Below are 72,089 nucleotides of genomic sequence, written 5' to 3' on the forward strand. Positions count from 1 at the left end.
AATAATTCTGTGCAAAGTTTGTAGCATCTTTGTTTGGATCATGATTAAGATGCAGTGCTGCCTCCAAATTCAAATGCTTACTGTTTGTTTAATACCAGTTTGATTGTTATTTAAAGCAAATAGCCAATAAATACATTTGCTTAAAATACATCTGCAACCAGTATCAGAATCAACCAAATTATATATATATATATATATATATATATATATATATGTGTGTGTGTGTGTGTGTGTGTGTGTGATTCTAAATCAGCCATTGTCTGTGCATCATATAATACTCTTTTTTTAAAGGCCTCTTTTCCTATTGATCTCGTCTTTCATAAAGGCCAGGTTCAGGGATCTTTGAGCTCATAAGGTTGGTGAGCACTACACTAGATCACACAAGTGCCTACTGTATACAAACGCTACAAAATCCACACGCACAACAGTCTAGATGATTCAGTCTTTTCCATGTCGCCTGGGTCTCCATTAGCACATTCACAGGCATGCAGGGAAGCATTAAAAAAGCCTCTCTTATACATATGATGGAAAAATTGTATCATCTTTAACTCAGCTATAACACTTATGGTTCATGGTTTGAGACACACACACACACACACACACACACACACACACTCATGCCTGTTGTGGGCATTTATTATACAGTATATAATTTCCAGTTCACTGATATTTATGATCTCTTTCTTAGCCCAGATAATTCCAGTTTGATCAGCTACGCTGAGACCACCAGCGACATCTTCAAAGGCTGAAACTCATCTGACTAGATGTCGCTGATTTCGACAGCCATGACACATTTGTTTCATAGGCAAATTAAGAACGTGTTCTCGAGCTAATTATGAATGCTTAACACAAATCTCAACTAATTAAACTAATCCCCCATTAGTCAAATGATGAAGAGAGGGAGGATGTGATGACTATATGAAAGTCTCGCTAAAAGTATTTAGAGACACATACACCCTCTTTTTTCTATTTTCTTTTTGCTGTGGTTTGGTTTGGACTTACTATTAAGCTCTAGTCTAAAGTACACATCGGAAATCAGTTTTAAAAGCACTTCACTGTTTTTGCTTTCTTGTCAATCACATAGCTAAATGCTTGGCCTACAATTATTTATATGATCATAGCAATGATAGTTGTGTCTAAATAATTACTGAAGTATATCCACATCATTGTGGACAAGAAATTCAAGCAGTACTGACACACTAATGTTTCAAAATCTGGAAGTGTTCAGATACCATTTGCATGTAAGCATTATCAGGCCAAATTACAATCTTAAAATCCATTATTACTTCTTCGGCACATTTAGTCTCACACAAAGCTAACCGAAATAAGAACATTCACCTTTTCATCCCATAAATGTATATGACTGTATGTCTATTCCCTTAGAACTCAATATATAAAATATGTTCAGTAGAGAGAGAAAAAAATAATTAAACCTTTTATGAAAATAGAGACAACATCTTGTAACAATTAATAATTATATAAATGAAACTTATGACTGAAAATCGGTTGAAAAATTGACTAGTGGAACAAAACACTTATCCTCCAGTCATCAACTATCTTCAATTCCAGATCGCACTACTTCCTATTCAAATGGCTATGGAAATATGCCAAACAATTGTAAATGTGACCACACATGAAGGCAATGCTGTAGGTGTTGTAGCTGGTTGCCAAGGCTGTAGATACAAATTTAACCTGATTCAGATAAACTTCTCAAAAACTGATTTAAGTGATTTAAATTTATTCACTCGCTGAATGCAAAATGCCTCATTTAGCCAATAAATTCAGACTTCAGCACTTGACACACAAACATCAAGTAAGGTGAGACAATCAGCAAATGTAGAAAGATGAGCGTTTAACATCACAACACAAATAACCATCAAATGACAAAGTTAGCAAAAAGCAACAAAATATTCCTGTAACAATAACCACACAATTCATAAGGCCGCCCATAGTCCAATATAATGTTTGAATGCCCTTGACCCCAAAAATATTTCCTAATTTTTGGCACATATTATAAATTGTTTGTTTTCATTTTTCACTTGCTGTGCAGTGGGCACCTTGGAAATGGGCTTTTGTCCTGATTGAGAACCACTGTTCCAGGATGTCCTGGGTGTTATGAACTACAATAATAGTTATACGTGCCTTAGCAAACACCAAAACTTGTTGAATCTTTATTTATTAAACGATTACTTAAAACAACATGTCCCACTCTTCTTGAGACACATCAGCGTGCCCTGAGCTCTCAGATCTGTTACACACCAGATGAGCACAACACGTGTGTGTCTGAACATTCATCTGTGTTTAACTCAGCACATACGCTTGAGCAGCCAAAGTTAAGTGAAGAACGCCATCAGGTGGATCAACACTGAACAGCCTAAACCACTCTGACAATTCTGTGGTTTCGACATTGTGCCTTTGTCTTCATGACAGTTAAAGATATCACACAAACTATTTTTTTCATAATGTAAGAGAAAAAAACCTTAGGAATTACACCTAGTACATTACTTTTTTTTTTTTTTCTTTACAGTAGACTACTACGGCAATATGTGGATAATGTGCTCGTTGTCTTGAACATAATGCCCTTTGCCCTTTGCCCACACTGATGACAGTTCAGGGGTCTGGATCTGACTCCAGAGTGAGGACACAGATGTGTTTTCAGACCCACTGTCTGTGTGAAACTCCTGGCACACTCATGGCATGTGAAGGGCTTTTTTCCCGTGTGTATCCGTGTCTCTTAAGGCTTCCCGTCTCTGAGAAACTCTTTCCACACTGAAGGCAGGTGAAGGGCTTCTCTCCGCTGTGGATTCTCAGGTGTCTCTTAAGGCTTCTTTTCTGCGTGAAACCTTTTCCACACTGGAAACACGAGAAAGGACTCTCTCCATTGTGAATTCTGATGTGAATCAACAGGTTTCCTTTACGTGTGAAGGTCTTTACACAGCGAGGGCAGGCGAAGGTCCTCGGAGTCTGTTTGCGTGACTTTTTCTTTTTGGTCTTTGAGTCACAGTCTCTTTCTGCAGTTATTAAATCTACCTCCACTTCAGTCAGCTCTTCACTTTCTTGTTTCACTTCTATCAGGTCTAAAATCAAAAAAGCAAAATTATTTTCAAGATAGGCTTTTACATTTAATCATTTAGAAGATGTGTTTATCCAAATGAGTGATCAAACTAGTTTCTAGAAATAATAAATCAAAATAATTAAAAAAGAAGATAGAAAAGAAACAGAATAGACTGAGCTAGTGTTAGAGGAACAGGTTATTATTATTCTTTATAACAATATAATAAAAAATAAAACAAGTAGATAGCATAGGCAGCGCTGGTGCATCTTGTTTTTTAATAAATAAAAAGGAAAACGTAGGTAGAATAGAAACAGAATAGAGAGTTCTAGATCTAGAAAGACAATAATGAAATGAAAAACAAACAAAAAAACATGTTGGCTTAATGGCAGAAAGCTGCAGGGGTCGAGTATATCTACTGCCACCTGATCTTTCATGTGGTAAAGTCTGATAAGAATTTGTCTTGCTTATATTATTTACACCAAATCTGGTAAATGTTTAAGGTTAGTTCAAAGTTTTTAAATATTTAGCATATGTAAATATAAGCCTTGAGGCCCCATGAAAGTTTGCTGAGGTCCTCTGGTTAAGAACCACAGGTTTAACCTCAGGTTGCTGCATGAAGACTGCTCCAACAGGTTTAATGTAGGCTCAGTGACATACGGCATATGAATATGAATGGTATTTCCCATATAATCACATAACAGATGGAAAACAAACCAGCACAGTATCGGTTTACATGCGCTGCATGATGACCACTACTGTACGTATTTACCATGTGGGTCATTCCTGGTATGCGGCAACATTTTGGCTTCATAAGTTTTGGAAAAATAATTGCATGATTTTTGTGTTTTTTTGCATTGATTCTACCAACATTGTGACATGTTTAACTATTAGGAATAGATATTGGTCAAGCTCAGGGACTCAAAAAGTAATAATTATGGACAGATTGTTCAGACATTGGCCATGAAAATATTCCACCCTGTTAGGGACATATAGATAGTTATCACAACATGTTAATAATTTAAATGTTGAACAATAATGAGCTTTTCTTGGATAGTATGTGTCCCTCATGCCATCTTAATATTTTTTATATAAAAAAAAAAAAAATAACAAAACAATTACTGATGAATAAAATATGTCTTAATTGTTAAGAACATATACTTTTGTGCCAATGTTTGCCAATAGGTTTCTAAATAATAATAAATAAATAAAAATGCTCAAAAACATATATATGCTGTTAGTGCTCTGTAACTCACAAAATAAGACAAAAGTATGCAAAACATTTAACGTTGCTGTGAAATTATTATTTAAAATGACTTGTCTAACAGCGTGGAAAGGAGCATAATAGGGTGGAACACCAGTATTAACAGCTTCTAACGGTGAACAAGCTTTACATCATTGTCCTGCATGGTTTCCAACGCTATCTCACGACCAATTCGTACGTATTTTACGAGGTGGCTTATTCGTACGAAATTGGTACGACCTCACTCGTATGATTTTATATGATTTGTCTAAACCCCAGTGACCAATTCATACGAATTGTTCAACTCGTAAAATACGTACGATTTGGTGTGTGTGTGGAGTGTGGTCGTACGAATTCGTATGAATAAGCCACCTCGTGAAAAATGTACGAATTGCCATGAGATTGGGTTGTGGTTTCCCATCTGTAATGTGCGGAACTGCACATATATAATATTAAATAAAATTAAATAAATAAATAATCCAGAATTCCTTTGACAACAAAATAGCTACGTGGTTCCTTATCACAATCAATCATTGTGACAAAACCATTATCTGTTTAGATGGCTGAAGAAATATTTACAATTTTTTTTTTTTTTTTACCTCCAAGATCGAGTTCTGTACCAGTGACCTGGGAGCTTAAGGGGTTCTTGCTATATATATATATATATATATATATATATATAAATAAATGTATTTGCTATATACACTAAATAATATATAATCTATTAGAATTTCAACCAATTTAACAGGGTGGAAAATCTTGAGCTAAGTTAGCCATAGCTCATTGAGTAATCAACATTTAGCTAGCTAACCTTCTACAGATTAACAGAACTTTTATAACTATGTCAAATTTGTTTTTATATATTTTTTGATAAGAGTAATATTCTCCACAATAAAGCCTAACAGGGTTAAACTTTAAGGGTGGGACAAGCAGTATAACATTTCAAAAATTAAAATAAAAGTTAGGAGTGAGAGTTGAAGCTTACCTCAGTTTGAACAGATGAATTTCAGTGGGAAAAATACATTATGTCACTAACAGGGTGGAAAATGACTTCAGGGACACGGTAATTAAAGAAAACTGTAAAAAAAAACAACAACAACTATTTCACATGATTTATATGTATGATTAAACGCAGTTTAGCCGAGTCTATAACACAATTAAAACACATTTTGAGTTTTTAATTTTTCAATTGTATGGTTTATTTCTTGTGGAAGTTGATTACTTTGCACTGAGGAAATAATAAAACTGAATACATTTATCAATGAAAAGGTCTATGTTTAAGCGATAAAGAAGACCTATACACAATTTAAGCCATATCTTATAAATATGTGACTCATTTTAGAGAAAACATGATTAAATAAATCATTGGGACATAAAAGTCTCTGTATAACAGGAATGCATGAAACAAAAAAAAATAAAAAATATCCACCTAATTATTAAAACAGTCACATGTTTAAATATAAGTGAGGAATTCCTGTAATGTCAGATGACAAAACACATCATGTAAAAACCTGAGCCTGAACATTATATAATGGCCAGATCATTAGATATATTCAGGTTAACATGGCTCCGAGCAGCCAAAAATCAAGTGGACACAAACCTCTTTGTTCATCAGTATCTTCAGACTCTTCTTTAATAAACATCTTGTCACACAGATGTCAGTGGTCTTCAGCTGGAGTTGCTCGGTCACCTTTACTGGGGTGAATGTCAGCTCGCGCCATTTACAGCACGCGCACTGCTGAAGTCCACTGTCGGAGGAGGAAGAATGTGACAAGCTCGTTTGATCGATGTCGTGCAAGACTCTTCTTTTTCCTCTGGTGCTGTTTTTTGGCTGTTGGAAAAGCAATGTAGGCTATGGTAATTTTCCGCCATCTACTGGCTGAAATGTGCATCGACAAGATTGTTCAGATAAAAATAATAAATAAAATAAAAAATCAAGTATAAATACCAAATCCAAAATCCTGTTGCTTTCACATAATTTAACAGCTCATAATTTACATTGCAGGAATCCCTCACTTATATCTGATCATGGGACTGTTTTAATAATGCTATATAATATGTTAGATATGTTTTATTTCTTTTGTCATAGCAACACGAATAGTCTTAATTAATCTTAGCTAATGCATGAAACTTAGAAGCTGCATCAGGGGCACGACTAGACTGAGCCCATGATCTATTTTACAGGCCTGTGATCTGTGTTATCTATCCATGCTGGAAGAGAGGAAATAGATGAATGAAGTTGTTATTTTGGTTTTCTTTGCACACAAAAAGTATTCTTGTAGCTTCATAAAATTATGGCTGAACACTGATATCACATGGACTATTTTAGCGATGTCCTTACTACGTTTCTGGGCCTTGACCGTGCTAGTGCTGTTGCTGTCTATGCATTGTAAGAAAACTCTCAGATTAAATCAAAAATATCTTAATTTGTGTTCTGAAGATGAACTAAGTAAGGTCTTACAGGATTGGAATGACACGAGGGTGAGAAATTAATGAAAGCATCTTAATTATTGGTGAACTAGTTCCTTTAAGGCTTCTCACTTTCATTTTTCACTCGAATCAGAGGTCACTCCATCACAAGGATTTGCTTCACCTAAAATGAAAACAACAACAATACAATGCAATACATTTTATTAAAGGTTTTAAATTTCCCTCAGTTTTAACAAATAAAAAGAAACAAGATGAACAGACCTACAGTATTACCCAAACACACATCCTGTGAGTGACAGCATCATTATGTGTTGAGGAGGAGGAGGAGGCCTGTCGGTCTGAGGCTGAGACGCAGAAGAGATGCGGCAGGAGAGAGAGAGAGAGAGAGAGAGAGAGAGAGAGAGAGAGAGAGAGAGAGAGTCTGGGGCTCTTCCGTCGTTCACACACTGCATGGGTTGGGCAGAAGAGAGCAGCCGCTCTGAGACACACCTTCCTTCAGCTGTTCCTGCGTCAGTGTCAGCTCGCTGGAGATGGATGAGGAGAGCCACGGTAGGACGCAGTCTCTGCTTCATGTGTACAGTGCTAACGATGGCATTGCGCGTGCAAGGCATGGAGGAAACACTGTACATGCGAGTGTTTCTGGAACCGGTCGGCAGTGGCGCGATGTCGATTACACATGCATTGTTTGTATGGGAAACACGTTTGATATCTCTGAGGATTCGGATGTGTTAAGTTTTTGGCATGCCTCAGACAGGTCCTTTAGGCTTACCGCGGATTCTGAACTATTGAAGAGCTACAAGCTTTAAGTTAGAAATTTAAACATAGCAGATGTATGTTAAGGGCAGGGTCGAGCTAGCTTTATACTTTATACTAATTGATATTTGCTATTTAAATATGTGTAATGTGTTTAAGTAGGCTATATTTTAGGCTTTTTTTCTTACACATTTATATAGGGTTTCAAGTTAATATTCTACATTTAAAATATATTAACTTTAAAATGTAATATCAAATCACACTCTGTAGTTAAAATTATAAACAGGTACTTTACATGTGCTTTAGTATGTTAGTCAACACATCAAAAGTGTAGACCTACTTTAAATTACAACAAAAGATGATTCAAACATAATAATTTAAAGTATGCTTTAAAGTAAAGCTTTTAATTCGACATTATTATAATTTAATTTTGTGTGTAAAGAAACAGTCATGACAGTGTGTTCTCTTAAGTGAAGTGTGCACTTACTGTAAGTTGCTTTTTATTTCAGTAATATTATCTGTATTCAAAGTTATTTTAAAAAAAATGAGAAAATAAAGGGAAATACTTTTAAGATTTTATTGTGCACTAAATCCTTATATCCCACTTGTAAAAGAGTAAACAGTGTACAAAGCTTACAGCAACTTTGTTGAGGAAAACATGATCATCATACAATTTACTTGGAGTTCTGTAACTCCTGAATAAAAATAAATAAATTATAAAATAAATGCAATTCAATGATAAAGATATTAAACCCCTTTGTGTAATTGTGGAATGTTCTGATCATGATAAAACTGACCAGTTACAAAATGCTCTGCTTCAGGATAGTGTGTGCTGTTTTTATGATGTTCATTGCAATGGAAAGACTCTTCTCAATTATTCATTGTTCAGTTTGCTGAGAGCAGAATGCATCCCAAAATAGAAAAGATGGTGAGTGTTACAGGATGCAATTTGTTGCAGCCTCTTCAAAGAAATTGCATGGTTAATTGCAGTTAGTTTGATGGATAGTTCACTGGGAAATTTAGCTAGTATGATAAAACTACAGCAAACTCCATGCTGAAGGAGACTATTAAGCAAAATCCAAGCAGTCATCAACCGAGAGCGTTGTCTATTTGTAACAGGGTGAACGAGACATGAAGCTTGCGAATCCATTTGCAAAGCTTTATTTGAAGACATGGTCAGAAACAGGCAGGGTTGAACACCAGCAAACAGACAAGGCACAGGCAAGACACAAGAGTAATCTGTTTAACAGGCATGGGTCGATCGATGGAGGACATAATCCAAAGGGTTTGATAAGAGCAATAGTCCAGGAAAGGTGCATAAATATTCCAAAGAGAAGACGGAGCAGAAGAAGCCAGACAGAAGACCATCATGGTGGGACAGAAGACCACTGCAGGGACTGGAACCTACAGTAGGAAACACTGAGACACACGACACAGACAGAGCAGGAGCTGTTATGGCCCCAAGCGCCAAGGCAGTGTACACAAAATGTTCATCAATACTTTCCCTGATGACAGCTGAATGGCCAGACAGTTCATAAGCAGGCTCATTGACAGAAACTGGAGAGGCAGACAGTTCGAAATTGGGTGTGTTAACTGAAACTGGACTGGCAGACATATCAGTGACTGAAACTGCACAGACAGATAGTTCAATCAGACATATTATCTGAAATTAGTGGACAGACAGATAATTCACAGACGGGCTCCCTAGCTGTGACAGGACAGAAGAGTTCAGAAATGGCCTTCTCGGCCGGTTCAGAGCAGGACAAAAGTTCATAGGGTGGTGTCCGTAGCCATGACAGGACAGGCAGAGATTTCACAGACGGCCTCCGTGGCCCGAACAGAACAGGACGAGAGTTTATAAGTGGATACCACTGACTCCTCTGGAGGCTCTACAGCTGTACCATCAGGAAAGACTGATATACCGGAGGGGTGACCTTGATAATCTGGGTGTAACAGACAGGATGTGACGTGACTCTGGACAAACAGCTGATATGTGCCCCTGGACCACAAAACCAGTCTTAAGACGCTGGGGTATATTTTAAGAAATAGCCAAAAAAAACCTTGTATGGGTCAAATTTATCTATTTTTCTTTTATGCCAAAAATCGACCTCTGGTGTCAAATGGATGGAAGTACATGGACAGGATTTGTGACACTATTAATATAAAGTTTTGTCCACTACCTTCGGTAGTATCATCTTTTTGTATGACCTGAGTTTTGAAATTGAGGCATTTTGTGACCTTACAAAAGTTAATAGTGTGTCATTTCATAAACACTCAGAACATCAAACCTGTTGTGAACAACACAACTATAGGCCTGTTTGTTGAGATGAATTAGTTTGAGGTTACCGGTGGAAATTGAGTAAAAGTCTGATGCAAACTGTTGAGGAATAGATGATTACATCATCATAGCACGTCACTGACCCAGTGTGTTTTGTCTCATCGGGTGTCACTTTGCAGAACTGTTTGCTCTCTTCTGTATGTATGTGTGAGGTCAGTGTTGTAGCTCAATACTAGATCTCCAATCATCTCTCAGTGTTGACACTGACTGTGCATCAGCTCTTCTCTTGAATGCACAAGAAACTCAGCCTGCTGAAAGATGTTTGAGCTTCAGATCCAGTTCTGATATGTAACATCTAAAGCAGCATGAGTTAGAGTTTATGAGATGTTTTTGTCCATTTCTGAACTGCTGTGGGCTGAAAGTGTGAAGCTCTGGCCGCCCAAGAGCTCTCTTCATCCCACACAAACAGCACCCTCGTTCAACACACCCGTATAAACTCACAAACACCTGCGGGAAGACTCCATGCCACATTTATCAGCATGCATGTATAGTTTCATCCTGTCAGACACTTCAGATGCTTACAATACCATCTGAAACATACATTTCCATAACAAATGAACACGCAACTTCATGTTGCTCTAAATCAGTATTCTGCGTCTACACATTGATGATTTTGAACTTACATCAGATGAGATCAGACATTAAACACCCTGCAGGCCAGAAATACATTCTCTGTTGAAAAAAAATTAAAATTAAAATTAAAAAAGCATATGCTGGTTAGGAATGTTTTGGAACATGGCAGCTGGTTTAAGCTGGTTCTGAGCTTTATTACCAGCACATGAACCAAAACACCTAACCAAAACATACCTTACTGCTTATTTCTGAAAACTTAAAGTATGATTTGATTGCAGTGAGTTTGTGTGCAGTTTGAGCTGTTCTCTCTCTGTGTTGTCAGGAAGACAGGAGGCTGCGTAGGAGGTGCTTTAGCACTGCATAGCACAGTTCTTCCTTTGGAGAGAAAGACTCTGCTAACTGCTATTTTTCCTTCCAGTTTTCAGAATGCTGTTGAAACGCCCATACAGCTCCTGAATTTGATGCTAAATAATTTAAATCAATTTAATGAAACAGTAAACTGAGACTTCTATAAGTATTGTTATTATTTCATTTTTCAGTATGAATAACTCATAAGCATTATATAATATAACGTATTGTCTATTTCCAGCACCATTAGATTATAATATCAAGTGCATAAATAAAATGTGAGATAGAAGACTGTAAAAATCATTGAAGGGCCCCCGTAAATGCCACCCAAACACTGTTAGGATGACAAAGGAGGAAGATGACATACTAGATTTTGAAGGCATATTCATTTTCTAAATTTTTTTTGATCCCCCAAAAATTTCATAAGCACATTTAACAGTATTTTTCTCTATTTTTTTATTTTACAATCAACATATATTTTGGCACCAGAGAAAAAATCTAATCTAAAAATAAATAATTTGACTAATTTTCCTTACAGCCCTGGCGTCTTAGCTCAGCTCATGAAAAGGGTTTTATATATCATCTACAGAGTTGGGCATTGGGTTTGCACTAAAATAAAATTTAAATAAGAGGTCTTTAGTCCTGCTCCTGAGACCCACTGTCCTGCAAAGTTTAGTTCTGACCTGCTCTAACAATTTGCCTGCCGTTTTTCTAGTGATCTTAAGCACCTTCAGGTCTCCAAGAGCCTGGTGGAAGACCCCTGATTAGAATAAGAAGTTACTAAAATCAAATTTCTGTTATATCAGTATTGCATCCCTAAGAAAAGACTTCAACATCACAATGTTTTAAAGAAAAATCATTCCCTAACAAGTTAATGACTCTCAGCGGTAGTTTTGACATTTAACCTGGTGGCCTTTGAGGGGCGACATTGTAGCATAATTTAAGTCCCCTGTGTTGCATTTCATCAGCACTTTCAGAACACCGAAAGGAAGGGGGGAACATGGGATAGGAAATATACATGCAGTTTAGAGGTATTCAGAGTTCTGCAATCTTTAACGCTATTCATATTCAATATTATATTGCATAAAATATTCTAATCCAAAAAGTAGGGTGTCTTGTGTGATGGGTGAAAGTGACAAAATAGCCTGCATTGTACTGTATGTCACTAAAACACAAGGAAAAACAGCTAAATACCACAGTCTTGGTGACAAGTAAATATATCAGTATTAAAAATGAGTGGCAGAATTTCAAGGGAAACTTGTTTGACCTCTAAAGAGCTTCTTCATACTGTCAGAGGTGACGTTTCTGAGTGTTATTTTGCTTGATGTTTCCTCACAGCAGCAGAATAAATGGCAGATCATAGGGAAGTGAACAGTCAAATGTGAGGAGAGATGCTGAGTTGACAGAAAGGGCTCTGCTGTCCTGTGGCATGTTTGTTGTGCAGCTGCAGCATTTTTATTCCTTTACTTTGCAGCTCATGCATGAGACGTTTGTCCCTTGGCATTTCTCTCATGCACTCTGAACTCGTGATTTTCTATGTATCGTTGACTGTGACTGACAAAAAGACAGTTTGCATGCTGAAAGGTAATGGTTGAGGTATAATGCATAAATATGTGACCAGTGAGGGGATTCACCACTAATAATGGCACAGTTGGTCATTTAAGCGATTGACGTTAAAAGACAACACTTGTTTCTTTCCTTACATAGTTGCATTTCAGTGCGTTTATATGCATTGCTTTGAGAAATAAAGGGGGGACAAATGTTCAAAAACTGTTTCTGTGTGTGTTTCTCAAAGAGTCTGATTATAAATAATAGATAAAACAACAAACCAGCAGCTTACTGCTTACCACCCAGTTACCACGGTATTCCTGCCACATGTTGCCAAGCAACAGCATCGTTGATAGTATTCAGAGGTTTAACAAGGATTAAAGTTGAGAGAATGTATTTGGAGGAGTGACCTTTATTTATACAGCGCTTTTAACAACACAGATTGTATCAACGCAACTTCACATTATTAAATAGGAAAATAGTGTCAATAATGCAAAATGAGAATAATACAACACTCAGTTTTCAGTTAAAGGTAGTTCATCATTGAATTCAGTGATGTCATCTCTGTTCAGTTTAAATAGTGTCTGTGCATTTATTTGCAATCAAGTCAACGATATCGCTGTAGATGAAGTGACCCCAACTAAGCAAGCCAGAGGCAACAGCGGCAAGGAACTGAAACTCCATCGGTGACAGAATGGAGAAAAAAACCTTGGGAGAAACCAGGCTCAGTTGGGGGGCCAGTTCTCCTCTGACCAGACGAAACCAGTAGTTCAATTCCAGGCTGCAGCAAAGTCAGATTGTGCAGAAGAATCATCTGTTTCCTGTGGTCTTGTCCTGGTGGAACACTATAGCTATAGGTATAGGTATTACCTGCTAAACCTGTTGTTGTATATATATATATATATATATATATATATATATATATATATATATATATATATATATATATATATATATATATATATATATATATATATATATATATATATATTGGAGGCAGCTGTGGCCTAATGGTTAGAGATAAGGATGTCCTGAACCCCTGCCCCTTTGAGGTCTAAACGCTTAAGTGCCCTTGCGGTCTGGTCTGCCCTCGGTCTGCGATTTCTTCCGAGGGAAGGGGTGTGCAATATGAATATTTTTGATCTTGAACGATAAAATGTCTCCAGAATCTGCTTTTGAAGAAATATTGTTGTATCCATGGAATGGATATACTGCGACAGCCGAGATATCCAGTATCATAAACATACACTGTAGTTATTTATGTCTATTTCCAGTACCACTGCTCCCACACAGAGTACGCAGTAGGGCACCAACTCCCAGTGGGCACCATTCCAGTTGATCTTTAGTTTTATATGTATAATAATATATATGTACATAAATAAACATGTAAATATCATTATAAAAAAATGCGTTTTCACGGTGAAGCACACGTGAAGTGACGTGCCATTCCCTCAGTTGCGGCCGGGGTCACTCTCACCTTATGTTTGAGGTTTTCAGTTGACTGCGAGGTCATAACTGATGGACAATTTTGATTTTGATTTTGATAACATTAAGTTAATAATGTGTTTTAATGTATAATAATATCACCGCCACATCTCCCTTAATATTCTAGAGTTTCAATGTTCCGTTTAATTCATTTAATTCAAATATCCACTTTATCTTTCATTTTTGGCCATAGAAATATATTTTTGCAATAGAAATACTAGCCTCTATAATTTCTTCAACAAAAAACATGTGGACATCACAACCCTTACAAAAACGTATCTTTGTTTTTATTATTTTTATTGTAATTTCTGAATGCTTGAGACTTTAAAATTAAGCAGACAACTGTATTTGTAAAATCATAGCCATAGGTGACTGTCTAGGTACAATTGTAATTTGTAAATAATAACTGTTTTATTTTTACATATCCATTCAATTTTCTGTGTGCTACTGCTAAATACTATTGTACCTGTAAAACACTGTTTATTTTTATTTATGTATTATGTGTATTTGTAATGTGTGTCTTTGTTCTTTTTTATTTTATTTATTATAACAAAGACAGAATAATTACAAAGATTTTTATATTTTAGGTGGCTAATTGAGCAAAGAGCTTCCATTTATTTTATTATTATTCGTAGTATTAAGCAATCAGCAAATAGCCAAATCTGCAGCATTGGTATCAGAAGTGAAAAAGTGGTATCAGGACATCCCTAGTTAGAGACTTGGACTTGTAACCAGAAGGTAGCAGGTTCGAATCTTGGTGCTCTTCCAACCCATGGCTGAAGTGCCCTTGAGCAAGCCACTGAACCCCGAGTTGCTCCCCGGCTGCCCACTGCTCTGGGTGTGTGTTCATGGTGTGTTCACTTCTCACTGCTGTGTGTGTGCACTTGGATGGGATAAATTCAGAGCACCGATTCCAAGTACGGGTTACCATACTTAACAAATGGATGGAGGAAAATGTTATAAAGAGCATGTGAGAGCTAGGCGAATTGTTAATTTTGTTGTGATAGTATTTCCTTTCAGCAGAGTTAAAAGGTTTGTCCTCCTCCTCTGACGACTTTGCCACATTCTTCATTAATACAATTACAAACCTCAGTGCACAATTTGCCACACCACAATCTGACAAACACATTTTACCAGCAAACATAAACTCTAAGACAGAAGTCTCTAAACTCATCCTTTCCAATCATCCTACTACTTGTCCACTTGATGCTATTCCATCTTAACTCCTTAAAGTAATTTCTCCTGCAATTGTACCCGCACTCACTCACATCATTAACACATACTTTCACACTGGTGTTTTTCCCTCAACATTTAAACAGGCTCACATAAGCCCAATACTTAAGAAACCCACTCTTAACTCAACTCTTTTAGAAAACTACAGACTTGTTTCCCTTCTACCTTTCATTGCAAAAACACTTGAACGAATTGTGTTCAAACATGTCTCTGCCTTTCTCTCAAAGAACAACCTCCTGGACAGCAACCAATCTGGCTTCAGAAGTGGACATTCGACCGAGACTGCATTTTTCTCAGTTGTTGGAAAATGGCATCTCAGGAACCGCATGCCAGTAGTTTGAGTTTTACCTCTCAGATAGGTCCTTCAAGGTATCTTGGAGAGGTGAGGTGTCCAAGTCACTACAGGGGTGCCTCAAGGCTCAGTTCTTGGACAACTTCTCTTCTCTGTCTACATTCGGGGGAGCACAACCGTGACTGGATGAGGGTGGAGGCCCAGAATCGTTTCCCATCCACCATCACCTCTGCTTCGGAGGCTGCATGTACCTGCGTGCACGGAGACACTCGCCATGTAATGGCCCGTGAAATGGTAATCTCGTCCCCCCAAGGCACCTGGCAGGTGGAGGTAGGCCTGGTGAAGGACCTGCCGGTGGCCGTACTGCTCGGGAGGGATTGGGCCGGCTTTGACAAGCTGCTCACCGCCTCTACTCAGCCTGCCAGCCCAAAGGGGAACCGTTGAAGGCCGAGGCGGCCGATTGGACCCCGCCGCCGGCCGCCCTGTTCGTCTCCGACAGTGGGAGAGAAGGTGAGTCCCCCTCCCAAACCGCTAATCTGTTCTATGATGTGTTCCAACAGGCCGCTGGAGGGGGCTCTTTCGCCAAGGAACAGCGGGAGGACAACCGACTCAAGCACTGTTGGACTCAGGTGCGAGTCGTTGACAGGAAGGACATCCTCCCACGGCCCAACCCTCTCCCACATTTTGTTGTCGAGAACGGCCTGTTGTACTGTGTCGCCCAGCGGAGGGGGGAGGAAAATAAGTTGTTGGTGGTACCCCAGTCCAAGACCGAAACCGTCCTGGAACTGGCCCATTCCCATAATATTAGCAGGTCACGTCTGGGCAGCCAATACCACCCAATGCATCCGCGACCACCTCCACTGGCCGGGCCTGGAGGCCGAAGTGAAGGGCTTCTGCCAAGCCTGCCTGACCTGTCAGGCAACGTCACCTCGGACGTTCATCCCGCTCATCCCGATGCCTATCATCGAGGTGATCTTCAAGCGGATTGGAATGGACATAGTGGGGCCGTTGCCAAAGTCTGTCTGCGGACATGAGCACATCCTGGTGATCGTCGATTACGCCACCCGCTACCCAGAAGCAGTCCCCCTGCGGAAGGCCACGGCGAAGTCCATCGCCCAGGAGCTGTTTCTGCTGGCCAGCCGAGTCGGCCTCCCCACCGAGATCCTGACTGACCAAGGAACTCCGTTCATGTCCCGGCTGATGGCAGATCTCTGCAGGCTGCTGCGGGTGAAACAGTTGAGGACCACGGTCTATCATTATCAGAAGTTATCAGAAGTGGGGCTTATAAAGTTTGTAATAGCATTTGATGGTACCATGAGTTATTTTTTTTATTGCACTGTACTACCATCTGTGTAATTTATAAAATGCATTTTTTATGCACAGTACAATCAGATGACTGACTTTTAAACCGAGTGCGTTTTCTTTAAAGATAACATGCTTGTACTAATAGAGGAGTGTTTATTTGCAAAGGCAAGGACTGGGATGGCTGGAGCTTGAGCTCTTTGAAGCTCCTGCCTCTTCCCTGGAGCACCAGCTCATTTGCATTTAAAGGGGAACACACGGAAATGATACGTTTTGGCTCATACTCTAAAAGTGGCAATTTTAATAAACTATATAAAAAATATCTGTAAAGTATTTTGAATTAAAACTTCACATACACACTCTAGGGACATCAGAGACTTATTTTACATTTGTGAAAAGGGGTGTGTGGCATGGTACAGTGGTGTTAATCCTTTTTGTGTTGCTTTGTGTTTGTTTGTGCAGACTTCAGAGCGTGAGTGTGTGACTGAAAGAGGCAGATTAGGAAAGCAGAGAAGCGGAGCGAGACATTACTAGCAGTGAGAGGGGAAGAGAATTACATTGCAGTTTTTACGGCAAGTTCTGAAAGAGGAAACAAACGCAAATTGCATTGTGAAGTACTGAACGTGTCACAGAGAAGTTGAGAATATCAAGCAAGGCATCAACGCACACATAAACATGACGACGTAAAGAGGAAGAGGACCGTGGATATCATTCAGAGTCAATGCTGTGACATACTGAGACGTGACAGGCAAGCTGGTTTGGGTGTGTGTACTGTAGATTGACCCACACACTGAAATTGGGGAAGGTGAAAAAACGGCAAACACAGAGCAGAAAAACATTCAATCTGAGGACATGGGGAGTGTTAGTGAATTGTGTGTGTCCAGTTTTCAAGTTTTATTATGTCCAACGTTACCAAAGAGTATTTCAGGTAAGAGCTGTCTAATCTTTTATAGCATTGTATTCATAACCAGTATGTTCTCTATTGATTCTCTGGTTAACAGAACCATTGTTATCATAATTACTGCTGCTCAGCATTGTGTTGTTACTTTAAGCAACCAGACTTAAATTGTTTTGACTGGCAGATCAACAAAATCCCACTGACTTGCTCTAAAGGAAGTACATGAGACATGAAACACAATATCATACAGAATTAGAGTTGGCCTATTTTTACCTGAGCCAATAAGTAGCATTTTCAAAGCATGTTTTGCATGCTCAATCTCCACTGTACTAGTTTATATCACTTTGGTACAAGGTACAAGTGTGCAGTACAGCATTATTGTATGCATTAGAATCAACATGTTAAAACGCAAATGGAAGGACTTAAAAAGAGGGAGTATTATTTCTGCCTAATGAACCTGTATGGTCACCTTAAAGGATTTTTAGTCTCACAGGCACCAGCTAAGAGCAGTGATCATTTAATGCCATTAAGAGCTATAGGCAGGTGTAATCCCTCAGACCCAATAGTCAAGAGAGTTTATGAGCATCTTCACCAAACCTTTCAAGATCACACAAACTAAGTGTAGGTGTAGGTCTTATTACTTGGTGTCCTTGATCTCTGTCTTACAATTTTACAGGAATAGTTCACCCAAAATCAGTACATTATTCAAAATGTCATGAATCTAGGTCTTGAGGGGTCTAGTCTGGGTCTTTTATTGGTCTAGGTCTTGACTAAGAGATGGTCCTGACCAATACCAATGCTAATACCGGCCAACAAGATAAACTCATGACAGGCTAAAAAAACTGAAAACCAATGCTTTATTCTCCTGCAGAAGCCACAAGTCAGTGTGATTGTTTAAAACTGCCATTGCCAGTTCAATTCATACTGTACGTGGCCTTGATTTTGGGATAATTTTCCCCATTGCTTTACTATGTTGGGCATTTCAGAAAAGAATAATAATAATAGCAAGATTTAAGCCAAACCAACAAGCTCCAAGATGAATCGCAGCATTACAAATTTGAAAGTGTATGATGATGACGAGGATTCAAGTGTGTACTTATGAAGGCTGAACTACACAATACACATATAATGATGCAAACAAATCAGACTGTATTTTTGTGTCTCCCTAATGTATTTGCTTCTCAGCAAATACCAATACTGGCTCTTCTGCTTTTATGTTAACTGATATTGTTAGCCTTGCAGTTCCCTTTTCTATGTCTCGAATTAGTGGAGGTGGAACTCACTTCAGGATTGTGGGTTCTGTTGTAGTACCGCACCAGGAATGTGGCAATTAATTACAGAAGGACTCACAGTGGTAAAGAAAACAGCATTCTTCAAAAGGTGCACATTTGTTGCATGCGATAGGTATGACATTGCTCTATGAGTCACTTTCAGTTAGCATGTTGACTAGGCTGCCACACTGAGGAAGTGAAGGGAGGATTTAGTAACTATGTCGAGTCAGCAGAAAGACCGTGTCCGGGCAGAGGGTGGTTATAAGACAGGAATTTCTGAGCTTGAATACTCTGGTTTGTATATTGAGTTGGCGTGATGCAAATGTACAGAGCACCACTGGGGATTTGTTCCTGTTGTGTTGGGAAATGGAGCTTTGCTCAGAAATGTCGTCATCTGGTGGTGTTCCAGTTCATGTGAGTTCATGCTCCTAAACGGTGTGATTCCATCAGCTTCACCACGCTCCAACTTTAACAAAAGATGGTGGTGAATTTGAACTAAAGTGCGAGCGCTGTCAGAGAGTCTTGCATGACTCATCTAATGGCTGGATCACAATTCCATAGGCTTAGTCATAACTACATTGTCAATGTAAATGTATAAAATAAAGTGCAGTAAATGCTGACAATTAACCAGTCAGTCTCATCCAGTCAGTCTTCCCCCAAAGCATGATAACCTCCAGCTAATTGGCACAGTGAGTCACAGTATGACTTTGTTATGAATTCTAATGACAATGTTGTTTTAATTGTCTTCTGATAATCCTGAGATCGATATCATTCCAGTGAAATCCCTGTGTATTTCAGTTCAGAGCAGGTGCTTTGAAATTATAGCTGCTGTGCTGTGCACTGTGTGACATGGAAATTGTTCCCTACGTTTGTTTTTTGGTTGGAGACAGCTGGAGGCGGCTTTAAATGCTGGGAACAGATCGAGACAAGGGCTTATTACTCATGACTGCTGGAAAAACACAGTGGGTAGTGGAAGAGGTGGACATTCTTGATTTAAGACACAGAATGCAAAACTTATTGTGTTTGTCTTAGCTGCTTAAGATGTTGTAACACTGTGCTGTAGGGTAACCCACTGTACTAGGGTTGAGGTTCACCAGTTAACATGAGAGTTTGAGTCTGTTGTGGGGAGAGAGTAAATGTGTGTTACACATTTTGTCAAATCTGATAAATATACATAGGCCTATACCTTGTGAAAAAAGGTGCATTTAGTGTACTTTTAAAAAGGGTACATGTTATGGAAATATTAAGTGCAAACTAAATGTAATGTTTTAAATATTGCTTGTTATTTAATGATGTATTCTAGTTTAAACTTATATTAAATGCAATATTAATATATATATATTTAATGAGTGTTTTTTACCCACTTAAGTTATATTTAAGTACAATATTATATGTACTGTAATTTCATCATTATTTTTATTATGTTTGAAACATGCTTCTGAATGTACTGACAAGCATTTTTTGGTAAACTAAAACAGTATTATGTCATTCCTATCTATTGTATTTAAATATGTCTGTAATCACACATACTGTAAGAATGAAGTTGCAATTTAGTACATTTAAAATATGTTAACTTTAAATGTAATATCAAATGACATGCTACTGTTAGAATTGTAATCAAGTACTTTACATGTGCCTTAGTAAATGAGTCAACACATCTAATCTTATTACAGACATGACAAAATAATATTAAAATGGTGATTTAAAAATTTATTTTTAAAGTAAAACTTTAGTTTGCTTAAGTGTATTTAGTTCTTCTTCTTCCAATCTTGAGTCTATGGCAGTTCATAGAATCACTTGCAGAAAAGTAATGAAATTTGGCAAACAAATATAGGATAGTCTCAACATTAACCATAGCAGATTTGGAGTCTCTCAACTCAAACTCTCTAGCGCCACCAACAGCTCAAATTTGAACTCATGTTTATGTGAATATCTTTTGAAACTAAAATTCAGAAGCAATTTTTTTTTTTCTTTGATACTTTGGCTCACGTTGAGTCAAATGCACATCAAAATTTAAATGTTGAGTCAGATTTGTTTGTTATATATAATAATAATTATTGTTATTATTGTTTTTTCGACCTCTTCCTTGATATTGTCTGATTTTCACCAAAATTGGCTCAGATCATCTTCAGATCATGCTGGCCAAAAGTTATTAAGAGCTTTTTCATAAACCCTCCTCTTCTTGAATAACACACAAACCAATTTAATTAAGAGCGTCTATCTATCATCTCGCTCTATCTCTGCAATGCTGTCAAGTAGTCTGACCAACCTTGAACATTTCATCATAAGATTCACCTGAGGCTACATGCAGTGTTTTGGCACAGTGTCATCTACTGATCAGGAGATATGAAAAACGTCTCTGTTTTGATTGATTTAGCCTATTTTAATGAAACATGTCTTGTCAGATTCCTTGGATCATCCTGAGAACATTGAAACCAACTACAACATATTAGATCGAACTTGCAGTCCGCCATTTTGAATTTATTTGAAAAGATACTTTTTCAACCTCCTCCTATAACGTTGGTCTGATTTCCCCCAGCACAAAGTTAGCTTTTTAATAGAACAAACTGTTCTCAAATAATGCATCAATGAAATTGTTGGCATGATGTCAAGCTGGTTGGATATAGTCACCAAACTTCTTATGTGTCGTCATTGTCACCTCACAACCCCTCATGCAACAATTTGTATTTTATAATATCTTTCCTATATTTTCCTAATGACAATTTTATGATTTGTGTACTACAAACACTTTTGTTTCCTTTTTCTTTTTTATCACAGAATAAGGGATAAAGTATTTTTTAAATATATTTTCTAAACTGTAATAAATGCTATGTCCATTGGCACTGCATTATTCAGATACTTTATTTATTACCTGGAAATGACTTGCAAAAACTCATAAACCATATATTATCACAATCTTGCATGTAGTGACATCACAAGAGAAAAGTGAAGCCAAACTTTTCAATCACCCCCTCTTGTGATTGGTTCTGCAGGAGTTTGGGGCGGGACTTTGATACCGAAGCTCCACCTCATGATCACTACTGCTCAGACTCAGGCTCCAAATGAATCACTAATGCACAGACTGCACATTCAGTACAGTTTAGCTCAACTCATTTTCACAAGTGTATGATAAATAGGCACTTTTCTAGTAATTTGTTAAAGTCTTGAGCCTGGTCCCTTTAGAGTGCAGTGATAAACGGTGCTTGAAAATCTGCCATGTTGGCCGTCTGCCTCGCTGAACACCTTTGGGATGAACTGGAACAGTGAGCCAGGTCCCATCATCATCTGTTAACTTCAGAGCCTGACCTCTTGAGTCTTGATGAACATTTAATTTCAAAGTATGAGGGGGGAAAACAGTGCTCCTGCCCCTGCATCTATCCCAAAGACCAACAGTTAAAAACAGAATCCAACCTGGTCTCATCAGGACAGAAATGCGGGAAACTCTTTTGACAGCACACATGTAATATGTGAGTGGGGATCTATGATCTAAAGTGGGACATTGTGGCTCCCCGCTGTGAGGCCCACTACTTTAATCTCTCCAGCAAGGTCAGAAACTGAGAGGAACCCGCTGGACAGCCAAATCCAGGACTTAGTGGATTACTGAGGCTCTTATGGCCACGCAATAACCTTCATTCCAATTGATTTCCTATCAGCGTCGGACATGAGTTATGAAATTTACTGTATACTAATGAAATACGGCGTAAAAATATATTATTTGATACATGTTGTCCTTGAATTAGTCTTTTCCTTAAGTCTGCTTAACATAATTTAATTACAAATGCACAATCTAAAATGAGCAACAAAGCAAATGAGCAAAACAGTTGTAACAAGCAGGAGATTTTTCTATTATTATGCCAATGGCTTTTTTATTGTTATTTTTCTGTGACTACTTCTAGTGATTTGGGAAGTTTGACAGCCGCCATGTGCTTTGGTGAACTGCTATTGTGTTTAGAAGCCAGTAGAGAGGAAAAAATCTCTATTAGTGTTTCTTGGAAAGTGACAGCATATGTGTTTGAACAAACAATCAGCCAATGACTCGCAGTACCTGTGTTTGAGTCTCTGTTTCTGTAGTTTCATGGCAAGCTCCTCCTGAAAGCCTCTCTCTCTATGTGCTGTGCTGTAAGTTCCCAGTCAGAGCCAACAGAGGTCACTCGATGCATTTCTCTTCAAGCTGATTTTGGCCTGTGATCATGGAGCCTTTGCAAACTTTAATGTCAAGTACGATTTACTAAAGTGCTGGTCCTTGTCAACATGAAATCAGAATCTACACTATCTACTTTCTTAACACGTTCCTGGTTTTATTGATTCATCAGTGCTTTCTATTCATATAATATTTAATAAAACGTTTGTATTTGCACTTGAAAACCAATGGAAATGATGTACCTGTTGGGCTTTCTGACAGTTTTCATCCTCTCCATTCCAGTCACCTGGCTTCACTGTGGCATGTTTGATAAGGATTTTTAAAATCATTACTGACCAGTCTTGTCTTAAGTACTTACATTTCTGACAAGCTTTTGCTCTTTTCAAGTGTACTGTAAGTCTATGCACAATCTTTTTAAATTCAATTTTACAAAACAAAATCAAATTCTTATCATTGCCTGTTTATGTTTTCTAATGGGTGTCTGTTGCGCTGGCACATGCAGTAGATGCAGGTTTCGATATGTAAAAAAAAAAAAACAGCATGAGCTGGTTATGAGCTAATCCTAAGAAACTAGCTGCCAACTAAGGACTAGCTTAAACTTCAAAACATACCTAATCAGCATATTTTTTTTCAAGCGGGATAGCTGGTCCTCGTTCCCACAGCCACATTCCACTATTCCCGACACTGCCTTGAGAAACAATACAAGGAAAAACAACATTCCACAAATGCCGCTATGATAACAAGCCAACAATCACATTTACAAAGCCATCTGAGAGCATGGATCTGGTCGAGATTTCAGAACACGCAGACCTGGTTTGTGTAGCATTTGCACGAACCTTTAACCTAAGAACGGACTTGACTCATAACATCCTACACGGCTTGAATGATCATATGGCTTGTTGAGGAGAGGTGTGCAATACTTTGCTGAGAATGAAGATGAACGATAAAACGAGTCAAGACACATCACAGACTTTGAAGGGGGAACCTAACTCGATTTCCATTTTGTTCCGAAAATGTGGAATTTTCCAAAGCTATCTCAAGACCAATTTGTATGTATTTTACAAGGTGGCTAATCCGTATGAATTCGTACTGCACTCATACGATTCTGTATGATTTGTCTAGACCCCAGTGATGCGTAGATTTAGGGGTGGGGTTAGGTGTAGGTCATTCGTACAAATTCATACGAATTGTGCAACTCTTAAAATACATAAGATTTAGCACAAATTAGCCACCTCTTAAATATGTAGCAATTGCCGTGAGATCAGGCTGAATTTTACACAGAGGCCGGTATTTACAGCACATGCATTTTACACAATAGCAGTGTGCACGGAAACCTTAGCAACAAATCCTACGTCAATTTGACTTTACATAATATTTACATAAACATCAGATTTCCAGCCCACACATGCAGACATCTGATTTCCATGTTGAATGGACTGCATAGTTCTGTATTGCATATTAGTTTAAAAATGCACTTTTTGTAAAACTGACCTGGCATCTAAAAACAAGGACGTCTTGTCTCTGTGTAGTAGACGCACTCAGAAGGCGTTCTTCATATGCAGCACTGTTAGACTGGGACACAGCCGTGATATTTGTTAACACAGACTTTAAATGATTTTATTTTAATAATCTTAAATTGACTAACATCTTGAAGCACATGTAAAGCACTTGAATATTATTGAACTACAGTATGATATTTTATATTACATTTAAATGTAATACATTTAAAATTTACTAAATAGCAACTTCATTTAAAATGTGGAACTACAAATATATTTCTTTACATTAAACACAAGTTTCAATAGAAATGACATTTAAAGCATATTTGAGTTTACCGTGAATGCCTGTCGGTAGATTTACAGTAACAGTAGCATTTTTTTTTTCAATGACATTAGTCCTGCCTAAGTTGGTTAAAATAAAATTCAGATAATGAATTTCATATAAATGTAAACTATCCTACATTTTCATGTAATTTGCACTTGAGTAGGCCGAATGTCTTTAATAGTATAGCCTATTATTTCCATAATAAGTACTCGTGCTAAAGTGAGTACTCACTAAAACAGAGGCTTTTCCTCTTCCTTTTTTTCTTTTTTTTTCTCAGTTTCTGTTCCAGAAAGCACTTCAGCTAAAGCGCTCCTCTCCGTCATTATTACGTCTTTATTTATTGTGCAACACAATACTTATCTCAACGTGCATGAGTGTCTGCCTACGAATGCTTTTGATTTTATCTCAAATAGGTAGCCTTGGCAACAAGCTTATTTAGCACACTAATGTATGCACTCATCACAATGGCTAGAACTATATTACAATAAACAAGAAAAAACAAATCACATGTTTCAAATTATAGGTTATATAATATGTGGCAACCCATGCTTAAACAAATAACACAACAGGTGTAGTGTGTCCTCCACAACATCGTTAAGTGTTTTACAACCGTTTTCACTATCTTCCAGTTTAGTAGTGCACACTCTTCTTTTATTAGCATGATGAATCAAATTCATATGAACTTCACTGAATTTAGCTTAGAAATGTGAAACTGTTACGCTACATACATGTACGACAATAAAACACATACAAAAAGGGATCATTCTGCCCAATGTACCCTTGTACACTTAATTGTTTTAATAGCTGATCATGTGGTGTCTGTCTGACATTGCTCTCGGCTCAGGGCCACACACACACACACACACACGTTCAGGGCTGTTCTCTGTCTGAGTTCGTCATTCAGTCTCCCTCCCACACACACACACACCCACACACACACACCCAAACACACACACACACACACACTTACAGCCAGCACAGGGTGTGGATGGAGAAACTTTATACTGTGGCTCTGTCTCAAACCCTAGTAAGCTCCCTACCTAGACAGCTCCCAGTCTGAACATGCCAAGTCCCCTCAAAGTATTTTTTGTGCTTAATGAAGAAAATGTTTTGTCACAATCAGGCGTGAGTTTAATTTAGTCTGCCATGAAGAGTTTATGAGAAATCATATGCTAGCCATGTACACTCATATACGGTACACACTACACAACTGGGAGTGAATCTCCTAAATTACAGAATACAGGAGATACTCCAGAAATGTGCTGTTTGACATTTTACAGCGACTGGTTTCTGTAAATAATGAATAAAAAAGGTGGATTAACATTCAGCAGTTGTTAATAAACCAACAGAGCATTGTTTTGTTTATGTTCTGTAGACTGATGATTTTAATAAGCCATATGACAGACAGTTTTAGTACAAATTAAAACATTATCAGCCATTTACAGAGATTAAACTCATCAGCTGCATTTGAAATAGCCTGACATAAGGAATAGCTATGAGGTGGTTTTGTGATTTTATCTCTGCTTTCTTTGGCTTTGTCACAGGCTCATGCACGAGGAAAGGTGGCTAATCTGTATGTGTGAGTGAGTGAGAGAGAGAGAGAGAGAGAGAGAGAGAGAGAGAGAGAGAGAGAGAGAGTGAGAGAGAGAGAGAGAGAGAGAGAGAGAGAGAGAGAGAGAGAGAGAGAGAGAGAGAGAGAGAGAGAGTGAGACACGGCCCGTGTCGGAAGCGGTTGAGTCGCTCGGGATTGGCCGGTTACGGTTAAAGACACTCCCCGTTCACGGGCGAACACTCTTGCTCAACCGCAATCCTTCCGGTCTCCACTGTTATGTAAAATACCCGATTCTGTTCTCGAAAGTTGACGTTGTAGTTGACTTGTAGTTGTAAACCGAGATATTTTGAGCTTCGTTGAGCTTTGGTTTGTTTACGGTATCACGGGACTAAAGGGCGCGCGATGGTGCTGAAATCAGAAGACGGTGTCGGTGAGTGACGATCGATCGGCAGCTGTTACTCTTGCCAAACTTACTCTTCAAAATGAAATGTGCTTTGAATGTTCTGCGTTTATCAATGTCGAGTGCGAGTTTTGAGATACGTTCAAATCAGTTGACACGTGATTCACTATATACAGCACTTTGACTCTTTAGAAGTTGGTGTTAATGTGTGTTATTTTTTTAAGTAAATGTTTTTATTTTAATTTAGTTGGAAACAAAAAAAGCTTTAAATAAATAAATAAATAAATACAAATAAATATTATAGTCTCGTCTCACGGTTCTCATGCGTCACGTTCTGACAAAGTTTGACAACATGGCAAACACACTGAACTTTAGTTAACATGCTTATAATTAAACACCAAAAATGTTTTGTTTTTGTTTTTTTGAGGGTAGTAAAATATTTATTTATGTATGTAAGTATATATTTTTTTTAATGCAGAATGAGTTTCTGTTGACAACTAGTCCTTTATGTGACCTGTCAATCATATTTACTTCATTGAGTATGTAGTTATGTTATGAATTATTCATTGTGAATGAAAAGGCCTCACTGGTTTTGATGAGGATGAATGTGTTTTATTGTTCCATGATCCTCTTGTTTAAAAATATGTGCAAATGCCTGGGTTGAAATGCTTTCTGTAACCTTTGCTAGAAATTCCTGATGAGTTTGTTTGTGTATCTGAACTAGTCCGGACTCTTCTGCCTTACCTGAACGCTCAGCTGTAATGTTTAATTCGTCTGTCTTCCTAGTGAGACTTGAGCAGGCAGCAACTTGTCCAGACTCAGTCTTCTGCATACCACTGAACACATGAACTGAGTTCTGATGTCTCCTCATGTTCAGCAGTGTATTGTGTGTTTGTAACACTTGTGTGATGGTGAGGAATGTGGCTCAGCTGTCTGGGGTCAGCGAGGGGGTTGGGAGGTTTTCTAGGAGAAAGCTGATATCTCAGTCTCACATAGCCAGGCTTTTGACTATCGAGTATCGATGTATTATGGCCAATAACTATCCACAGAGGTAGAAACCATATCTCCAACAGAATACATTTGGCCCCTGCACAAAGCACAACATACAGCTCTGTTCAAGCGGTTCTTGTAGGGATGCATCGAATATTCGGCAATTATTCGTCCAAAAATACCAAAAAACTCTCTTTCGGTGTTCGGCGGAATAAGTGGAAAGTCCGAATAATACGTACTGAACAATGACTAAAGCGATCAAATAGAGGCACACACTAATGCAGCAAACCTGTTAGCAAAAACTCGTGGTGTGCAAAAATTGACTTTGGTGTGCATATAATAAGCAGTTTTCATATGCATATAATACAGAATCTGTTAATGTGCATATGGTATGCAGGTTTCGAGTACACATGATACGCATCTACCCCACAACCCTAAACCTACCCTTCATGTAGCATAAACATAAACACGCCAAAGTCTATTTTTGGGTATAAATACCACAAGTTGTAATTTTAATTTGGCGTACTATTTATATGCACTGTCATGAGATGAATTTTTAAAGGCACGTGACAATGTGATACATGCGACAAACAGACTTCCCTAATTCGTAATGAGAATCATGTATAAATCTGCATGCTGTTGTCAACAAAAAGAAGCACTGATATATTTCTGCGGGTTTCTGCCAAGATAAAAGCAGAGAAAAAGCAACAACTCCATCAACATTCATTCAAGTTTACTGTAGTTCTGTAAAATAAAATAAAAGACAATAGTAACATCTATATATTGATGGTGATATATTGATAGTGTTAATACATTGATTATAACACTCACACAGTGTTCAAGCTGGGATCTGTAATCTATTCTAATGTTTTAAAAGCACTCTTCTGCTCTGCAATGCTGTCTTTATGTGTACAGTAAAAATACTTGCCTGACTCAGGTCTCAAAAATGGACAAAAATATTATTTTACTTATTATACATTTTAAGTTTTTTTGTTGGTATAATGTAAAACGAAAATGTTCAGTGTTAAGTAAAAATTATTAAACTGTTGTTTTGTAATTTATTTTTTTTATTTGAAAATCAGGACAAAATGGTAAAAAGCCAATTTTGGGGAATTTAATTAATGCAATGGTGGAAAAAAAAAGGCAAAATAGGCCTACAAGGGAGAAAATGTTAACAGCCATGTTCGGTTTTTGGCCCAGTGTTTAATTTTGTTCAATTTTGGCCAAGAATTTTCATTTGGGTGCATCCCTAGTTTACTTTTACATTGTTTACTTGCTACAAAGTGTCTCACATTTCAAAGATTTCAACAGAATTGAGCCTTCAAAACTATATCAAATCCATATAAGTTTGTAAACTTGTAAACATGGAAGTTTTCAGTTTTTAAAGCTTCCATAAAATGACCTTTGATCCCAAAGCACATGGGGTAATTACTAATATATCATTGCAAGAAATGATTACTGTTATATAATTATAATTACTGCTAAATGAATAAATATATATGTAACTAAACTTCATGTCACTCACTGTATCTACTTTCCAAATTAACAAATGTACATGAAATATTGATTGGTGATGATAAATCATGATTGATTGATCCTATAATATTGTATATCCAGATTTATATATCAGATTCCAAGAGTGAATACCATATTTCTGTTAATTTTTATACTTGTAATTACATATTGCTACTTGGCTGAATGTTGAAAATGAGTCTGGTTAGTGCTCTTTCACATAGTAAGGGTGTGTGCTGTCTAAACCGCCACTTGAGAAAGAGACTTGACAGGAAATGACACCTTAAACTGAAGCCTTCATCTCGCTGCCCTTTAAAGCTTGGTGCATGAGATCATGGGAAAGTGCAGATTAATATTATTAGCATTCGGCTTCAGTTAGTTGAGCTGCAGTGTAAAATGCAAACATAATGTTTTTTTCCTCGTCTCTGCTCAGTTTCCTGTGTGTGCACTGTTGATCATCTATGTGACCGCTGTGGTCACGTGACTTCCTTCCCATGTGGGATGTTGACTGTGTGTCTGTGTTGTCACCATCAATATATAGATGTTTTTATTGGCACATTTAAGCTATGGACAGTAATTGTGATGCTGCTGACTATCACAGGAAGTCATTTCAACCGTTCATCATATATATACATATACACACACTCACCTAAAGGATTATTAGGAACACCATACTAAAACTGTGTTTGACCCCCTTTCGCCTTCAGAACTGCCTTAATTCTACGTGGCATTGATTCAACAAGGTGCTGAAAGCATTCTTTAGAGATGTTGGCCCATATTGATGGATAGCATCTTGCAGTTGATGGAGATTCGTGGGATGCACATCCAGGGCACGAAGCTCCCGTTCCACCACATCCCAAAGATGCTCTATCGGGTTGAGATCATTTTAGTACAGTGAACTCATTGTCATGTTCAAGAAACCAGTCTGAAATGATTCGAGCTTTGTGACATGGTGCGTTATCATCAGAGGATGGGTACATGGTGGTCATAAAGGGATGGCCATGGTCAGAAACAATGCTCAGGTAGGCCGTATCAGCACCTCCAGAAAAACGTGATTATGCGATCGCTTGATTTAATGCATAATCAGCCAAAGGCTGCATATTTATGTGGGGTCGCATTTTTTCAAATACGCCGCTCTTTTGCCGCATAAATTGCCGATTTCAGAAAGCAAAATATGCGGGGAGAGCATTATTTCATAATCCCTGTATTTTCGTTGCAAAAAACTCACATATATATTAGCAGAAAGTTGAAAAATGTTGCGTTTACTTCACACAAGTAAAGCACCAGTTTCCCCCCTATTGCCTTGGGAACCTTATGAAGTGACGTAATTACGTGACGTGAACATCATCTGCAAACCCCTGCAAAACTTGAAGCGCGCAAATCATTCTTATTTGCCAACAAAAATAAGCGCAAAAGAACGCGCGAAGCAGTTTCACGATTTGTTACATGAGTGGAGCCAAATTATATTGCGAGAACTTGCGAAAACTGCGGTTTGATGAAATAGAGAAAAAAAGGTGATTCCCCCAACACCCCCTTCTCACTAGGCTACTAACACTGTTGTAGTTTCATTCAGAAGTTGATGCAACTTTACAGTTGTAAGATTGCACTTTTTTGTTACAGAACAGTACCAAAAACGTACAGTTGTAATTATATTAGTAGTATGTAAATAATTTACGTTGCAGTGAGAGATTGCAACTTAAATATTCTGTGATTTAGTATGCTTGCTTATCATAGGAAGTAATAAGAAATTACTCTTTACATTTAAGGTAGTAGCCTAGTGAGAAAAAGGTGTTGGGGGAATCACCTTTTTTCTCTTTTTCATCAAACCGCAGTTTTTGCAAGTTTACGCAATTTCATCGTATAAAACTGCAAAAATATCCCGCATATTCCATCGCATTTTTTAAGAAAATGTGCCGCAAAATCAAGGATTTTTTTCCGCAACAATCACAAAAAAAAATCCGTGTTTTTCTGGAGGGACTGTAATATACAAATAAAACAATCAGTGCTTTAATTTTAAGGTGAGCTAGGTGTTTTTAGTGTTCAAGAAATGGAATGACTTCAGATAAAAATAAAACACTATGTAGCTACCCTTGACTGTATGAATTATAGATGGATTCTTATTAAAGCAGCTGTATTAAAGTTCTTCAGTCAAGAGCAGTGAGGGGTTTTTCTCTTTGTGTTTTGTTGATTTTTTTAACATTAAAGGAATAACCTAGTTCATCTACTCACTCTCAAGTTGTTTTAAACCTGAATGAGTTTCTTTCTTCTGTTGAACATAAAAGTCATTTTGAAGGATGTGGGTAACCAAATAGTTGCTGGTCACCAGTGACTTTCATTGTATTTTTTTCCGGTTATCAAAGTCATTGGGGATTACCCACATTCTTCAAATTATCTTCTTTTGTTTTTTTATATATAAAAGTTTGCCATTGTCTGTGATTATAATGCATGTAATAGGAATTTTAAACTTCCAGATTGTGTTTTTTGTTAAAAGGCATTTGTTTGGGTACATAAACCGATTTGGTATTCTGTCAGACAATGGTTTAACTGTTTTGTTCAGTAGGGCAGGTGCTCATTACCAGTTTAACTGGTACGCACAAAAGCCAGACCTGAATCGCACTGGTTCACTTTGGCCTGAATGTTTGTTCTGCTTTTCTCCACGCAGTGAAAGTTGTTGTGTACCAGGAAGCCACTGCAATCTCACAGCATTGATATTCTGTTTGACATACTTTTCATTTATGGGTGAACTATCCCTTTAAATGTAAATGAAAAAGGTTTGTCACTATTGGTAACTTGGTTAGTGAGAATGGCTGTGTCATGCACGGTCTATATTCATCTATATGTGGTGATTGCTCATGAGATTTCTCCTGTATGCTTTCGTTTGTTCTCATGAAGGGCAGGATGTTTACTCTGCAGAGCTTCAGGATGTTTGCTCAGCACAGCGGCCCGTCTGCTCTGGGTTCCTCCTCACAGATCCACCGGTGCCTCATGATTGTTTAACTAGGCCAATGATTAAAATAAATCAGTCTGCATTCCTCATACAGAGCTCCAAACTGCCTGTTGTTATTGTTCATGTTATTTTTGGCTAATGCCTGCTGCATTGATTTCCTGGCTTTCACTCGCGCTTGTGAATCGTGTTGTATTGAAGGAGTGTGTCTGACACAGAAACATGTCATCTCTTTAGAGTTCTGCCCTCCTCTGATTTAAGACCATCACCGATGCTGGCGGATTCCAGGAAAACGCATTTAAAAAATGATCTCAGGCTGCCATGAGCTGTCATGATGATCTTACTGTTATTACAGGATTAGTTCTCTTCTAGAATACAAATTTCCTGATAATTTACTCACGCCCTTGTCATCCAAGATGTTCATGACTTTCTTTCTTCAGTCGCAAAGAAATGAAGGTTTTTCAGGAGCTTCTTGAGCTTCAAAGGGTTTAAAACGATTCCAGCCGTGGAATAAGGTTATTATCTAGTGAAACCATTGGTCATTTTCTTATTATAAAAATATCTTATAAATATTTTGATACTTTTCAACCACAAATGCTCATCTTACACTTGTTCAACTTTACCTGTTTAGGACGTAGTTAGAAGCACCGACCTAGTGTTTATAAAGTGATTGGGCAAAGAAAGTTAAATTCCAATAAAATAAAATTATATATATATATATTATTGTATATTTTTTTGATGAAGTTGGAGGAGAAAATGAGAGGTTTTTTTGCCGTATACCCTACATTTCTGAACCTGGAGTACACAGATGAAGAGATAACCATGTGTGTTCTTTCCAACGGGATTATGTAATGCGGGAATTTGCAGACGTGCATCGCAAAGCTAGTGCAAGATATGCATTTTTATGATTAAAAGTATAGAAATAAGACCCTTATTCCTCGGCTGGGATCACTTGGAGCTCTTTTAATTAAATATTAATTAAATTAATGTTTTATGCCTTTATCTGATAACTAGAAAAAATTTTAATACACAAGCCAGAATTTCTGACAAAAAAAAAAAAAAAATCCATAAGGCTATTGTAAATATCTTTGTTTTTATGCATTCATATGATTATACATAAATAAAACCGAAGGTGAGGATAAAAAAAAAAAAAAAAAGTTCATAGGGCCCTAAACATGTAGGCTAATTTGGGAATTTTTGTTAAACTTTTAATAAATTGATTTTAAATGGGACAAGTTTCATGATTTTAATTAATTAGACATGCTTTATGGTTAATAAAAGTTTAACCATTGAAAAGGAATCCAGAAAAAGTACATTTTTATAAAGTACATTTTTTTTTTACTGATTTCATGGGGCCATATAACCTTATTGTGCACAACTAATAAGAGAAAAGCTAATGGAAAATGACCAGTTATTTTTTATTTGCAAAAACTTTAGATTTACCAGTATTTTACTGTAAAAGTATTGTTCCATTAAGATCTGTTATAGTTTTTCACAGTGTAGAGTAAGGGAGCTTACCTTTACCTGTTTGAGCTACACCAACATTACATGTATGCTACAAATAGGCTGTGTGTGAGTGCAGTAGTGATGTGAATGTGACTCATTGGCCTGAGACTGATGACATTTCCTCCACTGTTTGCCATAGTCATATTAACACAAGTACCACACACCAAGATAATGTGTCTCTAAGTTAATGCGGCTTTGCAAAATATTAGAGTATTCAAGGGACTTTAATAGCTCCTTTTGGCTGATACTAATATAACTTGAGCCAAGTAATGGGATCCCTGCTGTGGACAGTGATCTAACAAAATTGGGTGAACAAATTAGGATTAAGTAAGAGCGGAGAATGACCGCTAGATGGGGCTTCCTTGTTTGTGAAGGCATGATGTCTGAGGGAGGAGGCAGGAGAGAGAGACAGACAGAGTGTGGGATGGAGAGGACCGGCTCCACTTCAGCAGTATGTGAAACGTGTCTTCCTGTTCCTCGGTTTGATGTTGCCCATGTCTGTCTCTGCCATACTGAACACTCAGCTGCCACTTCTTACACGGATATGAAGTCTGGTTTGAAGTGATCTGTAGTTTGGCTGCTATTTTGGAAAATGAAGAAGAAGAGAGAGTTTTGATGAGTGAACAGAAGTGGATGGATATCAGAAAAACTGATTGATTTCACGAAACATCGCAGATTCAGGTTAGTTGGCTTTAAAGCTTTAAGTGGATAGGTTTTTGGATGTCTGATGCTTCAAGTATGACATTGAAAGTGTCTGTAAAATGTACTGTCTTACATATTGAGCATTTTGATTGCATGCAGAAGGATCATTTGTGGACTCATTAGTTTCTGTTGGGCATTTAACTTGTTCTTGTTCAGATGAAGAATGTAAGGATGGAAAATAGGAGCCTAGGATGATATACTATGATATACTGTTACATTTGATTCCAGGCTTTATGAGAACATTTATTATTGCAGGTGAGTTTTTCAAGTAACTTCTGAAACAACCTCAGTTGTTACCAAAATCGGGCAGAAAAGCCCTATGAAGTAAGGCATTGTCTCTAATCCAGAGGATAGTTGTACTAATGGCTTTACAGAGTTCAGTGATCGATGATCTGCCCACTGCTTCTGTGTTCTTCTGCCAAGCAGTCCCACACGGCACTTGGAAATGCTGGACTCTGTATTTTTCAGTCCAGTGGCTTGAACAATGACCCTATACATGCATTGATTGTGTTTTTCAGTACTTCAGTCTCTTAGGATCACCCTGCCAGAGATCAGGAATGTGTCAGTACCTTTGCCAGTGCCATGTTTCACAGTTTGGACTCAATCGTACAATTTTAAATGTACCTAGATTGGGAAGAAGTTCTTATGCAGACAAACCTAATAAACCATATTTGCAATTAAACATACAGAAACAGAGATGTTTCTTTGGCTGATGAACAGGTTTTGTAAGTAAATATTTCCAGGCTGGCAGGACAACGGCCTCTTAACAGAGACTCAGAAAATCTGGCAGATAGAGGTTCTACTCACCTTCATCGATTCATATAGCGCTTTATACAATACAGATTGTTTCAAAGCAGCTTTACAGTGTTAAACCTGAAAAACATGTGCTGATATTGCAAGAAGACAATAGAAAACAGTCAGTTTATCAGTTAAAGTCAGTTCATTGTTGATTCAGTGGTGTCATCATTCAGATCAATTCGGTTCTCTTCCAATAGTGTCTGTGCAGTCAAGACAACAATGTTGCCAGAAATTAAGCATCCCCAACTTAGCAAGCCAAAGGTGACAGTGGCAAGGAACCAACTCCATTGGTGACAAAACAAAAAACGTGGGAGAAACCAGGCTCAGTCGAGGGGCCAGTTCTCCTCTGGCCAGATGAAACCAGTATGGTGTGGTTTTATTCCAGGATTCAGTGCACATCAGATTGACTCATCTGGTTCTCAATGACTTGAGCCAATGTCCAACAGGGTCTTCACAGGGGATCTGTCTCTGGGGCTCATCTAGTTGTCCTGGTCTCCGCTGATATTCAAGGCTGTAGAGGTCATCTCTAGGTGCTGATCCACCATCTGAACTGGATACGTACTGCAGTGACCATCTGATCTGGATGCGGAAGATCTTCTAATGAAGACACTATGCAGGGAATCAGCTGTATTTGAGAGATAAGATTGTTTAGAGAGAAAAAAGTAATGATGGATGAATACAGAGACTATGCAAAGGTCTGTTTAACAACAGTGTAGCAAGTTGAGGTGTGGTGGTGAAGGTTGAGCACTGGTAGAGTTCTGGTCTCCACAAGGAGTGAGCAATGAGCCAACACTTCAGTATTCCACTTAAGGCAGGACATGTGAGTAGTCAATTACCATTTATTCCATCCATTCGTTTTCCAAACCGCTTGTACTATATTGCAGGGATGCTCTTGGACTTGATACAGGGAAGTACCTTGTCCATCACAAGGTTAAAATATCTTTGAGGAAATCCCAGGGCACTTGGAGAAAACCAACGCAAACTCCATACAGAAAGAAGTCCTGGTTCAGCAGGGATTCGAACCAGAGACCTTCTTGTTGTAAATTTACAATTCTACCTAATGAGCCATCATGCAGTCCTTCACCACATTCTTTCAAAGTGATTTACTGACCACTTGTAGGAATGGTCTGCCTTGTGCTGTCAAAAGTTAAGTGCTGAGGGACTGAGAGCTTGTGTCCTGTTCGTTGTTGACTTCTGGGACCTTCTACTTTCTGGAACTGAGTTTCAGTCGCCATTGTACACTACTACCAGGTTGGATCCATGGGTATTGGACATGGATCCCATGCCCAGTTGCTGAAACAAATTCCACTGTCCTTGCTCCAATCCCTGAGACAAATGTCTGTAAGCATCTACTTTCATTTATCCTGCTTTATGTTGCCTTAGCAAAATAATTCTGTTACTGCAGGTCATATATTCCTGCAATGATCAGAAATGAAGCCAGAGCTCAGGATCACTTTGTGAGGATGTATGTTTTTGCAATTTCTTTGCATCTCATTTATTACATATTACGTTCAAATCTCATGAGCCATTGATGGGAGAGATGGTATATGCATGTGGTGCCTTGGGCTCCCATAGGCACACAATAAACTGGGTTAGATCCAAGAAAGGAAATCCTCCAGGATTTATTTCCTGACTTTGAGAGGAGAGTTCTCCAGTGGTTCTGAATGGAAAATAAATGTGTGCCATTTCTGACGACATGGAAATTGGACTGGGTCTTCAAGGGCTTGTTTATGTCAAGAGGCTCCTGGTAATTGTGGCTTTTCTTTGCTGGGTTATGGTGCCTCTGCTCCACCCTTCCATTCACTCTGAACAACTCCAGAGCAGCTTTAGCGACTAATCGGAGCAAAACACTCTTCACACTTCATGCCTTAAATAAGGACTACAGAAACGGGTCAATAAAAGCTTGTGCTGCTCTCAGCAACAGGACTCAGAGGAGGGATGTGATCATGCTCACTAAGTATGTCAGCAAAGGCCCATGATAAATGAGGTCAATGAATAAGCGGAAGAGCATGTTCTGGATAATACCCTGATCAAATCAGCTGAACGGTTTCAAATATTCAGAACGTAGGCTTGTGAGACGTGAGTTGAGAGATGCTGGTTTTGTCTCTTTGAATCTGTACGTTCTGTTATCAGTTGGAGACAATCTGGTTTTGTTTTGATTTTATTTTCATACCCAATCACTATTTAGAGCACATCTGAGAATACACAGTGTGTTCCTATCTGAGACCATGTGTCAAGGCTCATTTTATGACATAATTAGCTTTTTTTATCATATTTTTTCTAAAACAGACCAATATTTATCTGGCATTTAATAAAATTGGTTATATATTAAACATTGGCTACAAAAAAATCAATGATACCAAATACACCAATGTTCAATAAATATTTACATTTGTGAAATATAATAAGTATCAGCAGTACTTCTGGTAAATAGTAGCTGTATACATATTCCAAATCAGGGTGATTAAAATGAAGCTCATGAAATCAGTATTTATTCAGTCAGCCGACTTGTGCGTAATACTTATTAAACCAATTTTTTGAAATTAAAGATCTTACTGATTGCCAATACCACGAATTGTCTCAGACTTCTAAACACTTCTTGAAAAATATAGTTAATATATAGAATAATTTAGGGATGGGAAAATAAATCAATGCATTTTGAATTGAGAAATGTTTTCCGATTCTGAGATTTTCCGAATGCATTGCGATAACTTTTCTTGAGTCGATTCTGATCTTAGTTTTGAACAGCAGATGGCACTGCATGCTTTAGAATCAGCCATACTATGCTTAAATCCTTACACACACTTGAACCTAAAAGAATCATTCATAAAATTCGGAAAAGTTGAGCGAATTACATGGGTGTAGGGCTGGGCGATATATCTAACAATATGATCATGCACATCTAGTCAGTAAATCTGGTTTCGTGATTACTGCTAAATCGCCATCACCTGCTTTTAAATGGAGCAGCATTTAATAGATAGAGCCGTAGATCACTGACAAGCTACGCAATATCGCGTTGATTATCCCAGATGAATCTCCTTCGATAATGAACACGATATTGCATAGCTTGTCGGTGATCTGCGGCCCTGTCTATTAAATGCTGCTGCAATTTAAGCAAAATAAGCAGGTGATGGCAATTTAGCAATAATCACGGAGCCAGATTTACTGACTAGATGTGCATGATCATATCGTTAGATATATCGCCCAGCCCTACATGGGTGTTCACAGTGGGCTGTTTACATTAATCTTACATCCTAAAAGCATTCTGAGCTGAGGTGAAATTAACATCACATGACCCAGCTGAACACACAAGCGCTCTTCAACACTCTTCTTCATTTGAGTGTGCAGATAAAAACTAGATTAGAGCGCCATCTGCTGTTTAAAACTTAGCTCAGAATCGATTCCAGCGGAATCACAATGTATTCTGAAACTCTCAGAATCATTCCACGAATCGATTCGGCATCGATTTATCATCCCAGCCCTAAGAATAATCGCCCTTGTATGGTCTTCAACATGCAGTTTTATTAATATAGACACAGGGAAGAGCATAACTATTCACAGGTGTAGCAGTTAGTACCCGAGATTGTGGTGTCCAGTTATTTTATCTGTACAATATCTGCTTTATATTGCATACTGGTTGTTCTTGTAATGTTATATTTGATCAATTACCCTAATCATAAACGTATTTAATTGAATCCTCAATAATTCTACCATTTACTGCTGTTTATTATTCATCTGACTAAACAATTTAAATCTTTTACAGAAAATGTCTCACTTCTTCACTGAAAAATGAGGTGGATAGGGTTAGAAAGAGAGAGATGACTGGTTTGTGTGTGACTCTTGACACTTTAGCTGTGTGTGGGTTCATGTGTGTGGGATGTTGAAGCATGTGTGGGTGATTCTGATGAACAGCCTAACTGTTGCACTGAAATTACTCCATTTGAGACCTGATCTGATCCCGCTGCCCTAAAAATGTAGAGATTTGACTCATTTATCAGTTTTGAGCGGCAGCTTGATAGGCTGTGCTATGTCGGTCTTGATGTCATTTGTATTTAAATAGCGCTTTATGCAATCACATTTTTTGGGGGGAGAAATCTTTACAGAAAATCATGCATTTATATCTTACAGCCCTTAGTGAGCAAGTCCGAGGCGACTGTACCAAGGGAAAAAAAACTCCATGAGATGTTTAGGCAGTGAGGGGAAAGAACCTGTGGGAGAACGCATTACAGAGAATTCATGCTCCTCATGTGGGTTTTTTGAGAAAAGCAAACACTGAGCTCTCTCTTCACCTCATTTCATTGTTCATTGTTGAAGAAAGCTGAACTTTGATGTCTCTGTGTTTGTGACTTGCATGATTTTTAAGGGGTTTTCCATCATCACACAGCATCAGACTCAGTACAGGAGCCAGTCTACAGCAGGATGTGTGTGAAGTGGCTCAACATATCTCTCCCAAAGATTCAGAGAACTTAAAAGGGGTTTTACACTGTTTCTTTATAAATCAGCTCTCACTGATTTATTGCAGTAGCTATGTCATGTTTTTCTACATAATTATATTATTACATAAACTTTCCTTCTGATCCAATGTGGTTTTTAGAGAGCGTTGACCCAGTATGAGCAGATTTTTGTTTTTTTAAACGGAAATAAGTAATTCCCATAAATCTACATGTTTGTCTCTATTGTCTCAGTTATTTGAATTAATATAGAAAACTAGTTTCAAGCACCATATTATACACGTAGCAATTTATTATAAATAAGTTGAGTTTTATTAAATAGCCTAATCTTAGTGGACTGTGATGGAAGCTTTGAGGTTTATGTGTTAAAGTAATAAAATTCAACTTAAGTGTATGATCGCTTTAATTTGAAGTGGAACGGAGTATTTAAGAAGGTAATGAGCTGTGAAAGGTTTCAGCATCCTCACAGATCTTGAAATGATGATGTGTTGCCATGACGACAGGAGGATGCTGTGATTGAGATGTGACATGGTGAACGAAAGTTTGTAAAAGGACCTGGATAGAGAGTAATATACTGTTGATTCTGTCTAGGGTCCTTTTTTCACCTAATCTTTTATCATGTCACCCCTGTTAGTTTGTAATATTGGCACTATGACATTTTCAGAACATTTCAAGATGTTTGGCTCAACAAAAAAACAACAACAACAAAAGAAGTGTTTTTGTCTTGTCCTCAGTGCCTGACGACCTCACGCCTGAGGAGCAGAAAGAGCTGGAAAACATCCGCCGGCGAAAGCAGGAGCTGCTGGATGACATTCAGGTAATGAAGAACTGCGCTCCAAATATTTTAGCTGCAAGTGCTTCTTGTTTTCAAAGTGATGTTTGTGTTTCCTTCTTACTGAAGCATTGCATGTTTCAGAGACTGTGAGTTGCCTCTGCATCTGTCCTGCACTCAGTTTAGCTCAATATCTTCTGATCTTGGTTTAAAGGTTTATTTACACATCACAGATTTGCTGAAGCAAGCAATGCCTTGTTAGCATCTAAATTGATAACAGAATGGCATTGAAAGACATTAAATAAACGCCAATATTATGGTATTTCGCAATTCAAAATTCTTCAAAAAATTGGTGTCCCATATTTTACTCCGTTTTATCTTTGAAAGCGTTCCTTTAAAATTCACATATTGCATTAAAGTTGCTTGAATAAAAAAAAAATATTATTTCATCGTGCATCATAGATGGCATTAAAGGACTTAGGGAATCTAAAAATAGATGTGGTATAAAAGTAATGGTGATGTAGAATCTGACCAGTAAGTCACTAACTATGAGCACAGTTTGAGAGGAAATGACTCAAGCTGACAGGAACAGGGTGGAAATGTTTAGGAAAGGACACTCATGCATGGGCTGATCACTTACTGCTATGACACAATCAAATAGATTCAGTCTGTTTAGACACTGACCTCCACTATATTACATACTCACTTAAAATTCCTTCAGTTTTCCATGGGGTTGTATCATTTTCGGCAGCCCATCCCGGTCAAATTGGAAACCCGTTTCCGCCACTGAATTTTTTTTTTTTACGAAAACCTTCCTGCCCTATCTAAACCAAATTCCTACATGTCAAAGGGATACTCCACCCCAAAATGACAATTTTGTCATTAATTACACAGCCCCATGGCGTTCCAAACCCGTAAAAGCTTCATTCATCTTCGGAACCCAATTTAAGATATTTTGGCTGAAAACCAGGAGGCTTGTGTCTGTCCCATTGACTGCCAAGTAAATTACACTGCCAAGGTTCAACAACTATGAAAGACATCATCAGAAGACTCCATCTGCCATAAAAACAGCTTTTTCCTTACTAGTGATTGTTCTAGACGTACTGTATGAACAGACAAGATCAAACACTTGAGCGAATTTCACCATGCAGTTGGCTGTTAAACAGGAAAAAATAATATAGGGAGGGAAAACTCTTCTTTGTGTGACCTCAGGACCAGTCTGGCTCCAGACCGTCACTAAACTCTTGGCCCTGTATCCTAACTCCATTAATCTATGGTAAAATAATCCAATTCTGATGTCTCTAGTCTTTACTCTGGGGCCATTCTCCAATTGTCCTCCTTTAATGGCGTTTATGTCAAACCGAGCAGTCTAGAGCAAACGATTCATCCGCTGGAATGAGATTTGAGCTTTTAATGTCGGGCCTCATTGAGGTGGGACAGGACCCATGCAGAGACTGCCACAGTACTCTCCTCTAGAAGATCGTCGGAAATGACATGTGCTCCAGATAAGTGTATGTTTAAACAATGAGGTAGGAGAAGCCTACTTTGGCTGATTGTGCTGTTTTATGCTGAATTTAACTTTCGGCGAAGACAGAAATATTTCCTTTTTAGGACACTGTGTTTCAGGATTACTGTAATTTGGGTGTTTCACTCACCACACAACTCCAATCACAATGTGCATGTCTGTTTGTTTCATTTCTCATATTTATTGACGTCTGTAGTGTGGTGTCATTATCTCATGTCCTCTCACCACAGCGTCTGAAAGATGAGATCGCCGAAGTGACCAGTGAGATCGAGAACCTGGGTTCCACAGAGGAGAGGTGAGTTTCTGTCTCCTGTACGCACTTCATTTCCACTTTGAGAGTCATGCGTGAGCTCAATCTGACTAGCATCTTAGCATCTAACTACACGATCTACTATTCTATAAAATGAGGCGCTGTAGAGAATTTCCAGAGAACTGATTGAAGTGGAACTGATTCTAAATAAGAACCCAATTTCAATTCTAAATCCCATTTTGATTCCGCAAGACTTCTCCATTCTCTGCAGTACTGGTTTGACTTCTGGATCCATTACGGACAATGTCTGCATTAAATTGACATATAATCATGAAGCAGACACTTTTATCCAAATGAGGGCTATGGAAGCAGTAAAACCAACAAAAGAGCAACACGTGTTGTGACAAGTCCTGGATATTCTAACACTGTACACATAGTTATTATTTTTTAAATAAATAAATAAAATAAAAAGTTAATAGAAAAGAGATCGAATAGATAGAACTGTTGTTAGAGAGTCAAGTTATTTATTTTATAATGATTAAAAAGACAGTAAAAAAAAAAATAATAAGTAGAAAAAGGTTAGAGAATGCTAGTGTTAGTTTTTTTTTTTTTTTTCATCAATAAAAAGAAAACGAGTAGATAGAAAAGAGAGTTCTAGTGTCAGAGGGTCAAGTTTAGATGGAAGTGTATATCAAATAAACCTTATGACATAACAAAAGCATTAACCTCAGGAATTTCAAAATAAAAATCATTATTGCCCCTGCAGGAAAAATATGCAGAGGAACAAACAAGTGGCAATGGGCCGCAAGAAATTCAACATGGACCCCAAAAAGGTGATTAAGCAGACTATTAAAGCATATTCACTGCATGAATTCGGTCTTATTTTAGAGGCTAAACACCTTGAGTATATGTGTGTCTGTAGGGGATCCAGTTCCTCATTGAAAACGACCTTCTGAAGAACACCAGTGAAGACATCGCTCGCTTCCTCTACAAGGGTGAAGGTCTTAACAAGACCGCAATAGGAGACTACCTGGGAGAGAGGTGAGTGTGTGGTTATTACTGCATGGCCATTGGGTTCACACTGAGGCCTTCTAAATAGAAAATACAAAGACAGAAACCAGTAGTTAAAGTGATAATATTATTATTGTATTATACCAACAAGTGCATTTTGGAATAATGCTGCATATTTTGTTTCACTGAAATGCACGTTTGACCAATGCAAGTAATTTTTTTTTTAGGGATTAGGCTTCTAAGAAGTACAAGTAGCTGCAATCTTTCCATCTTTGTTTCTTTAAGATGCTGACATTAGTGAAATTTCACTGGCTAAAATGTCCATTGTGTCCGCTGTCAGTAGTGTAGTAATGCACACAAAGCTCTGTTCAGACACAAGTCAGCTTCATCCCAAACAGCATTCTGTTGGTCAAAAATCTGTGTGGGGAAATGTTTTCTCCCTACGCAAAATTACTAGACCGATTCCTATTGAAATACAATGCAAAATTTAGCTGTTCAGTGGTAAGTGTCTCAGAAGAGATGTCATTCCTTCGGGTTGGTGTTGCGTGTTTGCATTCTGTCATTAAATGCTAGCTAAATAAAATTTGAATAAATAAAATTTAGATTACCCATTGTTAGCGCTGGGCTATATGGCCAAAAAAATATCACAATAACATTTTTCATATCAGTCGATATCGATAATTATCATGATACATTATCTCCAAATTATCGTGACTTTTTATCTCACAATTCTGAGTTTTTTTCTCTGAATTATGAGTTCATATCTCGCAGTTCTGACTATATGACACTCTGTTGTGAGTTATAAAGTCAAAATCGTGAGATATTAAGTTGCAATTCTGACTTTTTTTCTCTCTGAATTACGAGTTATAAAGTCAGAATTGCGAGATATCAAAATTTATGAGAGAAAAAGCTCATAACTGCGACTTTATATCTCGCAATTTTGATTTTTATAACTCGCAATTTGCAATTACCTTGTTTTATCTTTTATTTAGTAGCGGAAACGAGTTTCAATAGATTTCATCTGAATGAGAGATGTAGAAACCAGTTAACTGTGTTTTTAACATATCTCAAAAGAGAAACAGTTTTGTGTTCCCTGGCTTTGATGGGGCAATGTCAATTTCCATTCATTAACAAAAAAAGTTACATCTGTAAATATTGTATCTGCTCTACTTTCATTCCAATTAACCATTGGTCATCTATAGTATCACACAATTAGATCATGAGAACCAAAGGTAAAACCATACACAGCGCCTCACTGTAAAGTGTGTAAAGTGTGACTATTATGGTTTCTGGTAACTGGTAGTTCATTCTAAATACATTTAGTGTAAATAAAAATGCACAAATGCTATAGCTTTATAACAACCATTTCTCCTTTAATACATTTAATACATGTCTACTTTAATCAAACTCCATATGGTTATTGTGTATTTTTGCCACAGTACCTTGGTGCAGTTAGTTTTACTACAGTAAATCCATGGAAAAGCCTTCTAATGGGATTGTTCAGGCCCAGTGTTTCTTGTGTTTGTTAGTGCGGTTGAGATCAACACCCATTCATCTGGCTGTGAACTAAATCACCAAGACATTTGCGTTTCTCTGGATCTCACAGTGCTGGTCACGAATAAACGCTTCTGCTGTTGAGAGGAGCTGATCATTGAAAAATATATTGTTTGTTTATGGCAGTGTTGTGTTAGAAACAGCAAAATGCATATTGCAGAATCATTTTGACTTTAAAACTTGTAAGTAGAATTTGATTGGTTCTACACCTTTAAATGCACTAAGTAGTTTAGCCTAATATCTGCCAACTGGTCTTTGTGCTAAATTCTCTGCTCTGCTTTATAAATCTCATCTGCATCTGTCTTTGCCCTTTTATCCTGACTCTCATTACACTCTTCATTTTTAAGGGATGTTGACTCAAACTGGACTAAATGTGTTATTCTAGTCCACTGGGCAGCACCTAGTCACTTTGGTTACATCTGTGAAATAACCCTTTCCTCTCTCTCTCTCTCTCTCTCTCTCTCTCTCTCCCTCATCTTGGATTTCATTCCCTCCACTTCCTTGTTTTCTCTTCTGCTTCAGTCTGGGTGTGGTCAGGAACCCAAGAGCACTGCTCTGTAAGGGGACGGCAGATGAGATTGTGTCTCTGCTTTGGTAGCGAGGGGGTCCGCAGTGCTTTGTTTCATGAGTGCACGGTCACCAGATCACTGGGGAAGGGTGTAGAGAGGACACGATCGCCATCAGCCCCTTGAGGGATATCACATCCTCCGCTCGTAGAGGTTAAATGACAAGGTTTTGAAAAATGGTGCAGTGCTGAATGATCTCACATCCACTTAGTCTCGAATAACTCTTGTGCAAGAGACTGAACGGTGAATTCGGAGCCACAGATCATTTCATTTTAAAGCATAAGACCAATTGGCCTAGCCTCATAGCATGTGAAAGAGCAGCCAGCACGTTATTCAAAATATCTCCTTTTGTGTTGCATTGAATAAAGTAAGTCATGGAGGTTTTGAACTGTTGTTTAAAGGGATAGTTCACCCAAAAATGGAAATTCTGTCCTTTATTTGTCCTCATTACAAACCCGTAAGACCTCTGTTTATTTCTGAAAAACAAATGAAGATGTATATGAAACCTGACTGATTTCTATCGCTTCACTGGAAGTCAGTTACACTAAAAAGCTTCAAAAAGTTCATAAGGACATTTTTAAAAGTAACCCATATGAATCAAGCAGTGCAATGCAAATATCTTGAAAAGAGACATTTAATTTAATAATAATCTTAAATTGTCAATCATTTAGAAATATTTATGGTCACTTTGTATTTTAAGGTCCGATTCTTGGTATTAACAATCCATTGACTATGACTTTTGCCTAAAAAAACTCATAATTTGCTGTTTATTCATAGTTAGCGAGGTAGTTGTTAAGTTTAGGTGTGATGAAGGATTAGGGATGTAGACTATGATCATGCAGAATGTTCTTTATTATTAAGTACTAATAAACAGCCAATATGTTAACGATAAGCAACTAGTTAATAGTGAGAATTGTTCCCTATAGGGAAGTGTTACCGTATTTATCAATGCACATACACAGAGCACATAAATATATGGTAAACTTAAGAATGGGTCTGAAGCGACATGAGTTTGGGCTTTTTTTTTTCAGCTGGAGTAAGTGTGATAAATAAGTTGCTTTGGACGAAAGCTAAATGTTATCTACTACTTGCTCTCATATTCGAATTGTTCAACAGGGATGACCTCAATCTCCAAGTCCTTCATGCTTTTGTGGAGCTGCATGAGTTCACAGATTTGAACCTGGTTCAGGCTCTCAGGTAAAACTGACTGTAGAAGTAGCTGTCGTTTGAAATATTTAATGCATCTGGAAAAAATGCTAGCATATGATTTCTGTAATTACTGTGATTCTTATGCAGTTTAAACTCATCGGTCAGTGGATTGATCTCGACACATCTCACTGTTTTAAACCTCATTATGATGTTTGCTGCTCTACACAGGCAGTTTCTCTGGAGCTTCAGGCTTCCTGGTGAGGCCCAGAAGATCGACCGAATGATGGAGGCGTTTGCGTCCCGCTACTGCCAGTGCAACCCCGGCGTCTTTCAGTCCACAGGTGGGGCCCTTTCCGTTTAGTCTGTGTTTAGAGCATTATTTCACAGTAATGCTCACAAATTGAGAGCTTGAGGTGTTGAATTCTACAAATGCATTCTTCTCTAAATAAATGCCATTTACCAGTAGTAGTCTATATTTCCAACAGAAAAGGAAACTCCTTTATGTTGTAAATGCTAGTAATATTGTGAAATCCCTCACACATATATTTACAGCCGAGTTCTCTCATTGGTCTCTTTGCTGTAAATGTATAGAGATGTTTATGTCTTGATCGCCCTCAGTAACTTTTCAATCATGCTATCATTAGCATTCATGCTAGTTACAGTATAAGCGTGGAATAGTTAAATAGCTTCATATTCAGTGCTGGAAAATACTATCAGATGCTGAATGTTTTGTTTTTTTTCGCAGACACATGCTACATTTTGTCGTTCGCCATCATCATGTTAAACACCAGTCTTCACAACCCAAACGTGAAGGACAAGCCCTCAGTAGAGCGTTTCATCTCCATGAACAGAGGCATTAATGATGGAGGAGACCTGCCAGAAGATCTGCTACGGGTCCGTCTCCACATAATTATATTGTTGTAGGCTTCTCTCCGAGTGACGTTCATTTCATATTTCGCTTTGACTCCTGCAGAATCTGTATGACAGCATCAAGAACGAGCCCTTCAAAATCCCTGAGGATGACGGCAATGACTTGACGCACACTTTCTTCAACCCGGACCGAGAGGGCTGGCTGCTCAAACTGGGTGAGTGGGTCTGGAGTCCAGATATGTATTGATTTTTGTGATCCTAGTGCAAGATATATTTAGCTTTGAATAAGAGATGTCCTGCTCAGACACATGGACTGAGTGTGAGATTTACACACACTTCCTGAAAGCACATCCATGCATCAGATTATCACATCCTTTTACAATTAGACCTAATTCAGTTGGATGTTCTTGTCTTGAAAGGTGCAAGAGAAACTGCTCCTTCAGATGGGCAGCCTGCATATGTAATGTTTTAGAAAACTATTCATAATCTAATAACCTGATTGAATCATAATTGTAAATTAGTTACCCTTTGCTAATCAGCAGTCTTTCCATAAACAGTTTTTAGTTATAAGAAAAGACAACTGGTTGTTATTTGAATGAATTATGCTCATTAAAGGTGCATCCATTAATATAACACACCTATGAGTGCACCTTATATATGTATTTAATATTCATGATATGTATATTATATATAATGTGTATTAATGATTAAACAACAGAAGACTAGGAGAAATTCACTCACTGCTCTTGACTGTATATTTATCATAGATTTAATAAGAATCAATGTATATTTAAGTAATGTAGAAAAGACTGTTTTAAAAACAACAACAACATTTGATTACTTTAATCCTTTTTCGGTTTATTTCCCTGAAACCGCACCTAGAGACATTTTCCCTCTTTGTGGATGTGGAAAGGAAAGCTGTGTTAAATTGTGTGAATTATTATTATTATTATTTGTACATGTATCCCCTGTTTTATTTTGGACTGGTTTTCCGTAATTTACATCAGCAAGAAATGCACAAGTTCTTCTTTTGATCAGAGAGGCAGCGTGTGGGGAGTATGATTTCCGATTTAATTTAATTTTTTTGTTTCCTTTTCTTCCTCGTTTGTTTGTTTGTTCCCATGATTTTGGCTGTTGTCTTTCCCTCAGGAGGTATGTACACCTGTTCTTCCCAAACAATCGCTCATCTCTCCGCTCTCAGGTGCTTTTGGTGGTCAGCCTTGCTTCCTGTCCCCTCTTTCTGTTATTAGCCACCATAGGTTTATTTTTGTTCCCATGGGGTTCGTCTTTCTATGAGTTGACTCTAGTTTTTACATGTTCCTTCATTTGTTTGTTTGTCTGATCGCTCGTTTTATTCATCGAATCAGCGAGTCGTGTCTGCGTGGTGACGGGTGCTTGGTTCTTGATTTTGTGACCACCAGCGTATTGAAGAGCACCTCTCTCTGTTTGCTGTGGTGTTCGAAATGTTCTCTCTCTCTCTCTGTCATTTCCACTTTGGGAGCTGCAGTATTTTCTGCTTCCTCTCAGTCTGAACAGAGCCCAACAAACACTGATGAAAGCAGCAACTAAAGCAGATTAAAGGCATAGTTCACCCAAAAATGAAAATTCTGTCATCGTTTCCTCGCCCTCGTGTTGTCCCAAGCTCATGTGAGGAGTACAGCATCCGTCCCCATTCAGAGTTGGTAGACTGATAATTTAGTAGGCAATCTAATTTGTTAACATTAGAGGTTTTGGCATATCGTCTCTTTTGTGGTCGCTTTCCTGTGTATCAGTTAAGTGTATTAGATCCGTGCATCGTGTCTTAAAGTGACAGCAGCCCAACACACCTGCTACTGTCTAATGATAAAGAAACAACAAAAGACAAGGAGAAATTCACTCACTGCTCTTGACTGAATAATATTTATAGATTTAATAAGAATCAATGGATATTTAAGTAATGTAGAAAAGACTATGCTTTGAAAGCAGACATTTGATTACTTTTTTACGTTATATTTCCTATTGCTGATAGATGGACCTGAAAAAGGTAGACTAGTCTAAAATTGGTTTTCTTTGTTCATGTTTTCTTACTGACAGTAATGTCTTTAGTAAGATTTTACTTGCATCATTTAGACTATTATCAGTTTTTGCAGTGAGTTGTCGAGTATTGTGAAATTCGTCATTGTCATAACCTTGTTTAAGCAAAAAAAAAAACTATTTTTGGGATATATTTTGTCATCATGAAATAAAGTAGTTCATATCGTGATGTAAGAATCTTGGAATCTTGGACATTCTTCTAAACATCTTCTTTTACGTTCTGTTGAAGAAGAACTCGTATGGGTTTGAGACAAAATGATGACAGAATGTTTTATTTCTCTCTGAACTGTTCCTTCTTAAATGATATTCAGTCATATCACAGGACGTGGTGTTTGATCTGATCAGACTGAGTCAGAAAACTGCATCTGGACCAAAGACTGCTGTTCTTCATGCTGTATGTAAAGTATAGGTGTGTGTGTGTGCTGCTGGACTGCAGCGCTGAGGAAATTGTGTGTGTGTGTGTGTGTGTGTGTGTGTGTTTGGTCAGATCGGACTCACCACTAAGGATGCTGGGTGAGGGTGGGTTTCATGAATCAGACATCACTGAATCCAAAATAAAACCATATCTGAAGTGTTCTGGTTCTGATCAGCACATACGTATAATACATATTTCTAAAATAAATGTACAGATTGAGCCGTTTGTTGTGACATCAGAGCTCTGAACGCCCATCCATCCATCACCCAGCCTCCTCTGCAGCCCAGCACGGCCTCTTCACACCCCCCTCCACAAATCTCTGAGAGACATTTCTGGACGGGCGCACCTGGTGATCATTAATCTCAGCCGATAACTCAATCAGCCAATCAGCTTGCTCAGAAACTTCTCACCTGTCTGTTTGGTTTGTCGCTCACTCCAGGATTCACATACAACAGCAGGAGGATCTTTTCCTGTTCAGCAGAAATGCCTGAAATGCTTTCGGGTGATTGACATGCCCTGCTTGTGTGCAGTGCTGTGTGACATAGAAAACTCATTTATTTTTTGACAGTTTTTATGTTTTCAGTCTGCTCCAGTCTTCAGTGTCCCATGATCCTTCAGAAAAACAGCACTGTATTCTGATTTGTTGCTCCGTTATTATTGATTATTATTGCTGCTAATATTAAATTGTAATATTTCACAATGATCCTGTATTTTTATTTATTTTTTAAGTCAAATAAATGCAGTCTTGTTGAACATGAGACTTCTTTTAAAACCATGAAAAAACGTAATTAAGTTTTGACTTGTAACACAATATAATAATTTAAACCTACAAGCCTTTATTTGTTTGAAGAACTTAAGAAATGTGTTCATACTTTATAGCAGAGCTTTATTTTCATAAAATAAATAAATAAAACTCTTAGGACAGTATTTGTAGCATGATGTCGGATGTTGAGTAACAGTAAAACGGGAGTGTTTTTATATTCATGATTATATCAAATATATATATATATATTAATATATATATATACTGCCTTGAACTTCAACTACCCTGATGCACAGTGAAAGTGGTTTTGGTTTCTTCAGTTTGATGTCAGTGATCAGGTTTCCCTGCAGAGGAAACCAGGGTGGCACAGGGGTCAGAGGTCATCCTCGGTGTTTACCTTGCAGTCCCTATAGAGAGGGACATGGGAGGTTAACTGGGAGGTTAATGGTGTTATATATTGATCAAATAGGGTGCTGCGGTGATGTATTTTTGTAGACCAGCCCAGTGGTTTGGATCATCCTGGTTGACTTGACAAAAACCTTATTATGGCTTTTGGGTTATTGCAGAAAAAAAGCTCTGTGACCAGCAAAAGTTTATGTTTCTTATACTTTTTGCTCATTGATCATAATCTTCACAAATGAACAACATTTCAAAGCTTAAATACAATTGGCATAAGCATAAAAGCCTAGCGTAAGCTATAGGCACAAAAAAAAAAACTGTATTCATGGGTCCATTACTGAAACATTTCATGACTTCAAATAAAATGTAAAAATATCTTAACTCACAGACCTTATTTGATATCATTCCTGGGTTTTGTTCTACAAAAATGTCATTCCTGCTGCAATCTTGACTCTTATTCTGGTCTTTATTCTGTTTTTATTTATTTTTTTTACTGTAAAAAAAAAATAAACATCAGCTGGTTTCAGCTATTATCATTCAAGTCAACATTTAATGAATATTTAGACATTTTCGCCACTTATATTAGTAAGAATATACAGAATAATATTGAGATGATTGTAGAGAAGACAAGTTGAAGAAAGGACAACCTCTCTGTATGTCTGAAGAGCAAACATCAGCTGGATATAGAGAGTATTGCTCTGTTTAAACACATCTTACCTTTGGCTGCTAGGAGATAAACTATGGAAGCCCGTTTGTGCCACTAAATAAAATATGAAAGGCAATTGCGACTTTATATCTCACAATTGACTTTTTTGTGAGTTCATATCTTACAATTCTTGAGGAATAGAAAGCCAGAATTTGTGAGATATAAACAATATCAATTGTGAGAAAATAACTGAGAATTGTGACTTTATAACTCTTAATTGCGAGCTCATATCTCGCAAATTCTGACTATAACTCGTAATTGTGTGTCATATAGTCAGAATTGCACGATAAGAACTCGCAATTGCAAAAAAAAAAAAAATTAAGAATTGTGAGCTTATATCTTGCAATTCTGACTATATAACACAACTTTGACGTTATAACTCGCAATTGCAAGTTTATATCTCTCAATTCTGGCTTTACAACTCACAATTTTAACTTTATAATTTTCAATTTTGAATTTAAAGTCCAAATTGCGAGATATAAAATCGCAATTCTAAAAAAAAAAATAAAAAAAAAAAATCAGAATTGTGAGATAAAAAGATGCAATTACCTTGTTTTATTTGTTGTTGAGCGTTGTAAACGTGCTTCCATAGTGAGCAGTATTGTAGAGTGTGGTTAAGAGGAATGTCAGCTGTGAAGGTGGATTGATGGAGTGTGTTGGAGCATGCTGTGGTGCTGCTGAGGAATGCTGTCATGGAGTCAGTGTAGAAGAGCTCTCATCGTCTGTTCATCTGTCTGTCTGCTCTTCTGCTGCTCAAGTCTTCAGCTGCTCGGATCTGCCAGCTCATGCTCTCAAACTAACATTCCTCTTCTGATCCTCAGGAGGACGTGTCAAAACCTGGAAAAGACGGTGGTTCATTCTCACAGATAACTGCCTTTACTACTTTGAGTACACTACTGTAAGTACTGGAGAAACATCACGGCATGCTGCAGGGCGGGATCTAGGCCTTTTTCTTTGTTTGTCTAACAAAATGTCGTATGACAATGTTATTTTATTTTTGGATGGTTTTCGCATATTTATTTATCATGTTAATTTTGGTCCATGTCTAACACGCTATGCATTTCTTACTTCTCATCTAATTTATGCAAACTGAGCTATATGCTATAAAGTAATTATAGACTATAACTGATTATTAGTCTGTAGTCTAGTCTGTTGACACTTTCCATTAACAGCTTGATTTTCAGTAAAATAAGATTATAAGTAGTAAACTTTTGTTGATTTGAATGGATTTTTCATTTGTATGTGGCCTTATATAGATTGTTACATTAAAAAGCATTTTTATCAGCTTTTTTTCTTTATATAATTTGTTAAACTAGAGAATGTACATCATAATGCTTCTCAGTCACTGTAAAGTGTATGGCCTCATTTGAAGGCTATCATAATACATTTGATTCGAGGACGCAATAGTTGCGATGGAAACTCATTTGACTCTGTTCATGAAGGATAAAGAACCACGAGGCATCATCCCCCTGGAAAACCTCAGCATCCGTGAAGTGGAGGACAAGAAGCCGGTAAGTGTTGAAACCGCAGAGACGGGGCTTTTCCTGATTATCTGGGCACAGTTAACACGGATCTGTGATTGTGTGCTTCTCAGAACTGCTTTGAGCTCTTCATCCCTGACAATAAGGACCAGGTGATCAAGGCCTGCAAGACGGAGGCGGACGGACGGGTGGTTGAAGGAAACCACACCTTCTACCGCATCTCTGCTCCCACCATCGAGGAGAAGGACGAATGGATGAACAGCATAAAGTGAGTGCTACTCCTCCAAATACTGATGTGTGTGCTTGATTAAAGGGATATTCTGCTTTAAATTCTGCTTATTTATGGTATTGTTTTCTCCAAACTCTTGCTTTATTCTGACTTGATGAAATAAGTCAATATTTAATGTACATTTAAGTTGAAAAATGTAGATGTATACACAGAAAGTGCAGATAGCCTGGTTGGGATAGACACTTTTTGACGAGATTAACCCGAGTTCGAATCCCCCTTTTGTCACTCTTCTCCCATAATTCTCTCTCTTTTCCTTCACATATCAGAACTGGAAAGGCATTTGTTTTCAAGGAAATATTTGAAAAGTGGAAATTAAGTGCCTCGTGGTTGTTTTGTCTTAAATCGCTGGGGTACATTTTTAGCACTTTTCCAAATTATAGATTTTTATTTCATGCCAAAAAATCATTGTGTTCCATTAAGAAGATATTTTGGAAATGTCCTACCATAAATAAAACATATCTTAATTTTTGATTAGTAATATGCATCGCTAAGAACTTTATTTGGACAACTTTAAAGGCAATTTTCTCTGTATTTTTAATTATTATTATTTTATTCCACCCTCAGATTACAGATTTTCGAATAGTTGTATCTCATCCAAATATTGTCCGATCCTTACAAACCACACATCAAAGCCTCTTTATTCAGCTTTCAAGTGATGTTTTAATCTCAATTTTTGTGGTCCAGGGTTACATATAATTATGTTTCAATTGCATGCCATTTTATAAAGTACTACCATTCTGAACTGGAAATATGTGCTGGTTTTGCACTATAAATAGCATCTGATTCCTCCTGGTCTCTAGGGCGGCCATCAGTAGAGATCCCTTCTACGAGATGCTGGCAGCGAGGAAGAAGAAGGTCTCCTCTATGAAGAGACACTAGAGCTGCTCAGGACGCTGTCGGTACAGATTCAGGGCTGCTGGGACAACCAAACCTGACTGGAGCAGCGAGGGCAAACCTTGCTAGACTTTGCACCTCTTTTTAAAAGTCTTCTTGCTCAGCTCAAGTACGCGTGTGTGTGTGTGTGTGTGTTGGAAGGAAGTCAGTGCTTTTTTACTTGCTGCTGCTGCTTCCTTGAAACCCCCAAAGAGAACATTTTTCCTCACGCTTAACCAAAACACGCTCTTCCTCGCTCTGTCCTCTCTCTGTACCTCTCGTCTCTTGCACACACACACACACACACACACACACTCTTGCATCTTCTGAAATCAGCAGGTCTGACAGAATGTGGAAAACCAAACGGACGCTCCTACACGCATCGGAAAAAGGAAGATTTCCTTCATGCTGATCATATGTACAGGCTATTTTCTTCTTGCACAAGCATTTTAGTCCTCAGAGGTTTATTTGAGTGTATAATTGTAAAAAAAACACATTTTCCAAGAGACTTCTATCATTTGCAAGGGAATTCCAAGTTTGTAGGGAGATTGGGATATCACCCGAGATTTGTTAACAGATTGATTTGGAAGCGTCTCTTTATTTTTGCAGCGTGTCGTTCTGCACACGTAAGCTGAAAGACTGGATGGTGGCCAGCTGAGGATTATGGGATATCATGCATTGGTACTACCTCTCAGACAGACAGGACGGTTATTAGCAGATGGGTTTTAGTTTACGTGAGGTCATCATCGAGTGTGTGGACCTTCAAATAAAACGCTTTTAATAAAATGAATAAATGTGCCTACACACGTCAGAAGTCCTCCGGATGCTCCAGTGCCTGCTCGCGTTTCTGCTTCCTTTCCCGGGTTTCCATCGGTCTTGCAGTTATTCTTCAAGCAACATGTTAAATCTAAGCAGTATTGGTTTAATTTATCAAAGATGTACATACTTTAGTGTATAGAGAATATCGGTTTGCATTTGATAAGTGTGTGTACTGTATGTAGCAGTATTGTACTAGTCGAGTGCCATTTTCTTCCTTTTTTTTATGTTCTGGAGGTCGATACCAATGTAGTGGTAGCCAGATCAAGCTGAAATAAAGACATTATAGCAGCTGTGGTTGTGTCTTGTGTTTTGACTTGAGAACGGCTGTTTGTATCTCAGAAGAATGAGTGGCGAAAGCTAAAAACACACAAGAAGAAAAGAAAGAGAGGAATAAATACAATCCATATACAATGTCTGATGAATACCAGCAGATGGCAGCATGACGACACTTTTGCTACATTTCCTGCTAATTCAGAGTTAAAAAGATGTGGCTCTGTGTAAACACATCCTTTGTTTAGTTGAAATGGAAATATATTCTGCAATAATGCACTGTATGGAAGTCCATTGGGCATTGTAGCAGGTTAAATATTAAAATACATATATTTATTAGCTCTTCGATCACTTAGGATCTGCTATAGAGTTGGTTAATTGTGTAAAAAATGTTCCCTAAACATTAGAGGTGTTAATGTGTAATTAATTGCATACTAACAACATCCGGGAAACATTATGCTTATTTTCCATCATGTACATTTTGAAAAGTTCACTAGCATACCAGAAAATCATGTGTAAAGAACTGAAACACCTCCTGTATTAATGATGTGTGACACATAACTCAAACATTATAGTCATCTCAGCAAGGAACCACTTCTATCTCAAACAACACGTTTTGTGTGGACGAACAGCTCTCAATTCTGCTTCAAAACCCTCCAGATGTCCTGCAAAACTGTTTGATGCAGAGGATGGATTATTTTCATTGGTAAATCATGTCACAGATGTGTTTACGGAGAATAAATGCAATCACACCGCTGCATGAGGAATAACAGCAAACGCTGGGTAGTGATACATTAACCAAAAAATATCAAACTTCATATGAAAAAAAAAAGCCACAAGATCTTGGGGAAGGGTTGCTGTAACACATTTATTTGTCCTCTATTACTTTCTTACCGCATCACTATCTAAACAATTGTAACACGCTTTACAGAAAACTGTCATATATATATTTAAAGACTTTTATAGACTCCTTATCAGTACTCCAAGCGTTGACATTTCCTCATGACACCCTCTTATTGTAAATCTGCACACTCTTGTCTCCGGAGGAACAGAGGGGTGTTTGATGTGCTTTATAGAAATTTGACATTTTTCAGAAACAGAAGGAATACAGAACAGCTCTGTCTCTCTCTCTCTGTGTGTGTGTGTTGTTTTGGTAAATTTACTCTTTGTTGTCAACAGAGCACAGTGTGTCTTCAGTAAAAGGCTTTTTATTTTCTATAAACCCGAGAAACGATGTGCTAGAACAGTTTGGTTGTGTAACTGTATCTGCCGTTCAGTATTCAGTGTTGTAGTGTCAGGAAGCATCTGTGCGGCACACTGACCTCCGGAGAAATAAAGACACAAGAACTGTTTAACTGCAACAAAACTGTGATTCTCCTGCAGTGAAGATGCGATGATCACTACGGCAGAAATGTGTAGCAGGTGTTTCCTCCGAGAAGCCAAGGAAAGCTGTGCTGTCAAGAAAGAAATGAATCATATGAAATATGAGCTGAAATAATGTGTAATGTCTTTATTTAAATGGTGCTGTTATTGTCTGATCGCGCCGGTTTATCTTATTTATTGGTTTATCTAAGCAGCAGTGCACTTCCAGACTGCAGCAAAGTCAGATTGTGCAGAGGACTCATCTGCTCCCTGTGCTCAAACTCAGTTAACAGACAGCGTCTCTAATGGAGGGTGGTTATAACAAGGACATGCGGTATATCCTGCCCACTTTAAGACACACCACTGCTCCCCCAGCTCAGGGTGAGGGTTCCCTTGTTCTGCAATGGGAAACTGAGCATACTGGAAATGCCGAGCGGTCAATGCCTGCTTGGCAAACTAGCATGAGTTTCATCTCTCATGCTGGAGTGGGGACAGATCAGCTCATGGGATCTCTTTTCCCCTCTCCTAAATAGATCCATGTGTGAACTCACAGGATGCCAATTAACTACAGTCTGTTTCCCAGAAGAGAGGAGCTCGTCCCGCTCTCGCTCGCACACACTCCTGCCTGATGCAGCAGCGCTGGATCACACACACCAGCACAGCCTGCATGCTGTCGAGCTGTTATTGTAGGTTGAAATCACAAGAGAGCAGTGTTTCATTCAACACTGGAGGCTTTGTGGGAATAACAATGAGAGGGAGATTCTTGGAATCCCGTTGCAAATCCAAGAGTGAGTTCAGAGGGAGAGCTAGCAGTTAGCATTCCCAAACAAAATATAAATATATGCCATGTCAACAAGACATTTTAATATTTTTTGGGGTTAACCAGGCAAACCTTGACCACCGGCTTCACAGAAGGAAAAGGTTTAATGTTAAAGTTCTTCAGCATCTTTTTTCCTTATTTCAGCCCCAGGTTATTTTAAACACACCTGTACTTTGTTTTTATTTTTATGATAAGAAATGACTCGACGGTAAAAATGGTTGACCTACATTAACTATGGCTTAAATACACTTAACCTACAAACCTACATACAACCGCAAGTTAATGGAGAACTGTAAAAACCAATAAATCCAACATATAATATATCACTATATTACCGTAGACAACTGAGCAAAATGTTTGATGACTTTTGGAAAGTCAATAAAAAATACAACACTGTAAAAAAAAAAAAAAAAAAAAAATGTGATAGAGAAAAAGGCAACGAAGAAGTCTTTTTTTAAACAAAAGTCAAAACTCCTGTTATAATGTAGATTTCTGAGGGTGCAATCTTGTCATAAATTAATCTATTACTTTTCCTACATCATTTTTAACAAAAAACAAGTCAAGTCAAGTCACCTTTATTTATATAGTGCTTTAAACTAAATACATTGCGTCAAAGCAACTGAACAACATTCATTAGGAAAACAGTGTCTCAATAATGCAAAATGACAGTTAAAGACAGTTCATCATTGAATTCAGTGATGTCATCTCTGTTCAGTTTAAATAGTGTCTGTGCATCACCAAAAACATTGGTAAAATAAACATTTGGGAGTCTTAGACCTTTCCAACAATATATAGTTTGTCAAGATTAGATTAGATTTAATTGCAATATAGTGAAGTAAATGTAGGCGCCTGTATACGGGACAGGGTGACAGTTAAAGGGTTAAAATTCAACATTAGAATTAGTAACGAAAAAAAAAAAAAAAAAAGTTCATGTTCATTCAAAAAAGTGTTCATGCTTGACTTAAAATTCGTGATCACTTAAAGATCCAACCTAAAGTTGTTAAAAAACTGAAATATTCCTTTAAGACTTAAACTGAGCTACTACCTTTCCTCTCAGCTCTGTCTGCAACCGGCTGAACAGATTGTTTTCAGTTGGCATTGTTGGAACAGATTGTTCTTTCTGTAGAAACCGTGTGACTGAGAGGCTTGGCGTGCTTCCTGTTGGCCGGAACTCTCTTTCAGATGAAGGGATCAATGAGGAAGTGGCATGAGACAACAGGCCTCAGCCTGCTTCAGCTCTCTGGTATTTGGGATCAAAAGATATTCATAAGAATCAAGGAGCTGCGCTTGTACTTAAGGTGCACAGAGAGGCAGGGGAATCTGTTCCCCGTGAGCACAGGCTGAAGAGGGCAACTGTTAAATGTCTTCTTGTTGAACACTGCTCTACTGTTGTCCCTGGGCTGAAAAAAAGAGGCATGGAGACAGCAGCCAGAAACCATGAAATGTGAAGAAGATCAGAGAGAGAGAGAGAGTCCAGGCAGGGAACAGTCGCTCCTCTGAGAAGCAGCAGAGAGTTTCGGACCACCATGGTCTGCCATAAACCGAGTGAACTGCCACGCGTCTACTCTCTGTCTCATTCAAAAGCTCCTCACAATTGGGTGTTTGGCATTAGCATGTTGCTAAGCTAACTATATAGCAAACTGAGGCAGTATGATTGTTTATTACTGCGCAGCTCTCTATGTGAAGTTAGATGTATATGTATGTAAGTGTATTGTAGTTATAGAAGTACACACACACACACACACATACACACACACGTTTGTTTTTGTGTAACGTGTGTTCATCCCATAGGTGTAATGGTTTTTATACTGTACAAAATGTATATTCTATGGCCCTACACCAACCCTACACCTAAACCTAACCCTCAGAGGAAACTTTGTGCATTTTTACTTTCTCAAAAAAACTCATTCTGTATGATTTATGAGCGTTTTGAAAAATGGGGACATGGGTTATGTCCTCATAAGTCCCCCCCCCCCCCCCCCGTAATACCTGTGTCATACCCATCTCATTATACAGAGTTGTGTCCTGATATGTCACAAAAACATGCCCACACACACACACACACACACACACAGGTTTTTATACTGTACAAACTGTATTTTCTATCCCCTTACCCTAACCCTACATCTAAACATCTAAACCCCTCACACAAAACTCTCAGATTTAAAAATAACACCAACAAAAATCTCAGGTTCTTATATGATTTATTTTTTTTTTCTCATGGGGAACAAAAACTATCCCCACAAGGTCGAAATTTACTGGTATTACTATCCTTGTCGAGACATTTTGTCCCCATAATGTAGGGAATAACAGGACCACACACACACACACACACACACACACACATGCAGTCAATACATTAAATTAGGTTAAAGCCATTATATACACACATTTTTAATGTTTTATAGTACATACACAATGTTTCATATTTAATGTTTTATACATATATATATATATATATATATATATATATATATATATATATATATATATATATATATATATATATATATATATATATATATATATATATATATATATATATATAATCATCTTATGATTTGACATGTCCTCTTCAATGTTTATGGTTTATGCACATTAATGTATTTACAATGAGCCTGGGTTGACAGAAGGGGTTATTTCAACTTGACAGAAATACCACTGTTGGCATACTATTAAGCATAAATTATTATTGCTGATATTTTCCTTTATTTTCTTTTTTCTATACTAGACTTTAAAATAACAATATGTTAATATGTTTGTTAATAATTTGATAAACAAATTTCTTAAATTTAAAACATTCTTTTTTTCCAAAGGAAACCCACTTCCTCTTTTTCCAAAAGGAAATGAGGAAAATAATAAAGTGTTGTCTACACTGTACTTCCTGACAGTAAAGACCAGCATTAGCATGTCCAAACATTACTGTACATGGATTAACACATAGTGTGGATTCATCACACACTTACTGGAGCTCTTGTGTAAGTGTGCTTTCTTTCCCAGCCCAGGCTTTTGCCACAGTCTTCTTTTACATCCATAACCCTGCACGTCTGAAGCATCCTCAGAAATCACATGGCTTTAATGAACCAGTGAAGCTCACGTCCTCACCACCATATCATAGCAAAGGTTTTCCCCCGATGTGAATCATGATGAAACACAGATGGCATACAGGAAACATCGCTACGATCTTATCAAGATGCATTTCAAGTTCCCTTGTATTAGATTTTACTAATCTTGATCCTAAGGCTAAGCTTCTGATGATAATACACAATGTGCACTAGGCTCGTGAGAGCAGTCACTGCTGGGAATTCTTATCCCTACACTTCTAAAACAAGGAAATTAGTGACTTTATTTGATCCATGTTACAGTACATATGCCATGACATCACATACCGTTTCCTTAAATGTTATATTCACTTTGTGTATCTTTGAATATGGAAACAGCTTCCCAAAATGTGATTACAGAGTACACAAAGATGGAAAGAGGAGTGAACGACTACAGTATTCCCGAAGGAAGTAAACCAGAGACACTGCAGCTTGATTGTAGAAACATTGAAACATTGCTTTACTCTGCTTTGAAATAATTTAATGGATAGTTTACAAATTGCACAGCAATAACACCTCCATGTGGTTGTGAAACTGCAGATGGGGAAACCTGGAAGCAGAACAGAAAATACAGAAGATTTCCAGAATTCAGTTTGATGAATCAGAAAGAGGATATTTATTCCTTAACGCGAAATTCCTAGTAATGACCCAACCATTTCACACAAATCCAGCAGATGTGTCATTCCAACCTGTTATTCAACTCCTTTATTCGGCAGTTGTCTGAGTGTTTTTACAAGATGAACTAATTAAAGGGACAGCCCTCTAAGGCCTTGTTTAAATATAATAAAAACTCTTCCTGGATCTTATATCGATTATCAGCATTACATGTTTGCTCTGAGCAAATGCTATCTGGCAAGTGCACTGACATTATTGACATATATTAAGGAGTTAGTCACTTGTTCTGCGCTGAGCTGCCATACACATGTGTCAACAGAGGACACAGCCAAGCAAAACAGATAGTTTGTTGAAGGCATTTGTATGTGCATGGTTATCAGGAAAACTAAAACCCGGAAAACCATTTACGGAGATGATACAGCTGATAACGATAATGTGTTTCTGTTGTATTCAGCAATGCTGTTAGATAAGAACAGAGGAATCCTTTTTTCATTGCTTTTCACGGGAAACTGTTTGCTTGAGAAAGCTGGGGGAAAGTCCAGGCAAGTTTTCGATGGAAAGCTGACCAGAAGTCAGTATCACAACCCGGCTCTATTCTGTCCTGTTTCTAACAAGCCCAGATGACCGTTTCTGTTCCTTTTTCTCAGCCAGTCAGACTACCCGTATTTTCATGATAATTTAGCTTACATTTCTGCCTGAAGACATCATGACAAACAAAGTCAGCATTTTCACTCAAATAACCTTCACGGATCACATGCCATTCCATATCGCTTTCTCTCGACTATTGACTTTATAAAACAGATTAGTCAAGATGACTTATTTTATTATTTTTGGGGGTAATGAGTACTTATATGAAAATCCTATCAATTTATTTTTGGGAATTATTTAAATAAATTTTCTTGAAAAATACAATGGATTTAATACAACAGAAACTGATCTTTCAAAAAAAAAAAAAAAAAAAAAAAACATTAATGTTTCATTTTTTTTGTATTTATTTATTTATTTATTTTAAATTGATACAAATTATGCACAGAAGCAGACTGCATAAGCACATATGTGTACTGTTGTGTATAGGTCATAATATACACCTCTTGTATACACATATACAAGTCTTCTGATTCTTGCTTATTCCTGTTTTTATATTTCCTGTTTAATTTTTACTTCAATATTATGCAAGTAGCCAGTGATCCTGGAAACCACAACAAATTCCCTGTGTTTGAGCACACTTTGCAAATAAAGCTCACCCTAAATCAGATTTTAACGTCTGTGTGGTTTAAAATACACAGTTTTCATTTGAACTGATGCTGGTTTATAAATAAAAATAAATACTTCGTACTACTTCTGTTGCTCGGTTTACTGTTAAAACTGCTAATAAAAGTTTAGCATGCATTAGCCAGTAGCATTGTCGCCTTCTAGTGGAGTGATCTGTGTATTATTATAAAGTCTGATCAGTTGTGTCAGAGCTGACGAGTCGAGTTTTATTCAGATTAGTCATGTTTCTGGGTACAAACTTGTCAAATACCATACGCCTGGTTTAAACTATATCAGTTAAACAGACGACAGTTGCTAGGCGCTGATATCTGCTCAACAACAATAGGGAGGTGTGTTAGGGAATACGTTTACAGTAAGGCGGCGATCTGGAAGAGCAGCGAGGGGGAGGGGAGAGCATTGGGTGTACCAGGAATAGTATTACTGACAACCTACCCTTACTGGAACCCTAGAGAGGGCGGAGCTAAACTAGAACACGACTGGGACGCCGCTACAAATAACAGAGGACTGCAGCACGAGCGAGTCAAGGAACACTAACTCCTCTCAACAGCACAGCCAGAGTACAGACTTACTACTTCGGATTTGTACAAAAACTACTCTTCTGCCAAAAGAGACTCAAAGGTGAGAGAGACTTTCAGAAAGCTTTTGATCATTTCAATACAATTAGAGTACTTATAAAGTGCTTTAGCTTGTCTTTAAGATCATTATTGATAGCCTTTATATATATATATGAGTAACAAGTTATGCCAACAAATCATACTTTAAATTCTTAAAATGTGAATGAAATGCTAGAATAAGGAATCTTCAGCCTACTACATCAGTCTGCATAGATTAGATAGAAAAGCTTCTGCTTAATAACTGGCTTTTTTTAAGCCTCTATACTTTAAACCACATGCACATTTTCTGTGGTGCTAATCTAAGATCTTGTTTCTCTGTAGGCTCCTGTTGCCAGCTTTAAGAGGCTCACAGTTTCCTCGTAATCACCCGAGCTGCACACTGCACGGTTTTCCCGGCAGCTCAAGGTCCGCGCGTAGAGCCATGGTAACCCACAGCAAGTTCGACAACGCAATGAGCAGCAGCCTGTTTGACGCCAACATGCGGCTGCCGTCTCACCGTTACAAAACCTTCAGCTCAAAGCTACAGTACCAGATGGTGCAGCACGCCATCAGGATGCTCCAGGAGAGCGGCTTCTACTGGGGCTCCATCAGCGGCAAAGAGGCCAACCACTTGTTGAACTCGGAGCCTAGCGGGACCTTTCTGGTCCGAGACAGCTCAGACAACCGGCACTTCTTCACGCTCAGCGTCAAGACCGAGTCGGGCACCAAGAACCTGCGGGTGCAGTGCGACAACAAGTCCTTCTTCCTTCAGACAGACTCCAAGAGCTTGCACTCCGTGCCCCGCTTCGACTGCATGCTGAAGCTCGTCCACCACTACATGCCCTCTTCTAGAAGCCCTCTGTCCATCGGGAACTCTAGGAATGCTTACTACATCTACACAGGGGGCGAGAAGATCCCCCTGGAGCTGTTGAGACCCCTTCCTTGCACAATGTCCTCCTTACAGCACCTATGCAGGAAGACCGTCAATGGACATATAGACGTTTCAAGCAAAAGAGAGCAGCTGCCTCAACAGCTGAAAGACTTCTTACAAGAGTATGACGCTCCTATTTAAAGAGGATATAGCTTGATGGGCTTTAAAGTTCACACGCTTTTTTGGAGCTTGTTGCACCAAGAAGTATTGAGCTGTTCATGAGTACATGGAGTTAGCCGTGTGTGGTCATGAGTAGCATCACTGATGCATTCTTATGTGACTGAAATTGAAGCACCGTTCTTGCCGTAACAGTCTCAATGAATGGAGGGTCTGTGCTGTTTTCTGTACCAGTGCCAGTATCGTGGGAACCAATCACTGCCTCTGTACTGCCCCGAATCTGTGAGCGCCGCCAAGCAGAGAGACAGCAAGCCATTTAACAGAAATCAGCCGCCGCCTTCTTCCAAGTAAATATTTGTGCCTTTCACGGGAAGAAGGAAGAAGTGAGTAACAGCATTGTGAAATGTCGTTGAGAAATGCCTTCTGGAGTCCTCAGTCACGCCAAGGACTGGACACAGATTACAGTGGACACATGTGGACATTCTGCTTGTACTTGAAAAAGAGACACTTTGGAACAAAATGTCTGTGTTTTTTAGATGTGTTTGGTGGTTCGCAGATTAAACCAGACTGCTTGTTATTGAATGTATTAACACACATGTGTGTTTGGTGTCTACAGATCACCCATGTTTCACCTTGTCACACATGACACTGTTTACATTTATGAAGATACATTTAGATTTTGTAAAGACATCTCAGCCATGTTTTGATGTTACATATTTATATTTATATACATATATGCACAAAAAGACATTTCAATAATTTATTAAAGAGCACTATTTTTGTAAAAACGAACTCCTTGTCTTGGGTTTTTCATTTCTCAAGTGTTTTACCTCTGTAAATGTCTGAAATAGTCCAAAATGTGTATGAATCAGAGTTGCCGGCGCCTGTGATTCAGATTCCCGGAGCGCCTCGCCTGGAAGGGTTCAAGTTGATTCAGAGACATTGACTTTAGTGAGCGGGAATGATTACAGTTAGTTTTTAAGAGAACAGCCTTGGATGACTAAAGTGAGTTAATATCTCACAGCATGACATGCAGGAATGGATGCATAAGACAAGAACAATATATGGTCAGATTCTGTTCACATTTTAAACCCAGAAAGTTTACAAAACACATTTAATATAGTACTCCTAGACAAAGTCTCAAACACAGCTATGAGTCCTTCATTATTACCACTTTTAAAACTATGATAACTCAAATGGAAGTCTGTTTTCTTAATCAAGTTCATTAGCTGCACACTTGTAGACTGCTTTTCCTTCACATTTCTAAAAAAAGAAATAAAAAATCGAATAAATACTAAATAATTTTAATTAAAATAATTTTAATTTACAAAGACAGATTATGTTAAATGGAAATTCATTGAAACGGAAGCCATCAAACACATTAAAGCAGTAAATGTTCAGTCATTTGACTGGTGTGTAAGAGTAGCAACAGCTGATCTCTCTCTCTCTCTAAACGAGCGTAACTTTACTTGGTAGAGACTGTGATAAAGAAGAAGAGTTGTGATTGCTGTAACTCTTTTGAAGTCAGTCTTCTGGGAAACCAATCAGGTTTCTGAAGTCACGCTGTGTTGTGGCGTACCCAGAGGACTGGAATGTACTGTACTTACACAGCTGGGGAGTGTGTGTGTGTGTGTGTGTGTGTGTGTGTGTGTCAGGGTTTGACTGAGAATGTGTGATAGAGAGTGATTGTATTTATATGAGCGAGAGAATGTGCATGTGACAGCTGGTACACCGTCAGAATCAATATGTCGTCACAATGGGGAAAAAACTCAGATCTTGATAAAGTTACTTTTTAGCGTTCTGCTTCTCTTGACGTGGCAGTCAAAAATTACTGATTTTTAATTTTTTTTTTTTTTACTTCTGTTAAATGATTGTATTAGTTCTATAATTAATATTTACTCCCCTATATGGTATTTTTTGGGTAAATTATATTTATGCAGTAGTTATAACCTGTTTATTACCTCTTAACCACCTTTACACTATAGACCTGAAAATAATATTTTCAAATGATTTTTACATGAACTATATTTTCCAAACACAGAAATCAAAGCCATACACCGAAACACGTTGTGTTCCAAATATGAGCTTTCAGTAAGATTTTGTTGGATGCGGGACCAAACGAGATGATTTCCCATATGTTTCCATTGCTCTTTTAGAAGTGTGAATTTGTTTTCAGGACCATTTAATCTTTTCGAATCATGTCCGTGATTTCTTTATTTGTTCGTATGTTAGCGCATGTTCACATAGAAAGTGCCAAAAACATTTTCATATGAAGTAAAACAAATAATTAAAAATAACCGAAGAGCACCAGAGGTTAAACTGCTCTTTAGTAAACACTTTTTCACTGAACACCACGCTTTATTAAATTAATATATAGTGGCCCATGTGTTTTCAAGCTCAAACCTGAGTTTAGCTTACATGCAGCACCAAATACATTAGCAATGTTGTTTGAAACGCTATTCATTTCACATGCTTTCAACCCTTCAACAAATGCAAATGCTTTGAGGTCAGGACAATGGATTTAGCGAAGAAAACGTGTAGATTTGAAATGAGTTTTGATCGTGCGGGAAAAACATTTTCACCACAGAGATATTCTGTGCTTCTGCCAAACAGACACATGGCGTACCTAAAACCTTCGGCTTTTTCTTCTTCCTGCTACCCTGACGTTTACAGTAAAACGAGAGAGAGAGATAAAAAAACATGCCTCTCTTACAACTATGAGACTCCTAACCAGGAAACAGTTTCGTAGCAGCCACACCAAAGCGTGCAACTCCACTGTCTGCGTTTACCAGAACTCAGAGATAGTCTGTCGTTCAGCTGCAAATCCTTTCAGTCCTGTCAGTATGTGTGTGCTGCACCCTTGCTGCATTAATAATATGTTGCATGAAAAAAAGAGCGCTTGAGGTGTGTTAAGATCTTTAACCCTGTGTGTGAGCAAGACTGAGTGCTAAAACACAAAAGCTCCTTTCATCAGTTCTAACGAGGTAAACATCACATTTGGGTTCTTAGCCAGCTGCCAGACCTTTCCAGTGTACTCCGTGATCAAATGTGAATTTCTCTAGTAGCCGATCGAGAGATCATGTGATTCCACAGAACTTCTTTGTAATTGCGCAACCCAGCGAGCTGTAATAGTTGTGAGCTGTCACAAATAGCTCTTGCTCAGTCTTTTACACTTTTAGATGGCGTGTGCCACCCTGCTTTAGTCTCGGCTGAGCTTGAACATGTGCCACCTTGAAGGGCTTCTTTTCTTAAGAAATAAGGAAGTTGTAGATCTACAGTAAAAACAAAGACACAATAACGAAGTAGAGACCATCTAGCAAGAGAAGAGTGCTTACAGAATGCATAAAGTTATTTCACCACAGCTTTTTGGAAGTATGATGTGATAATGATTCATTGACACTACTGAGATCAGATATTAAGGAATTTACCAAAAACCACCCCGAAAAAAACTAAAACAATTTGGTGTAATATTCATATTCATATGAATTATTTTTGTTATCAGTTTCCAACCTGACTTGATGTTGAACAGATGTCATAACTTCCCAGAACACTTATCTTAGATGTCTATGAAAATAAAGTGACGCCTTTTATGGACTCATCGTTCATGACATGAAAATCTGTAGTAAAATGAACGACGTCGCTCGTGTTCAGAGGGACTGCCCCTTACAAACATCTCATTGTCATTCTTCTCATTTGCAGCTGGCTGCACTTTTCCAGTATGACGAAAGGGAAATGATGTAATCTCTATGCAGGGAAGATGCTTTCGTGAGAGTGGTTTCATCAACGTTTCAAAAGCCTTTGGCTCTCTGTGTTTAAACCAAGTGCCCAGAAGTGTATGATTTAAAGCATGCTGTTCCAAACAGACTCCGGATCTGAAACAAATGCGTGTTTTGGCGTGCATCTGTGACACAGCACAGTCCGTGGATCTGAACAGAGTAAATCTCACTCCCACTCATACAAGTGCAATAGACACAGATATAACACACCTACATAGACATCAAGCTCATTGTCCTCGCATGTCTTTTATGATGACTCGAAGCTCTCAGTGACAATATCGAATTGTGAGTTTCTTTTTCATGCGTGTACAAGGTGACATTCAATTTAATGTTTCAACTATTACATTTACAAACTAATAAAAATACAGATGTGTCCCAATTCACACACATAAGCATCATTCAATTCCATTTTGCAGTACAAATAGTTCAAGTGGTGTTTTCACACGTAAATAATATCCAAATTATGCAATCTTGGCAGTGCTGGTTAGATTACTTACAAATTGTAGTCCGTTACTGATCATAGACTACATGATGAAAAACAACTAGATTCTGGATATTACTTGATATTTAAAGTAAATATTGGATTTTAACGGTTGAAAGGTTTGGGAATCCGTGCATTATATGAACAAACTTCAATAAACATGAAAACACAGGTTTGAAATATATTTTTGCCCAGCCTTCGAGAATCAACAGAACGCCAATACATATGATAACAACACAACCACACATCACCAGTGTTTAAGTTAAGTAGTAAATCGCATAATTATTTGTTTCGTATGCTTAGGTTTTGTGGTTTTCTGTTCATACATATGAATAGAAAACCAAATGCGTATAACTAGCAGCCCGTAGAAGTCGCTAATGAGGCATCTATGTATACTGTACTGTATATATATATATCGCAAACCTCAGCAACCCAAACCATTTGGCACAAGTTACATGCCAAAGTTTTTTTGTTTTTTTTTTGTCATTGCATTCCCTATTAAGTAAACGGATCTTTCCCAAAGAGGGCTTCTGTGAAATGAGCCAAATACTCTCATACAGGAAGTTACTAATCATGATAATAGCTATCTTGAATGTCATTAAAATGAGTATTGCAACATCTTGAAGTGCAACAAAGTTCATGGAAGCACTGAAAGCCGACGACATCATCCGCACCCTGACCTGGAGTTTTATTACATGAAATAAGGAACAATTTGCATAACTTATAAAACAGTGGGAAAATGATTAAAACCTCAGAAGAGGTAGATAAGCATGTTGCATTTTAATAAGCAAGATAAGATGTCCCATATTTTATCAGTTAAAAGTTTCCAGGGAACTTTCAGATCTGCTCTGAGATTTTGTGTACTTAACACAGCAAATTATACTGAAAACATCTCAGCGGTGTTTTCCCTCAGAAGGCCTTGTAAATGTCTTCCCTGATTCAGATGAAATTCGCTGGGAATGAGGGTAAACATAGCAGACAGACCAGTCTGAACGCCTGCGGTGCTTTAGTTCTTCTTTAGAGCTCTGCTGTTTTGGTCTGAAGCGGAGATAAAGAGCTGTCAGGAATCCCCGACGCTCCAGTGAAACTGCCACAATACAGTCCTTCCTCATCTGACACAACACTTCAGCTAATAATAGCTTCGGGCAGGCAACTGCATCAGCTGGTGTGGATGGAAGGTGTTCACAGAGTAGTATAATAGTTTAGCTTTCTCACAGAAACATGCAGTTAAAGTGAAGTGCGTGCACAGACAGGACAGAATTAGCAGCGAGGACATTCAGTACTATAAGAGACCTAAGTCATGCATTGCTATTACGTAATGAGCAGACACAACACACAACTGTGTTTCATGTATTACCAAAGCTTGTGATTGTTTAATTGTAAAAACACCTTCCTTATTTATTTCACATTATTTAATGGCATTTAAGACTGCTGTTTGCATTGTCTTTTAACCGGCTGGTGTTTTGATGATTTTAGTGGATATATGAAGTATGAAATATGAAGTTCACACAGGTGTCCTAGCAGAGGAACCACAGATATACAGAATCATATTAACCATCAACATCTATGGTTTGACAGCTAATACTGTAAATGTCACATTATTGTTCAGTCATTTTTAACCTAGAAAACACTTTGTGCATCCTTCTTTAAAATGTCAGTTCACTATCTTGGCATCTACTGCAATGCCGTTTTTATTTATTATTTTTTACACATTCAAAAGCCTTTTGGGCATCCTGTTGGCATATCATATATCACCCTAATCAGGCAGTATTAGATCCAAAAGAAAGAGAACCAAATCAGAAGATTTCAGTTAAACCACGATGGATGATTTTGCTCGGAGCGACTGGAGTTTCCGTTTATTTTAGTTCCACAGAAAAGGCCAAACGCTCATATGTGCGCATGTGACGCCACACTGGTGAAACCTGAAGAAACAAAGAAAAGGTCCAAATATTTCATGGCCTTTGTGTCATTTTCTGAACAGGCACTCAGGGCAGTTTCTGCTTACCGTAAAAACAAAGAGGTTAAAGTAGAAACTGAAAAAGGAAAGAGGACAGAGTAAAAAAGCTGATTCATAGTGATTGTCAAAGATCAAAGATTTATTATATATCCTATCTTATGTATGATAATACAGCTGCCATGCTTCTCATGTAAAGGGTGCATTGTGTGAGAACTATTACATAATGTTATTTATGGTGACTCTATCTACATAGCTTATTAAAACATGGAATAATTAAACAGCCTTTCAGCTCTTCCCGAAATATGCATTAATATTTGATTTCGCACCATAAAAAGCTGTGCTTCAAATACGACCTTACTGAAGTCAAACAAAACCGCTGAAAGCATAAAACTTCTACAAATAAAAGACATCACATGTGCCTTTATGAGCGTTTTATACACTATAACCATTCCTCTCCATTGCACTACTTCTCAAATGTCAATGGTTTCACTGTATATGTTATTTAATAAAGCTTCTCAAAGGTCTGTCTAATATAAAACTCCCAGACAGTGATGCAGAACATGAATCAAACTGGATCTTCATCATTCACAAGTTTCCTTTTTTATTTAGCTACGTGGAACAACTGACTGTGATCAAAAAAATAAAAAATAAATTATATATATATATATATATATATATATATATATATATATATATATATATATATATATATATATATATATATATATATATATATATATATATATATATATTTTTTTTTTTTTTTTTTTTTTTTACTTTTTTTTTTTTGGTTGCTGCTACATAGTTTAGATTGTCTCTGCTTCTGAAGTCCTAAACCTTTTAGGTGTTAAAGTGTTTTAGTTCCCCCCCCCCCACCCCCACTTTTCATGTACATATTTTCTCTAAAATACCGCTAACACTTTAGAATACTGTTTCTTACTTACTACATAACTAATAAGGAATTATTGAAGAACTAACAGGTGATTATTCATTAACACTTAACTCACTACTGTTAACTACTAAGAAAGATGTGTTAATTAATCAGTATTTAATATAATTTTATGATTATGTTAAGTAACAGTTAGCTAATCAATAACTAATGTATTCTGAGGAGGCACACATACAGTACTGTATATAAAATATAAAAACTAAGGTAAGTTATCGCAAGGCACTGGAGTCATGTTGGGGTTCCTATTGGAAGCTGATTTCTTACAAAACACACTCACAAAACAATTTACTACACCTCTATTTAATGTATAGCATTTATTAAGATTGCATTTTCATACTACTACTACTACTGCTAATAACATTTATATGAAAGGGTCACAATTTAATGTAATTGTGTAAAACTGTTCATTAGTAGTTACTTCATAGTTATTTTTCTTGAACCCTAACTAGTAGATAATTAATAGTAGTTCTTCAGGAGGTATAACAGAATATATTAGTTACTGATTAGCTAACTGTTTCTTAACACAATCATAAAATTATATTAAATACTGATTAGTTAACACATCTTTCTTAGTGGTTAACAGTAGTGAGTTAAGTGTTAATGAATAATCACCTGTTAGTTCTTCAATAATTCCTTATTAGTTATGTAGTAAGTAAGAAACAGTATTCTAAAGTGTTACCAAAATACCTAATAATAGCTCTGATCCAGAGTCAGTCTCCAGACAGCAGAATGCCACAAAACAAA

General features: G+C 37.8%; 2 protein-coding genes across 5 annotated transcripts; both read left to right on the forward strand.

The window, feature by feature from the left end:
• Window positions 1–7,184: 7,184 nt before the first annotated feature.
• LOC113053168 (cytohesin-1-like) lies at window positions 7,185–55,392 on the forward strand. Of its 4 annotated transcripts, none has more exons than XM_026217982.1 (13): window positions 7,185–7,274; window positions 40,321–40,403; window positions 42,114–42,178; window positions 42,900–42,966; window positions 43,056–43,174; window positions 46,381–46,461; window positions 46,642–46,754; window positions 47,159–47,307; window positions 47,387–47,499; window positions 52,459–52,537; window positions 53,082–53,150; window positions 53,234–53,388; window positions 54,210–55,392. In XM_026217982.1, exons 1-13 carry the CDS (start codon window positions 7,256–7,258, stop codon window positions 54,286–54,288), a joined length of 1,191 nt encoding a protein of 396 aa, XP_026073767.1. In that variant the 5' UTR covers window positions 7,185–7,255; the 3' UTR covers window positions 54,289–55,392. The 4 variants fall into 4 exon arrangements, with proteins under 4 accessions (XP_026073767.1, XP_026073747.1, XP_026073758.1 ...); XM_026217962.1 differs by lacking the exon at window positions 7,185–7,274 and adding an exon at window positions 17,154–17,525 and having other exon boundaries at window positions 47,387–47,498; window positions 52,461–52,537; XM_026217973.1 differs by lacking the exon at window positions 7,185–7,274 and adding an exon at window positions 26,484–26,713.
• Window positions 55,393–63,004: 7,612 nt separating this feature from the next.
• LOC113053183 (suppressor of cytokine signaling 3-like) lies at window positions 63,005–64,974 on the forward strand. Its single transcript, XM_026218004.1, has 2 exons — window positions 63,005–63,159; window positions 63,477–64,974. The coding sequence occupies exon 2, from the start codon at window positions 63,577–63,579 to the stop codon at window positions 64,204–64,206; it is 630 nt and encodes a 209-aa protein (XP_026073789.1). The 5' UTR covers window positions 63,005–63,159; window positions 63,477–63,576; the 3' UTR covers window positions 64,207–64,974.
• The last annotated feature ends 7,115 nt before the right edge of the window (window positions 64,975–72,089 follow it).

The sequence above is a fragment of the Carassius auratus genome, chromosome 3, assembly GCF_003368295.1.
Source record: "Carassius auratus strain Wakin chromosome 3, ASM336829v1, whole genome shotgun sequence".
Classification (NCBI taxonomy): domain Eukaryota; kingdom Metazoa; phylum Chordata; class Actinopteri; order Cypriniformes; family Cyprinidae; genus Carassius; species Carassius auratus.

Excerpts from the sequence above, each read along its gene's own strand:
- LOC113053168 (XM_026217962.1), top strand. The coding sequence starts at position 17,450 with ATGGGGAGTGTTAGTGAATTGTGTGTGTCCAGTTTTCAAGTTTTATTA. Across the intron at positions 40,404-42,113 it reads AGCTGCTGGATGACATTCAG|CGTCTGAAAGATGAGATCGC; the intron begins GTAATGAAGAAC and ends CTCTCACCACAG. Across the intron at positions 53,151-53,233 it reads AAGTGGAGGACAAGAAGCCG|AACTGCTTTGAGCTCTTCAT; the intron begins GTAAGTGTTGAA and ends TGTGCTTCTCAG.
- LOC113053183 (XM_026218004.1), top strand. The coding sequence starts at position 63,577 with ATGGTAACCCACAGCAAGTTCGACAACGCAATGAGCAGCAGCCTGTTT.